Source organism: Malus sylvestris, chromosome 9 (assembly GCF_916048215.2).
Source record: "Malus sylvestris chromosome 9, drMalSylv7.2, whole genome shotgun sequence".
In the NCBI taxonomy this organism is placed as follows: Eukaryota; Viridiplantae; Streptophyta; class Magnoliopsida; order Rosales; family Rosaceae; genus Malus; species Malus sylvestris.
In genome coordinates, this window is record NC_062268.1 from 31,942,629 (window position 1) to 32,012,967 (window position 70,339).

Consider the following 70,339-nt stretch of genomic DNA (forward strand, 5'->3'; position numbering starts at 1 on the left):
GGGTTGGTTTGAGGTTCGTCCGTATGTTTGTACGAACGTTGCAGAAAATCGAAAGGGAGAGGAGAGAGAAAAGGTCAACGGGTGGGTGAATGTGTGGTCCGTGTGTGATCCAGCCAACCAAGGCAAAACAACAACAAAAATAATTCAAGTCTAAGTCCCTAATTGGTTCCAAAATATTAGGGACTTAACCTATTTGTCCACATTCACAACTTAAGCCATACAACGCCACCACAAAATTCATTAACCCAAGGGCAAAATTGTCTTTTCATGCCATCAGAAAATAAAATATTCCAATATTTTGGGACGGGCTGTTACACTTTGCATAATCATTCTTGGAAGCACTCCCTTTTCTCTTTGAAGCCTTCTTAACTTGAGGCCTAATTGGATAACGGGTCGACCCCGACGCTTGTTCAGGGGGGCATTTCGGGCACTTCTTCTGCGTCATCTTCATGAACATGCGAGGCATGATCGAGTGTAGAGTGTAGAGGGGTGTTGTTCATGAAAACTTTTGGACCGACAGACACAACTTTGAATTCAAGACAATCTTTGACAATATTCCAACATTCCCACCGGTTGAATGATTTGTTTTTGCTTTTGGTTTTGTCATTATACCAAGCTTGTACTTGAAATTCCTACACAATGCGGGAGAAGAAATAATTATAATGAAAGTAAGTAACAAATAAATAATATAAGAAATAATTATAATGAAAGTATGTAACAAATAAATAATACAAACAAATAATTATAATGAAAGTAAGTAACAAATAAATAATACAAACAAATAATTATAATGTAAATTTGGGTATAGTACAAACAAATAAATAATATATTGTTACCTGATCTGCTAAATTTTCCACACTTCGAAGATTACTACTAGCTTGTGCCAAGGCGTCTCTCCATGTACTAAATGATTGGCTAAGTAATTTCCAACAACTGGACATCTATTCTTTGGTTCTTTTCCCACCAATTTTCTCAAGAAAATTGGTATGAATAAGACTCCACATTTCTCACAACTACATCTCATTACCCGTAAGAGGATCTTGAGTAACTTCAACCCAGCTAGTACACAACGCAACATCTTCAATAAGCGTCCAATTCGTATCTGCATCAGTAGTCATTTTGTTGAAAAAAAATGGATTGAAACTTTGAGAGAAAGATAGGAATGTGGTTGAAAGTAGTTGAGAAAATATGAAATTGTGGTGTAAGGTAGAAGATAATGAGAAAGTATTTATTGAAAAGTAAAATCAATTTTTTTTTAAATTTTAAAATTTTTTTTTTCTTCTGATTTTTATTAATTTTTTACATTTTTTTTAATTTTTATTCACCCAATTAATCTCTGCCGTTGGATTAAAAAATTTTGAATTCCAACACTCCAGATTGTGCCACGTGGCACAATGGTAAGATTTTTTATTTTTAAACTGTTTTTTTTTTAATTTATAAAGGTGAATAACGTGGATCGTTGATCTCAGATTCAACGGTTGAAATTAAATAAGGTTTTAAAATTATTATTACCGTTGGAAATCCAACAGTATAAAACAAATAACCATTGAGATCCAACGGACATCGAGGCACCACATGGCCTCCAGCGGTCACTGACGAAGGCCTGCGCACGTGGGCCCCAGCGATTGACGCAAAACGTGGCTGACGTCAGGGCGACGTCAGCCTTGCATCAAACCCACTCCAGGCTCTCGGGCTGGCAATTCTCCACGGGCCTCTCCCTCAGGCCTGCTCAGGCTTGCTCGCCAGCACACACTAGGTTTCATCACTCGGGTTCTTTGGCCCTGTTCCTGTGCCTGTCCCTTAGGCTGGAGCACATGGTGGAAGTGCTCATAATGCTTGCAACTAAAGCAACGGGCGGTTTCAAGTTTCAACGTTGGTTTTAAATTATGCTTTCCAAACTATAAACTTATTCAATAAGCGTAGATAAATTTCTTCCAGATGCAATGTCTCTGATCCACTTGTCGTTATCGTTATGATAATCCCAAATTTTACTAAAATCACTAGCTGTAATACCGTGTAATTAGAATTAATTATTTAATTATACAATTATTAGGATTAGGAAACGCCGAGTTAATTACATACTTAAATTTCCTGGGGAATTCGTAGAGCTAGTCTTACTGGAGCTGAGTCAAACTAGCACGGTTGTAACCTGTAATCGAGCACTGCGACTCTCCGGTCAATTATAAACAAACAAAACCCCGCCCACTTGATCAAAACTTGACCCGTATCTCAGCGGATCATTCAACGACATGTCAAACTTGTATCTGTATACACAACAAATTAGAAATTAAAAACACAAACTAAAGGCAAGCAAGTGAGAAATGTTCTATGCCTTATAAAAAAATGTAATGAGTAAATTGGTGATTTGGTTCCTGAATTGTTAGTTAAGTAAAAATTAGGTCTTTCAATTTTTTTTTTCAAAAGAATTTTGAAATTCATTAAAAGTTGTCAATTTTCCTGTTGCTCATATATTCGAAGCTATTATATCCAATTAACTGTCAATTTAAGCAACATGAGTTTCATGTGACGCATTTTGAATGATAGATTGATAGCTTATAATAAGTTTAATAACTTTTTCAACCAAAGCAAAAAAATTGGTGGAGAGTTTAACTTTGGAAAGAAACTTGGCAATTAGATTTAAAACTTATATGCAATGTTAAGGGTTTAAGATTGAGAAATGACGTTACGATCTCTTAAGTGTGTCACGTGACAAAAATTTATAATGGATTAGATGAAAAATCTTTAAATCTATCATCTAGAAGAAAATGGACAATTTTAAAGAATTTCAAAAAATGAAATTCCCCAAAAACATTAGTCTAAAACTTAATTGTAACTATAGTAATAATTCAAGACGAAGTCCACACTTTACACTTTGTTTTATGTTTTGGTCAATTAGAATTTGTTTTTTTAATTATTCTTAGCTGGGTTGATTTTGATGGGTCACGTAAGGCACATGTTGAAAATTAAAAGCATTAAAAGCACAGGGGATTGCGTTAGAGGGTGGCATCTTCCTTTTTCTTTTCGGTCAAGTGGGGTGGCTTCTAGTAAAGCATAAAGAATACTGTTCAGACAATTTTGTGTATAAAAAGCAGGAAAGGCAGTGGTTTGGCATCAAAACTCCTTCATACACAGATTCACTTGAATACAAAGAAACCAAATTTCTCACCCTCCTCTCCTGCATTTTCCTTCGTATCGTGCCATTTTTGGTACTAGTTGAATTTGTGGAAATAAATTAAACAAAATCTGGTGTTGATCTAATGGAGACCATGATGGGTCTGCTGAGGATTCATGTCCAAAGAGGATTGAACCTTGCTGTTCGAGACCTGACAAGCAGTGATCCTTATGTTGTTGTTAAAATGGGCAAGCAGGTAATATATTCATTTTGCTAGCTTCCTTCAATTTACTAGCTTTTTTGTGTGTTTCTTTTTTTGTTTTGATGCATTTCTTGATCCATTTGGGTTTCTGGGGTTTGTGGATTTTGGTTGTATGTTTCTGAAAATTTAGGTTTTAGATGACATGTTAGAACTACACGGGGTGGGGGGAACCGAAGTTTGGTGCGGAGGGTGGATCACGCTATTGTAGTCAACTTAATTTGGTAAACTTATATATGCATATAGTACTTGATAGCTTATTAATTAAACCTATTTTTGATGATGCAGAAACTGAAAACTCGTGTAGTGAAGAGGAATGTGAATCCAGAATGGGATGAAAGATTGACACTTTCAGTTGCAGAACCAAATCTTCCGATCACGCTTTCTGTGTACGATAAAGACACATTTAGTTTTGATGACAAAATGGGGGACGCAGAGTTTGATATTGCACTATTTATCAAAGTCTTGAGGATGCAATTGGAAGGCCTCCCAGATGGAACCATACTTACAAAAGTACAACCAAGCAGGGAAAACTGCCTTGCTGAAGAAAGCTGCATTATCTGGTCCAATGGCAAACTCGTTCAAAACATGATCCTCCGACTCAGAAATGTGGAGTGTGGGGAGGTTGAACTCCAGTTGCAGTGGATTGATGTTCCTAGTTCTAGGGGTCTGTAGATTGTAGATTGCAATTGCTCTCTCTCTCTCTCTCTCTCTCTCTCTCTCTCTCTCTCTCTCTCCATGTATACAGTTGGATTTGGTGGCCTGGCTTATTCAATTCTTTTGTTCATAAAGATGTGAAATGGAGTGATCGGTTTTTATGAGTTTTATCCTCCCAGGTTTTGGTATCAATCATTTGGGATGCGAGAGTTGTTTGAACACCTTCATTTTTTTTACAATTTTAATCAATAAATTCATTTCTTATTTGTACTAATCATACAATATTTTCTTACGTAAACAAATTATTGTGTGAAGTTGTTGATTCAAAAAATTGGATTCTACCATTCTTAATAGAAGAAAATTTGTTATTATATATGTGTGGGTTGTGGTGGACCAAGTCCGTGGGATATCGATATGCAAGCACGAGGTCGAACTTACAAAGTTGGAAAAAGTAGGAACTAGGAAGGACCATAATTTGTATAATTTCTCTCAAATAGATGAGTCTCACATAACATCTACTAGAAGAGATGGTTCAAATAGGTTGTAAGTGTATCATTACTAAAAATAAAAATAAAAAATTAACCTCACTCAAATTAATTCAACACAAACCTAGTTGAGAAAAGTGAATTTGGTTTAAGAATACTAAATTGAGCATGCAACTGATTAAGCAAGAGAATAAATTTAGAGTTAACCAATGTAAGAAATATTGGAGTAATGTTATTCATACTATGTTTTTGTACCACATTTTTCATACCATCTTAGATGGCATTTGATGTGGACATCCATATCATTTAAATTAATCAGATTTTTTTTAATTTAGTTCATTATTTAATAAACTAATAATTAATAAAAACTAATTAATTAAATGATGATTGTGGTATATGAGAAGTCTTTTTCCTTCATTTCCTTAGGTTCTGCAAATTTTTCTAATGATGTGGCTGTCTACATCAAATGTCACCTAAGGTGGTATAGAAATGTGGTATAAAAACATGGTATGAAAAACATTGGGGTTTCAAATTCAAAAGTGTTATTCATCATCTATTTGTACCATTATTTGTACATATCACTCTAATAGATAGGATCCACATGTGTTGGTAGGCCTTATCTTTATTAGAGGGAGAGTACAAATGATGATACAAATAAATGATAAGTGTAACACTTCTCTTTCGAATTCCACAACCATTAATCAATAGTATAGAACCCTAATTATTCACCTACCAATTCTTATGTCAATCTTCTCCGCTTAACAAGCACAACACCAAAGCAACCTATGTATCCAATTCTTTATACCAGATTTTGCATTATCAACCATATCTTTGGAGCTGTTAGATTAAAAGAAGATCTAGATGACTTCAGGCATGCGTTCCTGATTTCAGTTGAGTTGTTAGGAGTCAGCCTAGAAAAGAGACTGTGAATTTCGGCCCAGTAGTACATTGCTGGTGGCGTGATTGAGTTCTAGACAAAGTAGAATTGCTTGAGGATCAGAATTAGATTCTGGATGAATGACCATGATTGGCGTCTGGATGAAATTTGAACTAATCGCATAATTAGTTTAGGTTCAGAATCATAGTTCGAGTCGAAGAAGGTGAAACTCGGTAGTGATAGAGTTTTGGTGGAAGAATCATTTGTGAGGAAATTGAGGATAATTCTAAGTATATCAAGATAATATTCCAAGGATTTGCAATACTATCAGACTCTACAACTTGAACATTCAGTAATTTATTCCTATAAATGCAAGAGTGTTGGCAACATAGAGAGGACCTTCAACTCGACACACAAATCAAGGCTTTACGTGAAATCCTTTTACACCTTTTGTGAAAACTAACTGATTCATGAACCATCAACACGAATTTCGATTGGATAGGTGAGTTTGGGTTTGCTGTCAATGGACGACAACCAGCTGGGTGAATGAGTTTTTAAGAAGCAACAAGTGAAGCCAACCAACTAGATAGACGGGGCTGGAGATGTAGAATCAGTTTGCCTTAGAAGTCTCGACTGACTGGATAGACAGAAATTCTCTTTGAGTCTGTTGATGGCTATTTATCCTATGTCTCAGTTGGTGAAGATTCTTTGATACTTTCTCCAAAAAGGTCACTTCATCAGCCTTCTCAAAGTGTTTTATGAAACTTAATAGAGCGAATATCATTGGAAGAGTCATGGAGTCTTCAGTTAATGACATCGGGTTTCCTGTCCTGGAAATGGTGTCCTCCATGTATAAACACACGTCATAACAAAATCAAGAAACTAGCTGCCACCAAAGTCCGGCCACCATGCCCAACTGTTATTGGTGGCAACCCCTGATTCTACTTGCTGTCGCCAAATCCTCCCAACTCTCTCTCTCTCTCTCTCTCTCTCTCTGAATAATCTCATCCATGGGGAGACTATTCAATTAGCTTTCCTAAATTTTCAAATCAATCTCGAACTCATGGAAATAACCCCATCCTTCACTGCTCTTAAATCAATCAAATTGAAAATAATACGTTAGAGTACAATTAACGTAAAGCAATGATTTTTATCACTAAACTAGTAGATTGGGGCCATTGAGCCAATTTGATTAAAAAAACAATGATCTTTGATGGATTTTTTTTTTTTAACAATCGGTATTATCTGCACTAAGTTAGAGGGGATGGGCTTAGCCACAAATTGGGCTAGCAATAATATGGTTCAAATTCTCCTTTGGCGAGAATAGAACTTAAGACCTCCCACTTACAAGTGAAAAGGAATACCACTAGACGGGCTAAATCTTAAGCCCAGTGAGAGAGGAAGCTTCAGCTGTGGGCCGACGACGAGTAAGGCCGGGGATGGCTGGCTTTTATGGGTGAGTAGGAGGGGTTAGGAGTTTGGTTTATGAGATTTTGTTTAAAATTTTATTTATTTATTTTTCAATTTAGTAAAGGTTAACAGAGTTAAGTTGGGGTTAAGGGATATGATACATACCAAAAAATGAAGGAGGAGACACAATTTTAAGGCAAGCAAGTGAGAAATGTTCTATGCCTTGTAAAAAAATTGTAATGAGTAATTTGGTGATTTGGTTCCTGAATTGTTAGTTAAGTAAAAATTAAGTCCTTCGATTTTTTTTTTTAAAAGAATTTTGAAATTCATTAAAAGTTGTCAATTTTCCTCATGCTCATATATTCGAAATTATTATATCCAATTATATGTCAAATTAAGCAGCATCATTTTCATGTGACGCATTTTGATGGATAGATTGATAGCTTATAATAAGTTTAAGAACTTATTTGACCGAAGAAAAAAAATTGGTAGAGGGTTTAACTTTGGAGAGAAACTTGGCAATTAGATTTAAAACTTATATGCAATGTTAAGGGTTTAGGATTGAGAAATGACGTTGTTACGATCTCTTAAGTGTGTCATGTGACAAAAATTTATGAAGGATTAGATGAAAAACGATAATGGTACGGTGCCCAACCGAAGATATTTGGTATGGTACTGATATTAACCAATACTGGCGGTATTACTCTATCGTATTGAATATATATATATATATATATATATATATATATTATGTATGTATAAAGAGAACTGTGATGAGCACTAAAAAAAATCTCGTTATGCATCATATAATTGTAATTTTTTTTTCTAATTATAAAAAGTTTGGAGAGTAATATGAGATTTTTGGAATGCCCAAACAATTTCATATATAAATATAATACTAATTGTTAACTTTTATCTTTGATATATTTCATTAGTTTGCAACTTGAAAGTTTTACCTTTTATTTGATTTGGCTTGTAACCGTAACTTTTATTTTTAATCCTGGGTGCATGGTTTATTAATTGTGTGAAATAATGGTGAATTATGAATTTTGGTTGTAGGTTTAATGTTATATGTATATTAGATTATTTCAAAATAAAAGATGATATTAAGTTTCATCTTCATACATGGGGTACTTGCTTAGCAAAAACATGTTTTGGGCCCAAAAAAAATAGCCCAATACCAAATTGCTACAGTACCATTATAATACCATGTCAGCCGAATTTTATGGCATATTGAAATTCGGTACACAAAAAATTTAGTATAATTTGATATACTAAAAGTTTGGTATGATAATTGGTATGACGATTTGTGTACAGTAATCATACCAAATTAACAATGAGTATCTGTCAACTGTTTACTATGTATTTTATTTTTCAGTCCAATTAGAAAGGGTCTTCTATTTTTTTTCTTTCTTTCTTTAAATTGTTGATTATTGGGTGCTTACCGAATTCACAATGAGTCTCCCTCAGTTGTTTGCTCTGTAATTTTTATATTTTTAGTTCAATTAGAAAGGGTCTTCTTTTTGGTTTTTTCGTTCTTTTAATTATTGATTATTAGGTTGCTTACCAAATTTTCAATGTGTCTCCCTCGACTGTTTACTCAGTAATTTATTTTTTTGGTCAATTAGAAAGGGTCTTTTTCTTTTCCCTTTCTTTTGATTGTTGATTATTAGGCTGGAGCGAACAGGTCTATGAGAGCGCGTGACTATTGTTGGTTGGGTTGATTTTGAGGGTCACGTAATCCACTTGTTGAAAATCAAAAGCACATAGGATGGTCTTTGACTCTTCAGACAATTTTGTGTATAAAAGTAAGGAAAGGCAGTGGTTTGACATCAAAACTCCTTCATACACAGATATACTTGAATACAAAGAGAGCAAAATTTCTCACCCTCCTCTCCTGCATATTCCTTCCTATACTCCTGCCATTTTTGGAAATAAATTAAACAAAATCTGTTGTTTATCTAATGGAGAACATGATGGGTCTGCTTAGTGTTCACCTCCAGAGAGGAGTGAACCTTGCTGTTAGAGACATGAGAAGCAGTGATCCTTACGTCGTTGTCAAAATGGGCAAGCAGGTATTCATTTGGCTAGCTTCCTTCATTTTACCACTTACTCTGTGTGTGTGTGTGCTTTTTTTTTTTTCTTCTAGTTTTGATCCATTTCTTGATCCATTTGGGATTCTGGGGTTTGGTCATATATGTCCTTGAAATTAAGGTTTTTGATGACATGTTAGAACAATGCGGGGTGGGAGGATTCAAACTTTGGTGCAGTGGATGTGAATCACGCTATTGTAGTCAACTTGACTAAACTCAGACATGAAAATAGTACAGCTTATTTAACCTAATTTTTTGATGATGCAGAAACTGAAAACTGGTGTGGTGAAGAGGAATGTGAATCCAGTATGGGATGAAACATTGACACTTTCTGTCACAGAAATAAATCTTCCCATCACGCTGTGTGTGTATGATAAAGACAGATTTAGTTTTGATGACAAAATGGGGGACGCAGAGTTTGAGATTGCACTATTTATCAAAGTCTTGAGGATGAGATTGGAAGGCCTCCCAGATGGAACCGTAATTACAAAAGTACAACCAAATAGGGAAAATTGCCTTGCTGAAGAGAGCTGCATTATCTGGTCTAAAGGCAAACTTGTCCAGAACATGGCCCTCAGGCTCCGAAATGTGGAGTGTGGGGATGTTGAACTCCAACTGCAGTGGATTGATGTTCCTAGTTCTAGGGGTCTGTAGATTGTTGATTGCAATTGCATCCACTTTCTCTCCATGTATATTGTTGTATTTGGTGTCTGGCTAATTCAATTCTTTTGTTAATAAATATGTGAAGAGTAGAGTTAACGATGTCTATGAGTTTTGCCCTCCCATGCATGTATTCGCATCAATCATTTGGGATGCGAGAAATGTTTGAACAGCTTCTTTTTTTTTTTCAATCTTAATCAATCAAATACATTTATTTGATTTCATTTCTTATGTATACGCATGTGAAGTTGTTAATTCGAAAAATTGGATTCCACCATCTTACTAGTAAACAATTTGAGGTGGTGGGTGAAATAAGGAGAAATTTCATCTTACTAGAAAACATTTCAAGAAGAGATGTGGTAGCGATACAATGGCAGTGTTAGTGAATTATGAAAGATTTTATTGCAACTGTTTAGAAGAACATGCCTGAATAAGGTCTAGACTCTTCAAACCAAAATGAATCGTTTTCAAAATAAAGAGTCAACTTGGCCAATTTATAGGTCACACAATTAGTAGGACGAACATCAGAGACATGAGCGTTGAGTGTTCAATATTGCCAACCAATTAAGCAAGAGAATAAAATTTTGAGTTAAAACCAATGTGAGAAATATTAGGGTATCGGATTCCACTACCATTAATCAATAACACCCTAAGTACGAGCAGCAATCTAGAGTCAATCTACTATTTTCTCAAGAATTAACAATTAAGCACACATACATAACGCTTACGTGAGTAGTCTTTAATTTTTAGTATATCGATATTTTTACACTAAGGTGAGGGAGAATTCGGCTAAATCATACAATTGGCAGCCTAATTTGGTATTGAATTCGTCATCTACGAGATTTGAACCTAAAACCTCTCACTTCCAAGTGAAGAAAAATACCACCAGACCGTAGTATTGAGTGGCGAGTAGTCTTACCAAAGCACCGTCTGAATCAAAGAAAATAAAGACAAACGGACCAAAGATAATTCTATAGGGAACTTTGTGAGATGCATATTATGTGGTAGGTTCAGGCCGCTGGAAGATTGATAGGCGTCAACCAATTATTCATTGTGCTAAGTTGTAGATGCAAAATTGGATTAAACAGCCAGCTTGTTCAATCAAATTGGGATTTCTTTCTGCCCTACTTTGGATTGACCAAATCAAGGAATGCAAAGGCTATCAAAATAGTGTCGAAATTAGGACATGTTTGCTTACAAAGAAGGGAAATTTGAATTATTTTGATTCTTCAAGTTCCATGCTATACTAAAATATAGGAATGAGAATTAGTTTACCTCTAAACGTTCACATGTGTTTATTACCTCATAAGAAATTGGATATGATGGCCGGGAAATCAACTCAATTTTAAATCTTCGTGCCTTTCCGGGTTGATTGACTTTCATGTGCTAACATTTGAGCGACGACTTTTGCTTGACGGAGTTTTATATTCATCAGGCAAATATTTGTGCGACGACTTTTGCCCGACTGATATTGCTAACGAATTTCAGTCGGGTAAAACATTATACTACCAAACCTTATTTGGCTCGACGAAATCCTTTCTTCTAGAATGTTTTTTTTTTTAGTGTCCGGATATCGCTAGAAGAAATCGTGGACCTTTTTCTTTCGTGGCATGAACCATGGTTGCCTCAGATTGGTCATAAATTATTACTCCTCCTGCATATATACTTGATCTTTACTATTTTCTTACGTTTTGTGTGAGCTTCTCTAGACCATCATCGCATTTTTTTGTTTGTGGAACACAGATATCGATCTCTTTGGATTGATTTTGGGACCTGGATTGTTTGCCCTCCCCCATCCCATACATTTCCTATCCCCTTCTATTTATGTGATCATAATTAAACCACGTCAACATTTTATATTCTCATTGCTTTTTGTCTTATTATTTTTATAAAAAAAATTAATATAAAATGTTAACATGGCTTATGACCACAAAAATAAAAAAGGATATGAAGGATATAGGATGGGAAGGGCAGACAATTGAGTCCTTGATTTTGAACCTTGGATCAGACATTTAACTTGAAGTCTTAGGCCTTGCATGATTTCTTGGACCAATCACGTGGCCTTACCATTTTCGTAGTGAAATGTTGGACAATCTTGTCAACATTATTGGTCGCCTGGTCTGGGCGGTTTGGAATCATGGGCCGGCCAATTGGTCTGACAGTTTAGACTTCCTATTGTGGTACAAACATTAAAAATTGGACTTGGATTCTCTGCCCTCCCATTTCGGTGCCCTCTCCGTGCCCTCCTGTTTTGTGTGGTCACGGTTAATCCATGCTAACATTTTATATTGTTTTTTATAAAAATAATAAGACAAAAAAAATAGTAATATAAAATATTGAAGTGGCTTAACTGTGACCACACAAACAGAAGGGCACGAGGAGGGCACCGAATTTGGAGGACAGAGAATCCAAGTCCTTAAAAATTTTGTTTCCCATTTATTGGCCGTACCGGGAAACCTAGAAGTTTGGTCCTCCTTTGTTTAGATGCGAAAGTGTGTCACCACGTGGTTTAATTTAATCGATGTAGAAAAAAGTGAGCGAATTGTGTTTGAATCTTGAATTTGACTTTCGATCAAATGATTAAACAATTGGGTAAAGAACCTCTTCTCGACCTAGGTTCGTGCTCTACCTTGGAGACAAGGATTTGAACAAACAACCAAATGATGTGTGATGGTGATGGTGAAGATTGAGCAAGTCAATTGCATGAAAATAAAATAATCTAGACTAGGGCTACATTATGATAAGATAGGAATTGAAGAAAAATAGAACGGCAAGTTGTGTGTTTGATCGGAGATCTTTTGCTCCTCTGCAAACCTTATATTTATAGGGCTCAAATATGTACGGATAAATCCTAATGTGGTTATCCAAATACATTGCCCCGTGATCACTGATAGGAACATATTTATGCAACTTAGTTAGCTTGTTTATTAGCATTTACTTAGTTTAATTCTAGTTATTTTGGTACTTTAAGCTATTTTCATGTGTTTGTAGGTTAAAATAACAAAGTTGGCAACAAAGTGCTATTTGGAGCATTTTGGAGCATTTTTGGGCCAAGATTGGATAGTGCAAGCATAGAGACATGAGGATGGACGCTTTTTACGATTAGAAGGCTAGAAATCAGCAAGTGTGTTGACCTACAACTACAAACATCCACTCATTACCAAACACTCATCCACTACACCCATTACATCCACTCATTACCAAACATCCATCCACTACACCCATTACATCCACTCATTACCAAACATTCATCCACTACACCCATTACATCCACTCATTACCAAACATCCATCCACTACACCCATTACATTAATTCATTACTAAACATTCACCCACTACACCCATTACATCCACTCATTACCAAACATTCACCCACTACACCCCTTACATCCACTCATTACCACAACATACACCACTACCACCTTAATTAGATGGTGGTCATCTCCCTAGCCTATAAATACATCCACCCTTCACCATAAAAATGGGAGAAAAAAGATCCATCAAAAGACACTACATTCACATCTCACAACTCCATACACTTACACTTTCATTCCTTGGCCGAGAGAACACAATCCACCCATCCACCCTTCACCATAACTCACCTATATCCATCCACCACCATAATTTACCACTCATCCATAAAACCACACCTTGTGCCGCAACAAAGAGAAGAAGGAGGACCCTTGGACGTGCTTGACATTCAAGTTGGATTGTTGGAGCGTTTTTAGGTGTTTTCATTCTTTGTTTTCAATATCTAAATTTGTTTATCTTTGCTTTGTGAGTATGAGGAGCTAAACCCCCCTTAGCTAGGGGGGAATTCAAAGCCATGAACATACTTGCAATATGAATTGATTACCTTCAGTTGTGAATTCAATTTGTTTAACTGCTTGATTGATAACTTATTCGTGTATGTTTATTAAGCGTGCACACTTAGTTTGCATGCATGAATATGCTGCTAGAGTATAAGGGAGTTTAACCTAATAGTTACAAACTTATATTCACAAGTAGTGGAAGTCGCTTATAAACGATCGCGTTAAATGAATTCTTGGCAGGAGTTTCATGTTCATCATAGTAACGAATGCTTCGTCAATACTTATAGTTTTTCATAATGCTTAATGATCTTTGATTGTATCTTTATTATGCTGTTCACGTAAAGGACTTTTGAAGAATGCTTGAATTGTTGTATGCGCTTTCCCATCCAATTCAATAACTTAAGGAGAACTTGAAGGTTAATTTAAGCGGACTTAATTAACCTGAGGTGTTGAGTTTCATGATTTATCGAAAGAACAACTGGAAATTGGTTTATGTGCAAGTGTGTCATGTGTGGAGAAGAACCCTCTAGCTAGCCCATCATCCATAGTTTACCCAAATTCGTCCAAAATCTGTTTTAGTTTACAATCTGTTTGTTTTGTTTTTAAATTCGTCAAAATCAAATCCCCCTTTACTTTAAAGTGTTTTATTAGTCAAAATCTATTTTGATTTGTGTTTTTAAGTGTCTTGAGTCAAGTTAGAACCTAATTTCGTCTAAAACCATCCTTAGAGTCAGTTTAGAGTCTAATTCATTGTTTTAAGCAGTTTTGAGTCTTTTAAACTAGTTTTGAGTCTTTTTAGTTTGTATTGCATCTTTTGAATCTAGTTTGGTGTTTTAAACATAATTTTACGTTTTTAAGTCAGTTTCAAGTGTTTTAGCAATCCCTCCTAATCCCCGGCCTAGAACGATCCCTACTTACATTCTTTACTACAATTGACAACAAAAGGGTTTAATTTGTGTGTTAAAATAATTTTTGCATCAATCACGTCAATCAAGGGAAAGCTTCCTCAATTGATGATTGACATTGGCTAGCCTTGATTATGTCCATCACCTTAATACGCAATGAAAATGCTTTGAATCACTTAAATCATGGGCTTGTGATTTAATATGGTTTCTCTGTCACCTTTATTTGGGCTGCCAGATTAAAGCTTATTATCAATTAGAACAAAATTGTAAACTTAGGTACAAACAGGTTTATAACTTAATATCGTTTGTTCGAACAAAAGAAAAACAGGTTTCTTACTCAATTACATGGGTGTTGCGTTTACTTTTTATGAGAGCCAGTGCAAATTTCAAAACGCATTCAACGTGATTGTTGCCGAAATTGGAGCTTCCAGACAATGGTTACGTCAATCTTGATATTTCTTGGTATTTATTTGGGTGTTGATTAGATTAATGGCAATTTGTGTAAATTTATAAACAGAACATTTGGACCGCAAATAGCTGAAAACTATGAGTGAGTATCCTTGCCGGATCCTTTTTGTGAGAATCCCGGGGATCCTCAAAATCACATTCGTTGTATATCGTACGGTTAGAAATCATTATAATTTTGTTTACTTAAAATTAAATAAAAACAGTACTTGACGAAAATTGACCGCACGATGTACGATGAACGGATGTGATTGAATGATTTCCGAGATCCTCACAAAGAGGATCCGGCGAGGATCCTCTCTCTAAAAACTACATCAATATTGCACCAAAATATTGTTAAATACACCATTGCATTGATATTATTTCATTTTCTTTGGCATCCAATGCATAAAAAAACATATGCAGCAACGTAGGGAGCATTTTTGCTCACCACCCTAAACTTTGGTGTATGCTCATCATACACTTACCTAATCATCTGCTAAGTGTGATTTTACTTAACCCTAGTTAATGTTTTTCAAAATTGAAAAAGTACCATATAATGTAAAAGTTAACTAGAATTAGGTGAAATGACACATGTTAAATAATTAGGTGTATGGTGAGCATATACCGTAGTTATGGTGGTGAGCAAAAATGCACCCTGCAACATATTATATACCTGCAAGACGGCAGATTCAAGAAACAATCTTCAATCTAAACATCCAAATAACTACGCAACAAAGTATATCATAAACAATGAATTTCAGGCACGCATTCCACCTAGTATGTTCTGAATTTGATTTTTGGAACTTGTGAATCACACTATGGTGGACATGCTTCGATTTTTAGTACTGATAAATCAAACGAAGATAACTAAAGAGAGATTGAAATGCTATTGTGAATCTTTCCGGCTCGTAAAAGAGTGGACTGACGCGACAGCCACTAAGTTGTCCTATTTTTAAAGAAAAAACAACCACTTACAACCATGGTCTCTAGTTTTGAGACAACGCTACATTATACACTTAACAAATGAGGATTTGACAAATGAAAAAACAATTCATTGAACAAAAATATGCAAAACGATATCGGGTATTGTCGGGCAAATGGTTTCCACCTTATTTATCGGAAGAATTTGTGGGAGGTAGCATAGTTTCACTTTTTTTTTTTTAAACTAACAAATAAATGAATATGTATCTCGTTGACACTATTTATTTTATTCATTCATTTAAAATGAACCGTTTTTATAATTTATATGTAAATTATTGCAAAAATTGTGCCGTTGTGAGAGGGGTGAGTGAAAGTTTGTCCTAAAAAATACAAATTGGCAGATCAACTAAACGTGTCTACATCTATAGTTATTAGTTAGAAGCTTTTTAATTATATGTATTATTTTTTCATCATACTATCATTATTGCTGTTATACTTAACAATGTTTGAAAAATTTCATTTTCAATTTTGGTCCCTAAAATACTGTTCATTTAATTTCAGTTTAACCAATCATGCATCTATATATCAAGTAAACAAATTATGGGGTGTAAAGTTGTTGATGCCAAAATTGAGTCCATTTTAGTGCTATACTAGCTATCATGCACGCGTGTGAGCGCGTGCATAAGGTATTTTTTAAATCACGGCGTGTTACGTGTGAGACACGTTTTAAATGTATTTACATGCGTGAATTGACTAAAGAAAAGTCAAGTATTTGAAGTAAATGAATAATCTTATATTATGATAGAAAAAACCCCTCATAAACCAATCAAAGCAGCTCAATTCACATAATAAAATCGGTCTTTCAATTTTCATCTACATTCTATTGAATTTACATTAAGAATAGAGAAAATAATATTTAATAAACAACTTATTGAATCACATTATTGCTAGCTCATTGTTAGGCTAAGCTCACCTCCTCCTCTTTAGTATAGATAATATCGTTTGTAAAAAAAAAAAAATTCATTTGACAACTAATTTATTCACATTATTATATGCACGCGAAAGACTTTTTTTATATCCGGCATTACACACCTCTTAAGATGTTTTGAACGTGTTTAAAAAAAGGGAAAATAATATTTAATGAACATCTAATTGAATCATATTATTGCTAGCCTGTTGTGAGGTACTAATTAAAAAAAAACTATACAAAAAGAATTAATTATTAAAAAAACACTGTTAAAATGACAAAAATACCCCTGCATTATTTGGTACATTATTTTGGGATGCTTTTTGAAATTTTTTGTTTTGGGGGTATTTTTGTCCAAAACTTTTTAGTGTAGCTTGTGACCCCAAAATGGGTTGTTGGCTTCATATATAAAGATATGCAAACAAAATTATCAATCAAGGGGGGCATTTCCAACTACTTTTAGAAATAACCCTGACGAGCCACTTAATACTACATTTTAGTGATATACTTAGCTCAATCTCCTACCCTTTGATGTAGATAATATTATTTATTAAGAAAAAAAGTAGGGTTGAAGGACAAAACCACGTCCACTATACCTCTTTGAGTACTCCCATCGATACTAATAGAGGCATCAACTTATATAATAACTTTTTAAATATACACCATGATATTGAAATGCGGATTAAGCCTAACATTAGACAAATTAATCTTCTTACAGGTAAAATTTAGGGTGGAGTAGAATAAATTGGGGTTGAGTCAAATGACTGCGAGCGTGTTTGGAACTGTTTATAAAATGATGGTCATGTGAATGATATTTTTGGAGAATTAAAAGTGCTTCCCAAAGAGTGCAAGCAATTTCCTTTCAAAAAATAGTCATTTAATAATTTTAAAAGGACTTTTGATAAGAAGTTGAAGTACTTGGAGTGATTTATTTTAACAAAATAACCTAGGAGGTGATTTCTCTAAAGTGCTGCCAAGTGAAAAATTGAGAAGCTCTTGGTCCCCTTAATGAGAAGCACTTGGACCCTTTAATGAAAGTTTTTCAACTCCGAAACTACCCCTAATTATAAATTGAAAGGTCTGAAACGCCCTTCAAATTCCACAAATATGTTTTAGACTCTCGCTCTCTACGCGCCGGGCTGTGTCGACTAGTCAGAAATTTCCGACGATGTTTTTTAGTCTAAAAAGTTGAATTTAAATAGTGTACCAAATATATCCTAATATTTCAATGGAATAGAAGGCCACATGAAAGATGGAGCAGTGCATATGTCAATGAGCTTTGAGATGAACTTGGCATATCTGGTATGAGGGAAGCCGAGTTCCTTGGACAATATTGTCCTTGACTTACCACTTCTGAAATGCTTTTTTCATTGGCGTCCAATCACTATAGTATCGAAAGCACTTTTGTGCGATGTAAAAGCACCTATTTGGTTGCTTGTCAAACAACACACTTCTTATTTTCTCATCAAAACCCTACAAACAAGTGTTATTGACAAAAAATGTTAGTGAGTAACATCGTTTTATTGAGTAGCACTTCCAAACAACAACAACAACAACAACAACAAAGCCTTTTCCCACTAAGTGGGGTCGGCTATATGAATCCTAGAACGCCATTGCGCTCGGTTTTGTGTCATGTCCTCCGTTAGATCCAAGTACTCAAGTCTTTTCCTAGGGTCTCTTCCAAAGTTTTCCTAGGTCTTCCTCTACCCCTTCGACCCTGAACCTCTGTCCCGTAGTCACATTTTTGAACCGGAGCGTCAATAGGCCTTCTTTGCACATGTCCTAACCACCGGAACCGATTTTCTCTCATATTTCCTTCAATTTTGGCTACTCCTACTTTACCTCGGATATCCTCATTCCCAATCTTATCCTTTCTCGTGTGCCCATACATCCCACGAAGCATCCTCATCTCCGCTACACCTATTTTGTGTACGTGTTGATGCTTCACCGCCCAACATTCTGTGCCATACAACATCGCGGCCTTATTGCCGTCCTATAAAATTTTCCCTTGAGCTTCAGTGGCCTACGACGGTCACACAACACGCCGGATGCACTCTTACACTTCAACCATCCAGCTTGTATTCTATGGTTGAGATCTCCATCTAAGTCTCCGTTCTCTTGCAAGATAGATCCTAGGTAGCGAAAACGGTCACTTTTTGTGATCTTCGCTAGATTGCTCCGGTCATTAGTGTGGATAAGTATATAGATGGATAGAGATAGGAAAGCAAACACAAGATGTACGTGGTTCACCCAGATTGGCTAGGTCCACGGAATAGAGGAGTTCTCATTAATTGTGAAGGGTTTACACAAGTACATAGGTTCAAGCTCTCCTTTAGTGAGTACAAGTGAATGATTTAGTACAAATGACATTAGGAAATATTGTGGGAGAATGATCTCGTAACCACGAAACTTCTAAGTACCGGAGTGTGGTATCGTCTTGACTTGCCTTATCTGTCTCATAGGTAGATGTGGCATCTTCTCTGGAAGTACTCTTCCTCCATCCAGGGGTGGTATCTGTAACTGGTGGAGATGCACAAGGTAATGTATCAATTTCACTTGAAGCTTACTTGTAGTTTCAAGCTTGGTCAAGCGCGATACAAACCAAGTAGTAGGAGTCCCCCAAGTCGCCGAGCTAGGGGATCTGCTGAAAGAGGTGACAGACAAGGTAAGCAATCAGAGCTCCGGCTGATTATTCACATTCTCCCTATCTTGCAGGCAGCATGAAGGATAAAGAGAAGAAAAATGAGAAGAGATGATATGGGATATTTTTGCTCTTGAAGAAGTAACTTTCCACAGGCTTATTCTTGAACTGGGCTGGAGGGTTTTCTGGTTTCCTCCAGAGTATAAGGCCGACTGAAGAATTTGAGGGTCAAAACAAGTCCATCAAATCTAGAGTACGTTCGACCCTGCTGATATGGGATACTTTTGCTTTTGACAGAGTAGTGGATGTATCGGCACGTGTGCTGTTACGCTTGTCTCCACATGCTTCCTTGTATCCTTCTCACTTGCCCTATCTGTTTCTCAGGCAGATGCAGTATCTTCCCTAGAAGCATAAGATGTTGAAGATGAGTACTCGAGAGCAATGCCAGGTAAGTAATCAGGTAAGGGGTTCCAGGCAGTCAGTTCCTGGCTGGAAGCTTGATTCCAAGTGCTGACTGATTGCTCTCTTTCTCCTTGTCTTGCAGGTAAGAACAAGGCCAAAGGAAAAGACAGAGAAAAAGCATGATATGGGATACTCTTGCTTTTAACCCTGATGATATGAGATATTCTTGCTCTAGTATAGCTTGTTTACAGAGGTGTTATCGGGGGGAAAGAAAGCTGAATATTTCGAAAGGCTTCGTTGGGAGTGCCCTCTCAGATAAGAGGAAGGGTTGAGCATTTTTGCAGGTCTGCCTGTCCGTTGGGGATAGAGGTCGACATATATAGGAGTCTCCCTAACATCAAGTAATAATGCTATTCATTTACCCTGCTTGGTCATACCACGGTAGTGGGAGCTGCCAGCTTCACATGTTTTAACTCTGTCAGAGCACTTTGAAAAAGTGGTCTGTGGTATCTGGAAAGCTGATGTTGCGTGTGAAGATTACAGACAAGCTTTATCCAAGGAGATCCAGCTCTTGAAGTTGGGAAAGTGGTGCCTCTTCGGTTTTTGAACAAGCAATCCTGTCTGGGATCTGGCTCTCGAGATTCGGAGAACGATGCCTCTTCGATTTTTGAGAAAGCAATCTTGCTGGGGGTCTGGCTCTCGAGATTTGGAGAGCGGTGTCTCTTCAATTTTTGAGAAAGTAATCATGTTGGGAGTCTGGCTCTCGAGATTCGGAGGGCGGTGCCTCTTCGATTTTGGAGCAAGCAATCTTGTTGGGAGTGTTTTCTCGAATGTGAGTAAAGGTTGGGCATGTTAGCTAGTCTACCTTGCCACGAAGCACAGAGGTTGACACATAGGGACTTTCCAATTATCCAGCAGTGGTACTGTTCCTTTACCCTCTCTTCGATTTTTGAGAAAGTAATCATGTTGGGAGTCTGGCTCTAGAGATTCGGAGGGCGGTGCCTCTTCGATTTTGGAGCAAGCAATCTTGTTGGGAGTGTTTTCTCGAATGTGAGTAAAGGTTGGGCATGTTTGCTAGTCTACCTTGCCACGAAGCACAAAGGTTGACACACAGGGACTTTCCAATTATCCAGCAGTGGTACTGTTCCTTTACCCTCTCTTCGATTTTTGAGAAAGTAATCATGTTGGGAGTCTGGCTCTCGAGATTCGGAGGGCGATGCCTCTTCGATTTTGGAGCAAGCTGGGAGTGTTTTCTCGAATGTGAGTAAAGGTTGGGCATGTTTGCTAGTCTACCTTGCCACGAAGCACAGAGGTTGACACACCGGGACTTTCCAATTATCCATCAGTGGTACTGTTCCTTTACCCTTGTGGGTAATAATATGGTAGCTAGACCTTCAAAATTTATGTGTCTAAACTTTCTTAGTGTTGTTTCTTTGCTATTCTTTTACCCTTCTTGGTTAGAGCGATGTAGTGGGAGCTGCAAGCTTCACGTGTCTCAACTTTGTCAGAGAACTTTGGCAAAGTTATCTGTGGTACCCATGAGCTACTGTTGCGTGTGGGAAGTGGGTGATTGAACAGTACGATTCATGTGATTTCTACTTCACCAGAAATCTTCGACAGAATGCCCATAATTTCCGCAAAGCTGAGTGTGCGTGTGACAGGTGCTGACAAGGCTGGAAAAGTAGGTGCCTCTTCGATTTCTGAGATCGGCCCTCGTGGTCTCTGAGCAGCCCAGCTTTTGAGAAAGCAAGCCTCTTCGATTTCTGAGATCGGCCTTCGTGGTCTTTAAGCAGCCCAGCTTTTGAGAAAGCAAACGCCTCTTCGATTTCTGAGATCGACCCTCTTGGTCTCTGAGCAGCCTAGCTTTTGAGAAAGCAAACGCCTCTTCGATTTCTGAGCAGGCGCCTCTTCGATTTCTGAAGCTTCGTCGAGTGCAGATTTTTATAGGGGCTGACATTAAGTTCCAAAGCACACTTGAATATCCACCAGTAGAAGCTGCATTCTTGCACTTCTAAGATTTTGATTTGTCCGACCTCTTCTCTCTTCAACACCTTTGAAAATGTCTGGCCCCTCCGACCGTCGTTTTGACTTGAACCTTGTTGAAGAGACAGCCCCGCCTTCTCCAGACAACATATGGCGCCCATCATTCGTCTCCCCTACTGGTCCTCTTACCGTTGGGGATTCCGTGATGAAGAATGATATGACCGCTGCGGTAGTGGCCAGGAACCTTCTCACTCCCAAAGATAACAGATTACTTTCCAAACGGTCTGATGAGTTGGCTGTTAAGGATTCTCTGGCTCTCAGTGTTCAGTGTGCAGGTTCTGTGTCTAATATGGCCCAACGCCTATTTGCTCGAACCCGCCAAGTTGAATCATTGGCGGCTGAAGTGATGAGTCTCAAACAGGAGATTAGAGGGCTCAAGCATGAGAATAAACAGTTGCACCAGCTCGCACATGACTATGTTACAAACATGAAGAGGAAGCTTGACCAGATGAAGGAATCTGATGGTCAGGTTTTACTTGATCATCAGAGATTTGTGGGTTTGTTCCAAAGGCATTTATTGCCTTCGTCTTCTGGAGCTGTACCGCGTAATGAAGCTCCAAATGATCAACCTCTGATGCCTCATCCTTCTAGGGTTCTGTCCAGTACTGAGGCTCCGAATGATCCCCCTCCGGTGCCTTCTCTTTCTGGGGCTCTACCGACTACTGAGACTTCTCCTAAGCAACCTTTGTGAAGGCTCCCTCTTGTTTGTTTATTTTGACTCAAGTATATGTACATATTTGTAACTTATCGGGGATATCAATAAATAAGCTTTCCTTCATTTCAACGTATTATGTTAAATACACCAAAGCCTTCTTCGCTAAGTTCTTTGAATTTTCTTCTGTTGAAACTTGTATGTTGAAGCTTTGTGAGTGGAGCATGTAGGTTGAGGTAGTGTTCCCTTGATTTCCCGAGTGAGGAAAACTTCTCGGTTGGAGACTTGGAAAATCCAAGTCACTGAGTGGGATCGGCTATATGAATCTTAGAACGCCATTGTGTTCTGTCCTGTGTCATGTCCTCCGTTAGATCCAAGTACTCTAAGTCTTTTCTTAGGGTCTCTTCCAAAGTTTTCCTAGGTCTTCCTCTACCCCTTCGGCCCTGAACCTCTGTCCCATAGTCGCATCTTCTAATCGGAGCGTCAGTAGGCCTTCTTTGCACATGTCCAAACCACCGTAACCGATTTTCTCTCATCTTTCCTTCAATTTCGGCTACTCCTACTTTACCCCGGATATCCTCATTCATAATCTTGTCCTTTCTCGTGTGCCCACACATCCAACGAAGCATCCTTATCTCCGCTACACCCATTTTGTGTACGTGTTGATGCTTCACCGCCCAACATTCTGTGCCATACAGCATCGCCGGCCTTATTGCCGTCCTATAAAATTTTCCCTTGAGCTCCTTCAGTGGCATACGGCGGTCACATAACACGCCGGATGCACTCTTCCACTTCATCCATCCAGCTTGTATTCTATGGTTGAGATCTCCATCTAATTCTCCGTTCTTTTGCAAGATAGATCCTAGGTAACGAAAACGGTCGCTCTTTGGTATTTCTTGATCTCCGATCCTCACCCCTAACTCGTTTTGGCCTCCATTTGCACTGAACTTGCACTCCATATATTCTGTCTTTGATCGGCTTAGGCGAAGACCTTTAGATTCCAACACTTCTCTCCAAAGGTTAAGCTTTGCATTTACCCCTTCCTGAGTTTCATCTATCAACACTATATCGTCTGCGAAAAGCATACACCAAGGAATATCATCTTGAATATGTCCTGTTAACTCATCCATTACCAACGCAAAAAGGTAAGGACTTAAGGATGAACCTTGATGTAATCCTACAGTTATGGGAAAGCTTTCGGTTTGTCTTTCATGAGTTCTTACGGCAGTCTTTGCTCCTTCATACATATCCTGTATAGTTTGGATATATGCTACTCGTACTCCTTTCTTCTCTAAAATCCTCCAAAGAATGTCTCTTGGGACCCTATCATACGCTTTTTCCAAATCTATAAAGACCATGTGTAAATCCTTTTTCCCATCTCTATATCTTTCCATCAATCTTCATAAGAGATAGATTGCCTCCATGGTTGAGCGCCCTGGCATGAACCCGAATTGGTTGTCCGAAACCCGTGTCTCTTGCCTCAATCTATGCTCAATGACTCTCTCCCAGAGCTTCATTGTATGACTCATTAGCTTAATACCCCTATAGTTCATGCAATTTTGTACATCGCCCTTATTCTTGTAAATAGGCACCAAAGTGCTCGTTCGCCACTCATTTGGCATCTTCTTCGTTTTCAAAATCCTATTGAAAAGGTCAGTGAGCCATGTTATACCTGTCTCTCCCAAAACTTTCCACACTTCGATTGGTATATCGTCTGGGCCTACTGCTTTTCTATGCTTCATCTTCTTCAAAGCTACAACCACTTCTTCCTTCCGGATTCTACGATAAAAAGAGTAGTTTCTACACTCTTCTGAGTTACTCAACTCCCCTAAAGAAGCACTCCTTTCATGTCCTTCATTGAAAAGATTATGAAAATAACATTTCCATCTGTCTTTAACCGCGTTCTCTGTAGCAAGAACCTTTCCATCCTCATCCTTGATGCACCTCACTTGGTTTAGGTCCCTTGTCTTCTTTTCCCTTGCTCTAGCTAGTTTATAGATATCCAACTCTCCTTCTTTGGTATCTAGTCGCTTATACATATCGTCATAAGCCGCTAACTTAGCTTCTCTCACAGCTTTCTTCGCCTCTTGCTTCGCTTTTCTATACCTTTCACCATTTTCATCGGTCCTATCCTTGTATAAGGCTTTACAACATTCCTTCTTAGCCTTCACCTTTATTTGTACCTCCTCATTCCACCACCAAGATTCCTTTTGGTGTGGGGTAAAGCCCTTGGACTCTCCTAATACCTCTTTTGCTACTTTTCGGATACAACTAGCCATGGAATCCCACATTTGGTTAGCTTCCCCCTCTCTATCCCACACACACAGGGTGATTACTTTCTCTTTGAAAATGGCTTGTTTTTCTTCTTTTAGATTCCACCATCTAGTCCTTGGGCACTTCCAAGTCTTGTTCTTTTTTCTCACTCTTTTGATATGTACATCCATCACCAACAAGTGATGTTGATTAGCCACGCTCTCTCCTAGTATAACTTTGCAATCCTTACAAGTTATACGATCCCCTTTCCTCATTAGAAGAAAATCTATTTGTGTTTTTGACGACCCACTCTTGTAGGTGATCACATGTTCTTCTCTCTTCTTAAAGAAGGTGTTGGCTAAGAAGAGATCATATGCCATTGCAAAATCCAAGATAGCTTCCCCATCCTCGTTTCTCTCCCCAAAACCATGGCCACCATGAAAACCTCCATAGTTGCCTGTCTTCCTGCCCACGTGTCCATTTAAATCTCCTCCTATAAATAACTTCTCCGTCTGAGCAATTCCTTGCACCAAGTCTCCAAGGTCTTCACAAAATTTCTCCTTCGAACTCGTATCCAACCCTACTTGAGGTGCGTACGCACTAATCACATTGATAAGTTCTTGTCCTATTACAATCTTGATTGCCATGATTCTATCTCCTACCCTCTTGACATCTACAACATCTTGTGTCAAGGTCTTGTCCACGATGATGCCAACACCGTTTCTCGTTCTATTTGTGCCCGAATACCATAGTTTAAACCCTGAGTTTTCTAGATCCTTTGCCTTATGACCAACCCACTTAGTTTCTTGTAGGCACATAATATTTATCCTTCTCCTCACCATGACTTCTACTACTTTCATAGATTTTCCCGTCAAGGTTCCTATATTCCACGTTCCTAAACGCATTTTGCTCTCTTGAACTCTACCCTTCTGTCCTAGCTTCTTCACCCTTCCCCGTCTAATAGGATCAAAGTACTTCTTTTGTGTGTCCCGTGTAAAGTTGATAGGAGCATATGCTCCCAAACAACTTTGAGCAAAACTCTAAAAAATAAAACAATAAAGAAGTGAAAAATTGTAAAGGGTAAACGAGTGGAAGAGTCTCGAAGAGCGCGTGACCAGTTGTAAATGAGAACAAAAGCATCACACTGGGTTCTGTTGTATGTTGTAACGCATAGACTGCACAGTCCGCACTCGTATTTCCCCGTCACTGGTCAGACGAAACAAAACAAATTGCGTCCTTTGTGGTTTGGCATCCAACTCCATCCAATCCAATTTCTTCACTGAACTTCAGAGATTTAGAGAACTTTAGACGGAGATCCCCCAATATACAAATCTCTCACTCTCCTACTCCTCCTTTGTTCCTGCTCCTGGGGTCTTTGGTGAAGAAAAATATTAATTAAATCTTGATCCCATGGAGAACATGATGGGTCTGCTGAGAATTCACATCCAAAAAGGAGTGAACCTTGCTGTTCGAGACATGAGAAGCAGTGATCCTTACGTAGTTGTCAAAATGGGCAAGCAGGTAATATAAATGGATATTCATTTTGCTGCTTTTAATTTTTGGAATTTTTTTCGTTCTCTCTTTAATTTCCTGGTGTTGCATTTCTTAATTTCATCCTTTTGCACTGTTGGTTTTCTGGGTTTGGTTACATTTCTTCAAATTTAGGCTGTAGATCACAATACTTAGATTCAGTGGGATCACTCGACTATGTTTGGTCGAGGGATTGAAATCTAGTTAGTAAGGAATGTATCACAAAATGTTACGTATAGTTGATTAAAAACGTACTATATCAGAATTACAAAGACATGCGAGAGATATTTGTAAATTCCTACTCAGAAATAGTGATTTACAAATCCCTCTTATGTGCCTTCGTAATATGATTTATTTATAATCTTTCATATCTAACATGTTCTTATACTTCTCTTACTGACTTGGCATCACTCCATTGAAACTTGGAAATTCCTCGCTTAAACATTGCTTGAAAGTTTTAATTGGTTTAGTGTCAAGCTTTTCCAATGGAAATTCCTCGCTTAAACATAGCTCGAAAGTTTTAATTGGTTTAGTATCAAGAATTTTTTTCATTATTATTATTTCATTGAAATTTTGGTGTTGAGTTTATGATGAATATTTTGAAATGCTAACGACTGTTGTCTTATTATTATTATTATTATTATTTAAATGTAATAGTTTTTGGTTTGGATTTAAGTCTTTACTTCTGGAAGCATCTAAATCTAATTCAGTCTTTTTCTTAGAATTGATAATTGTTGCTTTCTCATAGTCAAGACTTCACCCAGACAAAAGGGCATCTTTTTCTTCCTTTGTGAATTAAAGTAAAGGAAGGCATTTAAATCTTCTGGTAGTAATGTGGAAGGCCATTTGTTTGTTCAGTAAGCTGTTCCCACTGGTATGAAAGAGACTTGACATCATACACGTTAATCACGGGACAACAATATTAGAAAACACCCCACTTTGTATGGTTCTCCACCAATAACTTTTATGTATTTTTGCAAACGATTAGATAATAACACTAACTTCATTTAAACTACGGAATTGGGGATTCAAACTTGAGTACAAAGAGTGGAGCATTCTACTCTAACTAACTTATATGTAAATGTGTCTCCAGATTATGAACAGAATAATCTAGGCTTTTACTGGCTTTTCATTTCAACTGATTGTTTGTTTTACCTTTGTTGCTAAAGCAGAAACTGAAGACTCGAGTGGTGAAGAAGAATGTGAATCCGGAGTGGAACGAAAAATTGACTCTTTCAGTTGCAGACCCAAATCTTCCAATCAGGCTTTCTGTGTATGACAAAGATACATTTAGTTTTGATGACAAAATGGGGGATGCAGAGTTTGAGATTGGTACATTTATTAAAGTCTTGAGGATGGGATTGGAAGGCCTCCCAGATGGAACCATAATTACAAAAGTACAACCAAGTAGAAAAAACTGCCTTGCTGAAGAGAGCTACATTGTTTGGTCCAAAGGCAAAGTTGTCCACAACATGGTCCTCAGACTGAGGAATGTGGAGTGCGGGGAAGTGGAACTGCAGTTGCAGTGGATTAATGTTCCTAGTTCTAGAGGTCTGTAGATTTGCATCCGCTAGCTCTTTCAATCGGTATAACGTTGCACCTAGATAACTTCGTTGTCGTGTGTTTTGTTCATAGATGTCACAGTAGAGTGATAATGTAGAGGGCTATATAACCACATATGTATTGCTATCAATCGTATGGGATGTGAGAAAACAATTTTGACAGCTTGATCATGATGTAGAACTGTTAGATTATGCAGAGCTTGACAAGAATAAGCCTGATAACTTTACATTTTATTCTTTAATCCATTAGTAGCGAATTTGAATTGGAAAGAGTCGAACTTGAATCACCGAGACTATCCGACGAGTCGAGGTGGAACTCGATGAATCCGAGGTTAATCTATCCTGATTCAATTCCAGGAAGTTTCTGGTAATGTTTTCTAGCTCTGTGCGTTGAAATTTGGGTGAATTAGTTGCGCTTTAACCTCTGTGCAATTTCCAGAAACCGGCGACTTTTCTCTCCTTGTGAGAGACTTTCTAACTCTGTGTGAGAGTTCTTCTAACTCTGTGTGAGAGCTTCAAATTTGCACAGATATGGTGGCGCCGACCCTAACTTCGGCTGGGGTTGGTTACCCGTTCTCCCCTTCATCTCGTTCTCTCCTTTTCCACGCTTCGACTGCATTTTCCCCTTGCTCTCTATTTCAATTTGCCCTTTTCTTCTCATCCCACCTGCGCCCCTCTTCCTCATTCATCCTTACTCCTACATGCAGTCTTGCTTTGCTGAGATGGTGTGTAGAGCTTCGGTGCTTGCACAAGCTCGGGTGTCCTTAACACCACCACCTTCTCATCTCTGTCTGCCTTCACCAGCAGTGTTGTCTGTGGTTTCAGGCTTCTTTCTTCTGGCAGCTGGATTTCTTTATCTGGTTGTTGGATTTCTTCAATTGAGGTTGCATACTTGGTGGTGCTTGGAGTTGGATATTACGATCGGCGAGTCGACATGAGGTTGGAGGAGTGGAATTGGACGAATCGTACTGGAATGTTGTAACGGTGGCTGCAGTCGATTTCTCAGACTCTGTTTTTTTTTTTTTTTTTTTTTTTTGTTCTGGGCTCAAACTGTTGCTTGAGCTATGCTTTTCTTTGTTTTTCTTTGGCCCATTTTTTGCTTGTTCATATGCTAGCTTTGGGCCCTTGGTTTGTGTTTGTATTTTTGGTTTGTAAAGTTTGTATTTTTGGTTTGTAATAAATGTTGCTCTTTGGAGCTTTGACCCCAAAAAAAAAAAAAAAAAGAAACCGGCGAAAGGACTTCGGTTGAGTTTCGTCAAGTCCGAGGTAGATTTCAACTCAATTTGTTCTATTTTGGACTTAGTAAACTCCTAGACCCTTTTTGTGTGTTTTGGTTATGATTGGAGTTCAAAGCCGTGAAATTTAGGCTTGATTAAACGAAGCTCTGCAAATTCTTTTAGAAATCTGCAGAATTCGACGATGGCAAATGGCAGTCGTCGTTTACATTAACGGCGACAGTAGTGGTCATCATGCATGTTATATGGCTATCGTTAGCCGTAGGATATTAGTAGGTGTCGACAAAGCTGATAATCGTCAGTCTTCACCGATGCAATGTTAACAAATCTTCGTTTCCAAGCCAATCCATTCGTTTTTCTTTGCTTCCTCAAGTTAATAGGATAGGTTGACAATTACTTTGCACAAACTCGTAACTTCCTATCAGTGTCTTCCAACCTCACTATGGGAATTTTTAGCCTTAAAGGTGTGCTTTCCCCCCCCCCCCCCCCCATGGAGCCAACACCACCGCTTTGGATTGTGTTGATCGATTACTTAGGTTGGAAAAGTACAAGGGGCAGTTGCAATTAGAACCATAGGAGAGTAGAGCCTTTTTAGTTAGGGGATTAGGTTTTGGGACAATAGAAGCTGAATTGACTTTTGTTCTTTGCCTCTCAGATGGGTTGGGGAGGAATTTTCGACAGGCTCGAATCCTCAATATCGGGTAATTGGACTCCAAGAGGGAAGCAGCCCCTTAGTGTGAAAACAATTAGGCTGGCCCTCAATTCTTCAGTTGCTTGGAGAAGACCATTTGCAGTGTTCAAAGCCCAAAGGGAGCACGTACTAGATCGCACCAAGTTTTAAAGAGAGAAATCCCATTGACCGCGATTGTAAGAGTGTTGTGAATAGGGTCCCAAAGCTATTTGGGTGCCACATGTGCCCATAATCAGGAGAGGTATTGAGACAAGGCATATGGGACCCACCAATACCATGATTCAGGGTGCTAGACGAGACATGCAAGACCGAGGTATTAGGGTTAGTCTATTCAAAGGTTGCAACGTTAGGCAAAGTAGACCTTGCATTAAAGGATTTGTCCATAGTAGCAACGGGGAATTTGTCCGTTATTGTAGCATAAACCTACACAAAAGCACGTTCTCGATCACGCATTCCGACCAAGAATTTATTCGCTGAAGTGTCCCAGCTTTCATCCAGTAAGCCATAAAAACCACTCTCTCCTACCCATTTCCTTCTTCCAGTGATGCTTGTTAACCCAAAGAGATATTTAGCCTTCTTCGTTGGGAGGAAGACTCCTTTGAAGGCAAAACCGTCCTTAATTCATCTGTAAACATGTTCTCACCGAATGGTAATGATGACACCGGATGTAAACACCCGCTAGCATGGCCAAGGAGACCTTAACCATAACAAAAGATTCTTAAATCTTCGTATTTGAGGTGGATCAACCTGGAACCCTTTTTTTTTTACATATCACTTGGAAACATGTCACAAGTGGCTTTTGACTATCAAAATGAACACAGAGTCCCAAGAAACCATGAAAGGTAGTTTTCTAGAGGGTCTTCAACTTCCAGAATCACCCCAATCTTCTCACCAAGACATCAATGGTGCAAAGTGTCACGCGAACTCCATAAGCTTGGATCCAGCAAAAAACGCTATCAACATCAATGTTGTCAAGCGAATGGAAGGACACCAGAATTTCATAGAGAAGGTAATCTTTAATGAACCAAGGCTAGGGTTCCCTTACTAGTAATCTCTTGCCACTGCCTCTTCCCCTACCGTGATGGCGAAGATATTTGCCTTAGCCTTAAGGATTTTGACCGCTCTTATTTTGTTCTAGGCATTACGCAAGACTTCCTTAACCACTTGTTCTGAGGGTTTATTATCAACAATCAGTCTTCCCACCAAGTGGATGTTGTCTTCACACCTTTCCTCAAGATCTAGGCTATCTTCAAAGGTGAAATTTTAACAATCGATGGTTTCCTCATCACAGGCCATTCCTGTGAGAAGCAAAGAACCTAGTGGTAGAAAGACCACAAGTACAAATCAACAGGAGAAACAGGTCTCCCTAAAGACCATTGAGGGCCACGAACCAGGGAGAGGATTAAGAGCATTAGTGAAGGGTGGTGGCAGTAGCTCATACTTGTCTTATCATTGAGTTAGCTTGTCTCATTTCCACATACTATACTCGTAAAACTTAAAGGACATGTGTTGGGGTGATGAACTTTCAAATTTCAACGGATTATTTTTTGACAGACGATAGTGTTAGTGGATTAAATCGTTAGTTTTTAGAAGGAAAAAAAGATCAGTGGGGATAGAATTGCATCAGGGTGTAAATGCATGATTGCTTTTTGCTACTGTGGTAAAATACCACCTGTAATTATAAGAGATTTAGGCATAATGATGAAATAGATCATAAAAAGTTAGATGGAAGAGATTAAAAATACACTACATGAGCATTACAACACACATGTGAGAGATTTGCAAATGACTATTTAAAAGGAGTCATTTACTAATCTCACCTACATATCGTCATAATACTCATGTTGTGCATTTTTAAATTAATCTCATCTAACTTTTTGTGATTTATTTATTCTTCGTTTTGCCTTAAACTCCAAGCAAAAATCCATTAAAAAAAACCAAGCGGAATTCCCAAAAGAAAGAAATAAAATGTCAAATTCCCATAAGACCAAGTCAAATAAATACTGCAACAATGAAAGGGTAAATTTGGCCGTCCCACAACCGCGTTAGAAACTTTCCAGTCAATTTACGCACCAAAACCATACCAAATCAAATCAAATAGAATGAATAGTAGCGTACGATTAAAATTAAAAATTAGTAACGACAAAATAGAATCGAATCAGTAGCCAAAACATGTGAAATTAATTAATTTTGTGCAGACATCTACCAATATAAATCAGTAAACAAATGGGAAAGAAATCCACAAATATATTCTGTGAAATTAATTAGCATAGTATATTATTTTTATTTAATACGATTTGCAAGTTGCAACTAAATCCAACTAACCAATAGAGAAATACTTGGCTTTTATGATATAAAATGGTGGAGACATTCAATCAAACCAGTTCGAAATTTGGATTTCAATCACTGATCATCTCTCTCAAAAGTCTCACATAGATATATTATCCTTTGTTTGTACCAGAATTAGAAATTGTGTGAATGGAGCATCTGTTGGGTCTTCTTAGAGTTCGAGTGGTGAGAGGGACGAACCTTGCTGTTCGAGATATCCGAAGCAGTGATCCTTATGTCGTCGTCAAAATGGGCAAGCAGGTAACTTCGATTTCTCTTTTCATGCTTTTGAGGTTTGCTTTTCCTGCACTTCTTCGATTTCTGGACTTATGGATTTTTTTTTTTCGACTTTCAAGTTTCACTTATATTTATTTTTATTACAAACAATATTACTACTCTATAAGAACATTAATTGAGAGGGGAAGGGTTTTAGTGTGACATGCCACTGAATTGAAGAGGAAGATTCTATCTGCATGTCAATCCACCTTCTTGCTTCAACTTTCAAGTTTTAGTGTTCCAGTCTTGGACTTGGGGGTTTTGCAGATGTAGATTATGGATTTCTTGTTGGTGGTTGACTTCTTGGTCAAGATTTTCTTTGATCTTGTAAGATTTTAATGCAAACTTATTTAGATTGTCTAATGTTTTAGATAGTTAAAAGACCACATGCATGCTGTAAATTAAGCAAACAAATTTGTTTGCTTAATATTTTTTTGGGATCCCCTTCAACTTTGTCCTTAATCTTTTGAAGATGCATTTCCCTCTTCCTTAAAAGACAAATTTTCTGTCCTACATTTAGATGTTTAAAAGGAAACAAAAAGAGCGAAATGGTTTTGATTGTACATATTGCCACTGATGGTTTCTATATGTAATGTGTGATGGTAGAAGTTAAAGACTCGTGTAGTGAAGAAGACTGTCAATCCCGAGTGGAACGAAGACTTAACTCTTTCGGTTGCAGATCCAAGCCTTCCTATCAAACTTGTAAGTACTATTTTCTATCAAACATTCTGGATTGATTGTCTTTCGCATACAGGGCTGGTCCTGAGATTTTTCGGCCTGTGTGAGGCATGAAATGAAACTTCGGACATTGTTCTGAATTTTTTGGGGTGCTTATATTGCAGTTTGTGTATGACAAAGACACGTTTAGTCTTGATGACAAGATGGGGGATGCTGAGTTTGAGATTGGTCCTTTTGTTCAAGCTCTACGTGTGGGTTTGCAAGGCGTACCAAATGGAACCATAATTTCAAGATTCCAACCAAGCCGGCAAAACTGTCTAGCTGAAGAGAGCTGCATCGTCTATACTGATGGCCAAGTTGTCCAGAATATGTGTATCAGGCTGAGAAATGTGGAGAGTGGGGAACTGGATCTCCAATTACAGTGGATTGATGTTCCTGGCTCTAGGGGTTTGTAGATTATGTGATTTTGTCTACAATTTTTGTGAAATTAATCCCATGATTTTGCATTATCGTATGCATTTGGAGCATTGTAACGCCACAACCTCTGAGAGTAGATGATTTTCTTCAATTGGATCTGTTGTTCATAGACTTGATTTTGTCTACACTTTCTCGTGGAAACACTTCCATTTTTTCTTTAGACAAACCTTCTTCAATATATAGTTCGCTGCGTTTGAGAAGTGGTGATTGTAGAACAAAATTAATCAGAAAACCATTGTAGCAAAAAATTGCAAGGATGATCGCATCCAATAGAGAATCAAACTGGTTGTTGGAAATGAGATCCCCGATAGTGTACTTCACAGAACAACAATTTCTAGTCTTGGATTACATGAAAGATCCATTCAGACTTTTGGGTTGAAGTCTAGGGTCCAATTAACAAGATCAAGTGGCAGTTTTGATGAAGGTAAGGAGTGGCAGGGGCTTCTCCTTTATGGAGGACCTTTGGAATCTTTGAAAATGCAGAAGATTACAAGTATAGAATTTCCTTTAAGTTGTTAGTTTTTATTGCTTATATGATTCAGCCACATTTGTACATGAAAGAACTTGGTTGTGGTAGTTGCTGAATTTATCTTGAGAAAATTTGATTTAAGTCCAATTTTGTGAACCACTATTAAAAATAGTTCACTTATTAAAATAAGTCCAGTGATTAGGATTCCTCGTCAGCTTTGTTGACAGTTGTCCCACATCGGTGAGGGATAAGGTTTGCTATGTACTTATATGGTCTTAGCCTACTCCCCATATTACCAATTGGTTTTATAGTGGAACCTTAATTTCATCATGGTATCAGAGCGGGTTGTCCTCATGTGAAGCCAAATGGCCGCATGCGCTCCACGTCACCCAGTTGTTGTCCACGTGTAGACTTGAAAATCTGCCACACATGCGAGGGCGTGTTGACAGTTGTCCCACATCGGTAAGGGACAAGGTTTGCTATGTGCTTATATGGTCTTGGGCTACTCCCCATATTTCCAATTGGTTTTACGGTGGAATCTCAATTTCATCAAGCTTAATGATATTTACATGCCACATTTACAAGCAAGGAAAATAATAGTACACAAGCTAGGTGATACTAAAGAAGTGAGAATCATTTTCTCTAGCTATTCTTCTTTTGAATGATTCCAAAGGTCCGTGCTAAAGGAGAATTCACTTCTACTTTGTCCTTCAGGAAAATTGGCGCATGATCTTGGCGACAGTCGATCATCAAACCAAAAACTTGTGAAGAGTTCTTCCTCTAACTCAATGCTGGGATATGCAGCTCTTTCAAAAGTATCCTCGCCTTCTAACAAGGTCTCCCACCAATCATTTCCATTCTTTGTTGACGACGACGTTTGTGGTGGCGTACTTAAATCTTCTGCTGATTGAATATGGTCTAGAATTGGTTCTTTACTGCTTAAGTAATATGAACTTCTGTTGAATTTTTGGGGCTGAGGTCTTATCAAATTGGTCTTTCTCATTTCTTGAGATTTATTTTTCACCGTTTTCATGCGAGAATCGATCCGCAATCGAGTGTTCCAATAATTTTTCACAGCATTTGCTGTTCTTCCTGGAAGTCTTCTAGCAATCAATGACCACCTAAGTACATTACATGCATGAAGAAAAAATGATGAATACATTTGCCTGAAAAATAAGATGAATAAAGAAAAAAAAAAGAACAGAGATTGCATAAACGATTTTCTTCTTTAGAATTAAATGGAGTGGACTAGTTGTTTGAGTTAATATTTAACATAAGGTTTTGTAAATAGCCAAGGCCCATGGATGTCAAATTAAGTGAAGACTTGCCCGAGGCCCAGTCGACAAGCCTGGAACAAATTGGTGCCTCCTCAATTAAAATATAGGCCACATGTGTAGGAGTGAAGTGACAAGTGACAGAGACCAACTCACTATTAGCCAAAAAACACTTTCTAATGGCACTACAAGTAAAAAGATGATGACTTATTGCCCTCCAAGAGCTTTTGGACAAGAATAGAGCCAAAAGCAGTCGGGCCAAATCGTCTATAAAAGGAGAAAGAGACAACAGAGACAAGGACACTCAACCAATCAAACAAAAGACATACAAACTTGCCTCTCAACAAGCAAATACCCAAAAAGCTGCACTTCGTCCAGATTATGCACCTTTTAGCCATAGATTCCACGCAGAAAGCCATCTTTTGGCAAAGCTCTGCTACCTTATCCTAGATTCGTAGAATAGATTCCCTTTAGGAAACCTTGTTTGTATTTCCTTCTTACATTTCCATTTTGCAGTACCCACAACTCTTCTACAAACTCAAAGAGAAGTGGTTGCAAGAGGTTTGAACCTTGCCCGACAAGGTGAAATCTTGCCCAACTTCCTTGTGTTTGTACTTACAGTTTGTAGATCTGTTGTTTAAATGCATATTCTGTTATGTTTTAACTCACTTACAATTGTTTCTCGCTCTAAGACCCATTTATGATCAAATTTGGCTAAGCAAGTTAACTTCACTTCTTTAAGCGTCGAATTGTAATCAAGCGAATGATTAAAAGGGTTATGGACTCCCTTCATCTAAACATACAAAACTATAAGAAAAAGTCCTTGGTCACAAGGCAAGAAAAAGAACTTAATGCAGACTTAATCCATTTGTGACAATCCTTTGATAACAAGAAGTTTAAGCATCTTGGGGCGCAAGTAATCGACTTAGATCAAATATATTCAACATCTATTATATTGAGATAACAGTGGCACGCCTAACTCTTTGTTAGTTTTGATTGTGAGCCTCAAGACTTACATCTAAGGCCCCACAAAGACACATTTCAAAACTAACTTTGTACTCTTCTTGTAGCACACCAAGTAGCAAGAACTCGACCAACAACCAACATCAACGCCAAGTGCCAACACTCCAAGGGAGCTGTGCCAAGGCCAAATCCTTGCCCGAACATTAGTTTTAATACAAAAAATAAAATTACTGCGTGTATTTATTACCAAAGTTCTCCCTTCTAATTCTATTAATTGTGAAATTTTGAATGTATAACTTCTTATCTATTCTGATCCAAGCCTCTGTTGGCCGAATACACAATCTTAAAGGTTTGCTCAGTCGACTAGGGATTAAAAGCATGAAAATGACTTTACATACAAAAATCATTACGAAGAAAGGTTGTTTGAGTTTACTAATGCCCTTCCGGATAAAGATTTTTATTTTTTCGGTCAAGAAAAAACTAAGGACCTGTTTGATACTTTATTTGAATCCAACTTTTTAAACTCAAAAACAATTTTCAAGTTTTAGGTCTTAAAAACTTGTTTGGTAGGACTATTTTTAAAAATTGAACTTAAGACTAACTAAAAAATATAGTCTATTATCTAAAAACATAAAAAGTGAGTTTAAGAGTTTTTAAATTTAAACTCTCTTATTTCTTTTCTCTCCTTCCTCCTCTCTCTCTCCAAATCTATTCTCTCTTTTCTTCTTTCTCTCTCCTTTTTTTTTATTACCTTTTTCGTCTTTTCTCCAATCTGCTCTTTTTATCCTCTCAGTTCTTTCTCTCACTCATATTCCTCTCTATTTCATCCGATCATCTCTCTTCTTTCTCTTTCATTCAATCATCTCTTACTTTTTTTCCTCCTCTCTCTTCTTTCTCCCTCTACCGTGACCCCCTCTGTTTAGATCTCTTTGTCTAGTTAAAGTCGTAAGATTTGAAATTTTTAATTTGCATACCCATCAAGTTTTTGAGTCTTAAAGAAAATTGTTTTTAAGAAATGTTTTTAAGAAATGTTTTGAGAAATGATAAAAAATTTCAAATAAGATACCAAACAGTTCCTAAAATTTTTGGTTTATTGCTATTAGCACTCGATATTTGTCTTCATTTTAAAAATTAAGACTAAAGTCTGAAGTTTGATTTTCAATGATACCACATTTGATACGAATGATTTTTTGTTTTGCTTAACCAAAAACAACTCTGCCCCTTAAGGTAGAATATTATAATATTAAAAAATTTAAAATGAATGTTTATAACGCTTGCCCTCTCTAATGATTTTGTAGTTTAGATTCTCATGCTAGACTATAGCTAAAAAATAAGAGTAATCCTCACTTTACTATACTCAAGTATCATGAAATTTGCACGTTGCTACCCTTAGTTTTTCTCCTCTCACTTTTATACTTAAAATTACGATTTGCTCTAAAATCATACTTCGATACTCTAGCCTTTAAGTTCTCCATTAAACAATGATGTGGTAGGCCATTGGCCCACAAAAAAAATTTGGGAAATAATTGTTTTTAATAAATCTAAAAAAAATACTACAAAATCGAAAACTTTTTGCTTGATGTCTAAATGAAAAATAAAATGACATATAAATTAGGAAGTATTAGAAAATACTGAAAATATGGGGAGCCAAAATATATTAACAAGAAAGATTATATTCATACACTCCAAATTACTTACACAACACCTTTTATTTATTTTTTTATTCTACACACCACTAATACTTCATTGAAAAACATTAAAATATTAAAAGAGTGGAAAAAGTAATTTGAGGTCTATGATTATAATCTCACTGTTAATAGGTCCAATTTCCGTACAATGAAAACGACGACATGAATTGAAAATGACACTTATTTATTAGTACCTGTTTCCCAAAAGCCTGTGAAGTCTAATTATAAGATCTACTTCATCCTCTTTAAAGTCTCCTCTCTTGATATTTGGCTTCAGATAGTTTAACCATCTTTGTCTGCAGCTCTTCCTGCACCTGTTTAAGCCTGCATACATAATTCAAAGTTTACATTCACATAACATCTTTCTACGTGAACAACAAATATTTATGAGGGACTAAGTCTCTCAACATGGCCATCCTCACACACGCATAGGTCATTTTAGCCATATATGTAAACACAATAGATGAGTGAGGTGAGAGCAAGTATGACCGTTAGACACATTAACATGTTCTAAAACATTAATAAAAGTAAAACTTGAAACTATTTAACAAAAGGTCTTAGAATGAAATACTAGTGAAATGCTTTAAAATAATACACATATCCATCTTTCACAGTTAAATATACACATTAACATATATACCTGCTTTGTATGAAACTTGGTTCCACTTTCCCTCTCCATGAATCTCAACGCACTGCCTGAGAAGATTGTCTTCCTCTCGAGTCCAGGCACCTTTTCTCACACTCAGGTTTTCGTTATATCCCTCCATCTCTTATCTGCTAGCAGCTAAGCTTAGCTTATCTTTTGCCTGCTACCCACTTCATACACTCCAGAAAGACACCTAGCTACCATTATATATAATTAGAGTGTGTTTGCCATGACGTTAACGCTATGGATACCATCGGCCTAATTAATCTTACAAGGCCAGTGACGTGCATGTCTGATATCCAGAGAAGCAAACACTGACAAGTTTAAAACATTCCAACAGTTGTTATTAGCTACCAGTCTAACTTGTGAAATACACACACACACACACACTCAATATATAGAAAAGCTAACATTTCTGCACGACAACATTGACAAGGGAAATCAATCCCAGGGCATAAAATTCTCTAGCTGTAATATAATATTCAAAAGCACATTCTATGAATGTGAATGCAGAATCGTGTAACTAGTTACAACACACATCTTTGACCACCATAAGATACCCTTATCATGCTTTCGCTGCTTTTTCAAGTGTTTGTTTGCTTGTGCTTGTCAAAAAAAAAAAAAGTGTTTGCTTGTAATTTATGGAGTAGGATTCTCTCCTCTCTTTTTTTCCCTCTTCTTCATTCCCCTCCTATTTGAATAGTCACGGTCAAGTTACATTAACATCTTATATTAATTTTTTATAGAAAGAGAAAGACAAAATAAAGAATGTGAGAGGAATGGATGGAATGGAACGAAAAAAAAAGAGGAGAAAATCCTAGCCCGTAATTTATTGCTACTGTCTGCATTTTGCGGCACCCCCACTATATTGCTGTACAAAACTCCTACGGAAGTTTAGACGCTACACCTAACACATTGCTCAATATAATTGGCCTACGTGCTTCAACTCACTAAGCTTTCACAAGAGTCAATCTCAGTTAATGTCTCTGTACTCAAATCTTAGTTTACTGTCACTAAAAAAACACTTAGGCATACGAAAATCATTTGTCCCCTAGAGCAAGAATTCTCTCCTAAGATTTCAGGCTTACATTATTTTCATAGGTGGTTCAGCCTTGTTAATTTAACTCCACGTGGTTAATCTACATTTAGGGTCACTGCTTACTTGGTCACATTATACCATGGGTGGTCCTACTTGGTTATCTGTCTTGCGGGACCACGCTATCAGATGGCGTATGTTCTCACTTGGTTAATCCGTATTGGGGGACTATGCGTATTCTAAAGATGGATTTCGTTGAATGGTTTATATCCCTTTCCCTTATTTGTTCCGTTGAGTGGTCCGAAACCTTGTCTTCGTTGGATTCCGTTAAGCGGTCCAGAATATTATTTCTTGTTAGGTTCTGTTGAGTTAGTCCAAAACCCTAGATTCTTATGCATAGAAGTTGCTCAAGTTTATGTTTGTGTCTGTAACTTAGGGTTACAATGCTAGACAATTGGATTTCAAGTAGAGAACTACGACAACCATTATGAAGGTTGTCTTTATTAGTGACGTGATATATGATCTTGATGGTTGATTATTTGTTGTGATTGTTGAATTGTTGTTGGAAAGTAACGTGATATGTGTGAAAGATGAAAGGGAAATCTTGGTTTTTATATGGTTTAGTTTAGGAGTGGGCACAAGTCGAGCCGGGCTCAAAGTTGGAGGGACCAGACCGGACCCGTTTATAAATGGAACATAGCGGGTGTTGGGTTTATAAGAAATAGAACCGGACCTATCTCAGTCTGTTACAAACGGGTCGGTTCCTACGTGTTCAGGGTCCTTTTTATTAAATTTTTTCTAGGGCATAATTTGCCTATAAATCTTTATTAGGATTCTTTCAAGAATGGTTGACACGAGGAGCTCAGTATGTTGTCAATAATGCTACTTGTTTGGTTGCTCAGAAATTGAGGGAAAATGAAAGAGTAGTGGAACTGATGTTGTGTTCAAAAATGGCAACAGCAAACACCCAAAATCCCTTTAATCATTTTGTAAATCCCTAATTGATTCTTCAAGCCTATATCCCTAAAACTGAATACCTTAAATCTAAAGAATTGAAGATTTCGAACAGAAATAGGGGGGAATTTATGTCACCTTAGACCTTCGAACGATTTCTGAGCACTGCAATTGAACCACTGATGCACGAACTGATACTGTTATACATGAACCATTTCTAGGCACTGCAGTAGAGAGATGAAGAGGCAATGCCTTTCGGAATTCGAGATAGGAGAGACCGACCGACAGACGGAGTACAGATCTGCGCCTGCATTGCCGTTGCGAACTCAACAACAGATAGTTGAGATAGGATTTGTTCAAACTTAGAAATGAACGGTGGAAATGGTTCGGTCCGGGCTGAGAGCCCATCCTCTCCGCTCCCCTTCCACGCGGGTCCTTAGATATGACATATTAATTAGTTAACAAATTTGATGATTCCAATATTTAGAGTAAAACTTAATTTTAAGTTATAAATCTACCCCAGAAATCATAATTATAATTACACGTCGTCATCATCTTGTTACACTATGATATTATATTTAACGTCAAAGAGAAGGATATTGTCCGCTTTGTGCCTCGACCACGCTCTTACGGTTTAGTTTCTGGGAATTCACATGAGAACTTCCCAGTGGATCATCCATGATGGAATTGCTCTCGCACGAACTTGCTTAACTTCGGAGTTCCTAAGGAATCCGAAACCAATGAGCTTCCAAAAGACCTTGTGCTAGGTAGAGATGAGAATATACATATAAGGCTTACAAGATCCACTCCCGTAGACGATGTGACATCTTACAATCCACCCCCCTTAGGGGCCCGACATCCTCGTCGCCACACTTCCAGCCAGTGATTGGTTCTGATACCAAATTGTCATATCCCAATTCAGGCCCCCATCACATCTCGGGCTCGACTCCACAGTAGCACGATATTATCCGCTTTGAGCCCTGACCACGCCCTAACGGTTTTGTGTCTGGAAATTCACACAAGAACTTTCCAGTGGGTCACCCATTATGGGATTGCTCTCGTGCGAACTCGCTTAACTTTGGAGTTCCTAAGGAATCCGAAGCTAGTGAGCTCCAAAAAGGCCTCGTGCTAGGTAGAGATGAGAATATACATAAAAGGCTTATAGGATCCACCCCCCTGAACGATGTGGGATCTTACAAAAATTTAAGACAATTATATTTTTGTAAATAATTACTCAAGCATCTTTAAAATTTTACTACATTTTCCCTTCATTGAGCACTAATTTTCTTATAACGGAAAAAAAAATTCAAGTTGGATTCCTTCTCTTTATAATTTGTTTAGTTTCTTATAATTAATATATGTGAATAATGTTAACTAACTTACCTGATCAAGAATAAATGAGAGCAATTACTATTTATATATCATATATAAAAATCCTGAAAGAAAAATTCTTAACATTGCCTGCTGAAAGTACGATGAGTAGGACTAGAAAGAGAAGGGAGTGTGATATCCGACAGTGTGTCTTATACATAGTCTAAAATATCCATAATATCCCGATATTTTCATCGAAATTTCCGTGTTTTTGGATTATCGATATTTCCGATATCATCGATATTTTAGACCTTACTAAGTTACTCATGTATCTTACCATGCAATGTATAAAGTGTAAAATATTGTACTAATTCATTATATATAAATGATTATGGTGTATTTAAACTTCTTTCATTAATTACTACATATTTTATACACTCACAATGTTTGCCAGCTCGCTATATAATCAACTTAAATCAGTTATATCCATCATGCAATGCATTTCCTTCCAAATTTTTGTGATAAACTAATAGATAATTGACTAAATAAACATCCTGCAAAGTTTCAATAAAAATTTCCAAGTTTTTCTTACAATTTCCGTGGTTTTTATTCAATTTTTATCGATATCGATAATATCCCGATATTTCCATCGAAATTTTCATGTTTTTGGATTACCGATATTTCCGATATCATCGATATTTTATACCTTGGTCTTATATGTGAAGGCGCATCAATAGTGCATGTATCCTACAATTTTATTTATTTATCGTACAATAAATATTTATGTAGAAGAAAATTGAATAATATGACAGATAACCATTGTCCAAAAAGTGGAACCATGCACTGTTTAGTAATGAGCATCCTTACACTATATTTGTACTTTTTCATTTAATTCAGAGTAAAAATTCTTAAGCTCCCGTTTCAAATTTTGGGACCACGATTTGCTGGATCGATCAGTAGAATTCTCACTTTGTAATTTACTAATCTTAGCTTATCATTTTAGTCATAGCATGGCCTTTGATTTCACCTCATATGAAGATGTAGGCAACTTCTTGCTACCTGTTCCAATAACAAAACCAATTTAAATAAGGAATCAGTTGGTTTAGTGACGTCTAATTTTTATTTAGCTAGCGGATATTTTAGACATAGGGCCGGCCAAGGCCCAGTGTGGGTTGGGTGACCATTTGGGATCCAAACAAATTAGGGGCATCAAAATTATTAGTGTGACATATTTATTTACGTTTTTATAAGAGTATAAATTTATAAAATTTGGTTTAATGAAAAAGAAATTTAACTAGAACCAGTGATTTTGTTATTTGAAATTAATGAGGAGGTCTTGGGTTCAAAACACCATGTGTGTTTATTTAAATTCCAATTTTTACAAAATTCTTTTCATAACAGTTTAAATTTATAAAATTTGGCTAAATGATTAGAAGTTTAATTAGAAGCAATGATTTTTGCATTTAAAAGTAACGAGAGGTCCTAAGTTCGAAATGCTATGTGCATGTTTATTTTTTTCAATTTTTTACGAATTTTTGTTTGCTTGTTAGTTTATTTTTAATTACTAGCTAGTAACTATGTGGGTTGCTATTTTTAAACATTCGTTCAAATTCAAATCTAATCTTCAACAAAGGGTAATGTGTAGACTAAATTTTTGATGGTGTGGTTAGTAAATAAGAAAAAACACCTCACGATTTATACAAAAACACTTAAAAAGTTCAGATGGAAGACAAAACTCATCATCTATTTACTTGTAAGCCTGAAGTTTTTTGGTTTGCTTCTCTCTAAACAAAATAAATTAGTTTTTCCGTGTTTCTAAATTACTGAGTTTGAAGTACTTTTCTAAATATAATTTTATCGATGTCTTACGTGTAAAAAAAAAAAAAAAATTTTATATACCCCAGGCCTCAAAAATCTCGGGACCGGCCTTATTTAGACGTATATATGAGGAGGATATATATTTTTAAAACAAATTTGATATTAAGTTGTGACTCATGGTAGTTTTCTATAGTTGCTTCAGGGACATGTTTGATAAGTATTTTTGTAAATAAAGTCTATTTTCAAGTTTCTAAGAAGACATAGAAAGAAACTTTAAAAAAAGACATGAAGTTAAAGTTAAAGGAAGATATGACACAAAATTATGCGCATTAGCATTTTAAGATCCATAACCTTACTTAATAGGATAAAGTTTAGTTGGTTTTTTTTTTTAGTACAACGATATATTTTACATTATGAGAAAGAGTCAATTCTTTAAACCACACAATAGGCAACCAAATTTGATATCGAATTCGTCATCCATGAAATTCGAATATAAGACTTTTCATTTACAAGTGAAGACGAATACAACATATCACAATAATTTTTTTTTTTCTGATGTACATATTTTTGGTTCAATTCGACACGTGTACGTAGGTTGGCAAGTTGTCATCTTTGCTACGCAACATGACGACAATAACAAAGGGATTGTTGATGAAAATAAAAGAAATGAAAGGGATTATTAACCAGAGGCAGATTCTCTGCCCACCCACCTCTCGTGCTTTTTTGTGCCATCTTATTTTGTGTGGTCACAATTAAAATACGTCAATATTTTATATTATTTTTTTTATAGAGATAAAAAGATAAAAATAAATAGTAATATAAAATATTGACGTGGCTTAACCGTGATCATACAAATAAAAAAGCACGAAAAATGGGAAGGCAGCCCTCCTTATCAACCTAAGGTACCAGGAAACTATTTGTGCTCTAAAGCTGTACACGTATTTGTTGGGAGTGTGTGACCTTGGAGAGCTCAGAGTCACTCATTTAAAATGGAGTAAACATTTGGGGAAAGAGATCATCGCTAGATCTCTTTCTAAAGTCCAGGAATCAAGTGATCTAAATTTTTGGAATTTAATCAAATGGTTAAAAATAAAGAAATTAGTAAAAACTTATAAAAGTTACAATAATTTTTAACCGTTAGATCAAATTTCAAAAGCCCGAATAATTTGATTCCTGAGTTTTAAAGGAAGAGATCTGGAGAGAATTTCTTTCGGGTCCATTTATTTTTGAGTCGGCAACAGTTCTCATAAAGTTTGACGTTTGAAGCCAAAAAAAAAACAAAAAAACAAAAAGTTTGACGTTTGAAGTTGCATGCTCTTTTACTTTATAGAGTATGTTAGGATTTGCTTTTAAACCAACTAAAATAATTTTTGGATTACTAAACTGCTTCTGGCAATATTTAGCATAAAAAGCTAGAAGTATTTTTAGGTTATCAGAAGTGACCTCATTTGATACTTTGTATTGTTAAGGTTTTAAAAGACGTTAGACGCTAGTCAGACGGTCTGCTGGGGTCTAGTGCCTATGTGGCTAGGTAGGGGCCTAGATGAACTAGGTGGATTTAAATAATAAATCATATAAATTTAACTAAATTTACTATATAACATATGAATAAACATTGAATAACACATTAATTTTTTAGGCTTAAATAAAAATCAACAAAATTTTGTTTTATGAAATTACGTTATTGCCCTTAACCTTTTTTTTTTGTGATAGAAGACTAAATAGTCTTTCACTCTCTTTTGGTTAATAAAGAGAATTATATTAATATATAGTTTAGATAACTTCCACCGACTCTCTTAAAAGAAAAATCTAACTATTGCTAGGTAAACTATTAAAGCCTAAAACAACCAATTGAATAAAGTTAAAACCCTAACTAAAGCCATTGCACTCATCTCTGCAATTGCATACTTATTTCTACACATTGCCGTCGTCACCCCTCTCTACAAGACTACAACTGCAAGCTTCTCATCTACAAAGCTCTCTCTCGCTCTCTCTCTCCCTCTCTCTTTCCCTAGTTCTCTCTCTCGTAGACCATGTCATGACTCATTTCAAGCAAAGAGATTGCGAAACTCGGGGAGACTGATGTGAAATATTCTAACACACAAATAAAACCCTCTTTTTGACAATTGTAGTAAAGATGTAAGTATGGATCGTTCTGGACCGAAGATTAGGAGGGATTGCTAATCTATTAAAACTAACCTTAAAACATAAAACTAGGTTTTAAAAACACTTAACTAGACTCAAAGAACTCAAAACAAACTGAAAAGACTCAAAACTAACTAGAATGACTCAAAACAGCTTAAAACAACTCAATAGACTCAAACTAGACACTAGGAAGTGATTTAGACGAAAATTGAATTAAGCTTGACTCAAAGCACTTAAAAACACAAACTAAGACAGATTCTAACTAATTTGACACACTAAAGTAAAGGGGATTGGGTTTTGGACGAATTTAAAGTAAAACAAGTAATTAAAAACTTAAGACAGATTTTGGACGAATTTGGGATAAAACTATGGATGATGGGCTAGCTAGAGGTCCATTCTTCACACATGACACACTTGTACATGAATCGATTTCCAATTGCTTTTCAATAAATTATGAAGCTCAACACCCCAGATTAACCGTGATGCACTAATTAACCCTCAAATTTTCCTTTACTCATTGAATTGGATGAATGCATGCGACAACCCAAATTATTCTCCAAAAGTCCCCTACATGAATGCATAATAGAGATACAATCAGAGATCATTACGTTCCATGAAAATCATAAGTGTTGACGAGACATTTGTAACTATGAATGCATGATATGTTTGCCAAGAATTCAATTAATGCGATTATGACTAGCAACCTTCACTACTCATGAATATAAATTTGTAACGATTAGGTGAAACTCATTTATATTCTAGCATCAAATTCATGCATGAAAAGTAAGTATGCATCCTTAATCAACATACAAGAATCAGTTTTGAGGAAAACAGTTAATTGAATTGCATTCACAACTTATCAAATCACAATTGGAAGAAATCAATTAATATCTCAAGGATGTTCATGGCTTCGAACTTCCCTCTAGCTAAGTAGGGGTTTTGTTCCTCATACTTGCAATTAAACAGAAACAATTGAAATTAAACATTGAAAACCAAAGTAGAATACACCTAGAATGCTCCAGCAATCTAAACTGAATGGCTAGCGTAACTCCAAGCAATCCTCCTTCCTTGCAAATATGTGGCACAAAGGTGTGAGTGGTGGTTTGTATAGGAGAATGGCTGAAAGTATGTATGGTGGTGAATGGTTAAGATGATGGCTGCAGCAAAGATGTTTATGTATGGATTTCTGGTTGTGTGAATGGTGGTGAATGGTGTGTATGGAAGTGGATGAATGATGAATGCCTAATGACTGTTACACACACTTACTTAAATAGCAAAATATGTCAAAACACTAAGGAAATATAGTTAGGGTGTGGCAGAAAAACCAAGGGAAAGAAAGTAATGATTGTAGAAGGTTTTTTAATTCTAAATCAAATCAGAAACCAAGGAAAAGGTTAAGGGGATAGGGAAGGGGACACAAGGCAAGGGAAATGGAAAGGTTATGACACAATAGTGAAAGTGAAAGTGAAAGTGAAAGTTGTGGCAGAAATCTAGAAGAAAGGGGAATGAGTGCACAGCTAGGGAAAAGAAAGGGAGTGGTGTGACAAGGAAAATGGAAGGAAAGGCAAAAGGTTAAGGTTGCAAGGAGGGAGACATGGATGTGTGCACGGCAAGGAAGGTGAAAGGTGGTGTGATGGTTCAGCAAGGGGACAATGAAGGGGACAAGGATGGTATGTAAGGCAAGGAAGGGGAAAGTGATAAAATGGTGCAGCAATGAGACAATGGAGGGGACAAGAATGGTGTGCACGGCAAGGAAGGTGAAAGGTAATGTGACACCCATTTGTGGCTGAGATTAAGGCTTCTAGAATCCTTTATTTAGTGTCCTAGTATCTTTGGGAACCCTCCTTGTGGCTGGAACTTAGTTGGATTAGGATTAAGAAAGGTTAAATCAAAATAAGGTAACTTGACTCATGTTTCTTCTTTTCTTGCTGAGCTCTTTATCTTCTTTAAATTAATTCTTCTTTCTCTTTAACACATTCCTAGCCTCTTTAGTCTTCAATTTCGTCCATCCACCTTGCTCCATGCATGTGTTATCCATTCCAAGCCCAAAATTGCTCCAAAATGCACATTATTGCTTCATAAGACCTATGGACCTACAAACACACGAAAATAGCTTAAAATACTAAAATAACTAAGAACTAATTAAGTAAATGCAAGGAAACAAGATAATTAAGTCGCATAAATATGCTCCTATCAGAGACAAAGGGGTTGTGAATCACTAAAGTATGTTTTTTCCTAGGCCGCCCAACGTCTGTCGAAGCCGCCTAGCCCACTTAGGCAGCCACCTTATGGCGCCTAATATCTTTGCCAATTCCATAAAATAATTTCGAGTTAATCATGATGGAACACTACCGCCTAGCGCCTAGAGAGACCAGCTAGACTATTTTTTTAGCATTGCGGATTGTAATGACTATTTGAGTCAGATAAGATGATTTGTCATTGGATAGCACTGATAAATTAGTCGGCGTTTAGTGCACTACCGGATTAAAATGTTGAGTATTTAGTACAATGTTTGACATTGTTCAGATCATTGGACTGTAATTATTTTTTATACAAAATTAATTTTTAAACAATAGTAGATGATAAAATAAATTATAAATTTAATTTTAGATAGAAATTTGGGTGCCTCAACTTTGATTAATTTCACCAAAAATGAAAACTTTGTCATGATACTTCCATATTTGCCCAGACATTTGCTTCTCACCCAGCCAAAAATTCTCCATTTTCCTGGCCGCTTTGCTTCTCACTCAACCAAATCCAAACCCAACTCATCCTCTTTAACCTCCACTCAAATACCACCAATAATTGAAATAAGTCAATCTTCCTAAAACCAAGAATTGAAACTCAAAACTCAAAGTAAATATGAAAGAGGAAATCCTTTCAGCCACTTCTATCGTCGGGGTGTTGCTGTTGGGTTCACAAGGACACCATGGATGGTGGATGAGAAAGAACACAGTTAGAGAGATGAAGAGGAATGAGTTTGATTCATAGTCGGCATCGATGTGTGAAGACATTTGAAAGAAGGGATCTTAAGATGGCTGAAGTCGATGCTGGGCTGATAGCGAAAGAGAAGATGAAGCTCTCTTCGCCACCTGCGAGGTAGGGTGGGTAGTTGATTCCTCGTGTTTATGATGGGCAAGAGACATTGGAGAATGAAATAAACAACGAGAAAGAGGGAAAAAGCAAGAGTGAGCATTCGTTGGCCCCGACTAATTATACGGAGGTTTTTTTAGGAATAACTAAGCGGGTGCGAATTGGACTAAAAGTTGGGACCGGATAAATTATATGAGTAATACACAAGATCACCAAACAATCTTGTCCGTATTTTTAATCATATCTCAAAAATATTAGCTTGCTTAGAAAATATCTTAGTTAGATCAATGTCTCGAAGATTAGCATGATTAAGAAAATAATGGCTTGTTCAAGTGAGGCATGGTGTGAAAGCTAGAAGGTCATTAATTTTTCATGAGAGAAAGAAAGAGTTGGCATGGTTGTATGGTGTTCTAGGTTGGATAATTTGGGCTTTTTGGGTTCTAAAGAGGTTTTCCTTGACTAAAAGGGTTGAATGAAGTCTGGGGAAATACTTTAAAGTTGTAGAAAAATGGTTCTATGTTTCTCTCTCTAACGTTTGAACCCTTCCTTATGTTATAATGTCATCCTCTTTCTAATGGCTTCTTATACCTCTTCTGTAAGTGAATGATTCATTTCTAGGGTTCCTAAGAAATCTCTAATTGTGGCTTAGTTTTCTCTTCCCTTTCTCCTGACCTAACCGCAACTCCTTATTAGTGTAAGATAGCTAAATGCAACCGTTCACGTGAATACTACGCTGTGCATCCTTCTTTGGGCACTACTTTCACGGGCCAGTTTTCCATAAGCGTTACTTTTAGTAACGCATCTCCGTCTCCTAGCTTTCATGCGTTGGTTTTTTGCATGGGTTAGGAAAGGAAAGTCCGCTTCTCTCTTCCTTCAATGCATGTCTAGCTGGGTTTTCACGTGACTCTAAGGCTTAGGGCTTGGTTCCTTCCTAACTAAGTTAGTTAGTTTGCGAGGAAAAGGAAGAAACTAGGTTGGTTATCTCTCAAACTTACCCACATGGAGTACACAGGTTATGGGCTTGGACTTTTAGGCTCCTAAGCAACCCAAAGTCTTCAATAATCTTGACTCCAGGTAGTCCCAATGAACTTCCGTAACCATCCATACCATAATCCACTTGGAAAGCCCCCGGGCATGTGACTTGGGCTTATCTTAGCATGAATAGTGATTAGCGTGATAAAGCTTGGCGTGACGAATATGCATGAGTTTGCACGAGTGTGGCATGATTTATGCAAATGTGTGGCTTGATTAACGTAGCATGGCATGATTATGAATATAACTCATTCTTGATTCTGCACCTTTGCATGTATTTGAGCTCGGCTTTTGATTAACGTAGCATAGCATGGTTACAAATATAACTCATTCTTGATTTTTCACCTTTGCATGTATTTGGTCTCGGCTTTTGATTAATGTAGCTTAGCATGATTACGAATATAACTCATTCTTGATTCCACACCTTTGCATGTATTTGAGCTTGGTTTAGGGTTAGCTTGGCTTGAGGCTTGTATAACAATTAAGCTTCAAGACTTGATTAGGCTTCCATGTGACATTTTTCGGCCTCAACAATGTCCATATCTATTTTTCATGATTTTTCTGCTTTCAAGTGCTTGGCCAGCAATTAACTCGAGCTCAAGGAACACGAGTTGTTCCCGCAGGTACATCAGGTTTTCTACAAAGGTGGGTGGCTGGGCGATTAATATTTGAATGAGAATGAATTTGAAAAGAAATAGGCGGTGGTGGTGATTGTCCAGGAGGTGAAAAGCAGATGGTGATGACGAGGTCAAGTAGGTGGGGGAGAATTTGATGTGGGAATGGATTTCATTAATTTAGGGCCCAAATTGTAAATATCTTTTATTAGTTTCAAACAAATAATAACAATTTTTTTTTATTAAGTTTTGGGTTTGTATAAAAAATAATCTCTGAAATTGACTCACTCGAACAAGATGATCTTTGAAATTGAAAATCGATCAATGTAGTACTTGAAAATTGGTGTCACGAATCAATGTGATCATTCTGTTATGTGTTGATGTATCACATAACTAAGTCCCACAAGTCTAATTAAAAATTATTGTGTTGATTAAAAATATTTAAATAATGAATAAAGTATTTTTTTTTGTATAATAAAAACTTAAGAAAGAAGAAAAAAGGAAGAGGAATTATCTCCTTCACCATTGATCCAACCTCTCGCTCCTCTCTCACCTCTTCATTTTCTCTCCAGCTGATGAAGCTGTATTGGGCTGATTGATAGGGATTTTTACCACCTACAAAAGTAGGGATAAAAACACTTAAAAATATTTTCAAGAGTACAAGGTTGTCGTAGTATAGCAGTTCAAGCAATGTCATTCTCCACAGAGATTGAATGAATAATTTATGTAAATACCAAATTTTGATTAATTATTTGAAAACAAAGTTTGGAAGAGGTTGATTTTATGACCTAAAATATTAAAAACGAATTTAATTAAAAACAATTAAACAAATTGGAAAAGTAAAGAAAACATAAGAAAAATAGTTTTGGATATCAATTTGAGCACTAGGGTTTCGCCGTCACCTTAACAATTCTATATAGTTCTTCCAATTACTTATGAATTACCCATGCATATTTTGAAGGTTAGGTTTTCCTAAAGTATGCCCTACTTGGAATCTCTAACATAAAACGTATATCTAACATGCAACCCGTCCGTGGCGTCCAGATCGAATGTGAACATGCAAGACTCATTAAGTTTTGTGAAATCCCTTTGAAAAACCATATAACCCTTAAGACGTGTCGTCCATCCTAAGAAGTTACACATATTAACTATAAGAAGGCAGTGCCAATTTCAGGGACAGCCCTCTGCCAAAATTGCTTCAAATTACTTTTTTAAATATCCTAGTGGTGGCCAATCATCAAGACAAGTAGATAGTTTCAACATGGTGATTAATAATTCAAAACTTGCATGCATAATTCATAAGCAAATTGAAAAGAAACTACAAATTCTTGCTAAGGCTCGTGGCCTCGCCCTAGTAAATGAAACTAGTTACTAACAATCATAAAATAAAATATTATTAAGAGCATCGATATAAAGCACTTTGAAAATAAACTTGAATCGTCAAAAGCTCTCTAAGCCAAATTGCGTGAGTTCTCCTCCTTATCTCCCACTTGAACCCTAATGGCTAAAAAGGCTTGTTGATGCACAAAATCAGTGAGGACTTTGGTACAACAGAAAATGTTAAGTTTGTGACCTTCTCTAGATTAATCCGGTCACTAGTGTGGATAAGTATGTAAATGGATATGGACAGGGAAGCAAACACAAGATGTACGTGGTTCACCCAGATTGGCTACGTCCACGGAGTAGAGGAGTTCTCATTAATTGTGAAGGGTTTACACAAGTACATAGGTTTAAGCTCTCCTTTAGTGAGTACTAGTGAATGATTTAGTACAAATGACATTAGGAAATATTGTGAGAGACTGATCTCTATTTATAGAAGAGAGTTTCTAGTTTCATTATGACATTGACACGTGTCATGTTGTGATTGGCTTCTGATGTTGACATGAGTCGCGCTATGATTGGCTTCTGATGTCGACACGTGTTGCGCTGTGATTGGCCTCTTAGTTGGAGGGAAACTCTTCTGGGTCATTGACGGTATAACGTTGACCAGTGCTCAGTAGTTTCGGGATTGGTCAAGTATGGTACAAACAGTGCTCCCCTAAGTTCCCAAGTAAGGGAAGCTCCTCGGTTGGGGACTTGCAAGATCCAAGCCATTGAGTAATCACAAAACTTCTAAGTACCGAAGTGTGGTATCATTTTCACTTGCCTTATCTGTCTCGTACGTAGATGTGGCATCTTCTCTGGAAGTACTTTTCCTCCATCCAGGGATGGTATCTTTAACCGATGAAGATGCACAAGGTAATGTATCAATTTCACTTGAAACTTACTTGTAGTTTCGGGCTTAGTAAAGTACGATAGAAAACCCTATAGTAGGAGTCCCCCAAGTCGCCGAGCTAGGAGATTTTCCGAAAAAGGTAACAGACAAGGTAAGTAATCAGACTTCCAAGCAAGCAACCTGGAACGGAGGTTCGACTTCGGCTTTCGGTTGATTGTTCTCCTTCTCCTTGTGTCGTAAACAACAACAAGGATAAGGAAAAGCAAATGGAGAAGAGATGATATGAGATACTTTTGCTTTTGAAGAAGTAACTTTCCACAGGCTTATTCTTGAACTAGGCTGGAGGGTTTTTTTGTTTCCTCCGGAGTATAAGGCCGATTCAAGAATTTGAGGGTCAAAACAAGTGCATTAAATCAAGAGTACGTTCGACCTTGATGATAAGGGATACTTTTGCTGTTGACGAAGTAATAGATGAATCGGCACGTGTTCTGTTGCGCTTGTCTCCACATGCTTCCTTGTATCCTTCTCACTTGCCCTATCTGTTCTTCAGGCAGATGTGGTATCTTTTCTAGAAACATAAGATGTTGAAGATGAGTACTCGAGAGCAATGCCAGGTAAGTAATTAGGAAATGGGTTACAAGCAGTCAGTTCCTGATTGAAAGCTTTATTCTAAGTGCTGACTGATTGCTCTCTTTCTTCTTTTCTTGCAGGTAAGAACAAGGGCAAAGGAAAAGACAGGGAAAAAGCATGATATAGGATACTCTTGCTTTTAACCCTGATGATATGAGATACTCTTGCTCTGGTGTGGCTGGTTTGCATAGGTATTATTGGGGGGGAAGAAAGCTGATTATTTTGAGAGGCTTCGTTGGGAGTGCCCTCTTAGATATGAGGAAGGGTTGAGCATTTTTGCAGGTCTGACTGTCCGTGGAGGATGAAGGTCGACATATATAGGAGTCTCCCTAACAATAAGTAGTAATGCTATTCCTTTACCCTTCTTGGTCGTAACAATGTAGTGGGAGCTGCAAGTTTCACGTGTTTTAACTTTGTTAGAGCACTTTGAAAAAGTGATATGTGGTATCTGGAAAGCTGATGTTGCGTGTAAAGATTGCAGACAAGCTTTATCCAATGAAATCTGGCTCACGAAGTTCAGATAACGATGTCTCTTTGATTTTCGAACAAGCAATCATGTCGGGGATCTGGCTCTCGAGATTCGGAGAACGGTGCCTCTTCGATTTTTGAGAAAGTAATTCTATTGGGAGTCTGGCTCTTGAGATTCGGAAAGCGGTGCCTCTTCGATTTCTGAGAAAGTAATCCTGTTGGGAGTCTGGCTCTCGAGATTCGGAGGGCGGTGCCTCTTCGATTTTTGAGCAAATAATAATGCTATTCATTTACCCTTCTTAGTCATAGCAATATAGTGGGAGCTGTAAGCTTCAAATGTTTTAACTTTGTCAGAGCGCTTTGAAAAAAGTGGTATGTGGTATCTGGAAAGCTGATGTTGCGTGTGAAGATTGTAAACAAGCTTTATCCAAGGAAATCTGGCTCTTGAAGTTCGGAGAGCGGTGCCTCTTTGGTTTTCAAACAAGTAATCATGTCGGGGATCTAGCTCTTGAGATTCAAAGAATGGTGCCTCTTCGATTTTTGAGCAAGCAATCTTGTTAAGAGTGTTTTCTTGAATGTGAGTAAAGGTTAGGCATGTTTGCCAGTCTGCCTTGCCACGAAGCATGGAGGTTGACACACATTGAGACTTTCTAGTTATCAAGCAGTGGTGTTGTTCCTTTACCCTTGTGGGTAATAGTAGGGTAGCTGGATCTTCAAAATTTATGTGTCTAAACTTTGTCAGAGATCTTTGGCAAAGTTATATGTGGTACCCGATGAGCTGATGTTGCAAGTGGAAAGTGATGCCTCTTCGAAATCCGGAGAGTAGTGCCTTTTCGATTTTTGAACCAACGACCATGTTGCCCTTTCTTTTATAAAGGCACCAATTGTGTGCAAAAAGTACATTCAGAGAGTTATTGCTTGTAGGAATTTTCCCCTTACTTCAGAGATTTATTGCACCTCATTTCTCCTTCATCATTTCTGAGAATGTCTGGCCCATCCGACCATCGTTTTGACTTGAACTTTGGTGAAAATGTAGCAATGCCTTCTCAAGACAACATATAGTGCCCATCCTTCTTATCTCCTACTGATCCTCTTACCATTGGGGACTCTGTGATGAAGAATGATATTATCGATGCGGTGGTGGCCAGGAACCTTCTCACTCCCAAAGATAACAAACTACTTTTTAAACGGTCTGATGAGTTGGCTGTTAAGGATTCTTTGGCTCTCAGTGTTCAGTGTGCAGTTCTGTGTCTAATATGGCCCAACGCCTATTTGCTCGAACCCGCCAAGTTGAATCATTGGCGGCTGAAGTGATAAGTCTCAAACAGGAGATCAGAGGGCTCAAGCATGAGAATAAACAGTTGCACAGGCTCGCACATGACTATGCTACAAACATGAAGAGGAAGCTCTACCAGCTGCAGGAATCTGATGGTCAGATTTTACTTGATCATAAAAGGTTTGTGGGTTTGTTCTAAAGGCATTTATTGCCTTCGTTTTCTGGGACTGTACTGCGTAATGAAGCTCTAAATGATCAACCTTTGGTGTCTCCTCCTTCTGGGGTTCTGCCTAGTACTGAGGCTCTGAATAATCACCCTCTGGTGCCTCCTCTTTCTGGGGCTCTGCCGACTGCTGAGACTTCTCCTAAACAACCTTTGTGAAGGCTCCCTTTTGTTTGTTTATTTTGATTCATGTATATGTACATATTTGTAACTTATCGGAGATATCAATAAACAAGCTTTGCTTCATTTCAATGTATTGTTTTAAATACACCAAGGCCTTCTTCACTAAGTTATTTGATTTTTTCCTTTTGTTGAAGCTTGTATGTTGAAGCTTTATGAGTGAAGCATGTAGGTTGAGGTAGTGCTCCCTTAACTTCCCGAGTGAGGAAAACTTCTCGTTTGGAGACTTGAAAAATCCAAGTCACTGAGTGCTCGTGAGACTTCCGAGTATCAAGGTGCAGTAGCATATGGTAGGAGTCCCCCAAGTCTCCGGTCGAGGGAGTTAACGAATGAGGCATTTTCTTTCTAAGTGGTAGCCCAAAACTCCTTCTTATATATTTGTTATGAAAGTTGTTTGAGGTTGAAGCTTTGTTGGGCACCATGAATTGATTTTGCTTCACATTATCTTGATCAAGATAGTGTGAAGTTTTTGTAGGTCAAGCTTTTGTGGGTCAAGCTTTTGTGGGTCAAGCTTTTGTAGGTCAAGCTTTTGTAGGTCAAGCTTTTGTGGGTGAAGCTTTTGTAGGTCAAGCTTTTGTGGGTGAAGCTTTTGTGGGTCAAGCTTTTTTGAAGGTCAAGCTTTTGTGGGTCAAGCTTTTGTGGGTGAAGCTTTTGTAGGTCAAGCTTTTGTGGGTGAAGCTTTTGTGGGTCAAGCTTTTGTAGGTGAAGCTTTGGAGTTGAAGCTTTATAGGTGAAGCTTTGGAGTTGAAGCTTTATAGGTGAAGCTTTGGAGTTGAAGCTTTTGTTGGGTACCATGAATTGATTTTGCTTCACACTATCTTGATCAAGATAGTGTGAAACTTTTGAGAAATTGTAGTTGTCCTCCATTGATGAAGCTTTTATTGGTGAAGCTTTTGTGTTGAAGCTTTTGTAGGTGAAGCTTTGGAGTTGAAGATTTCGTTGGGTACCATGAATTGATTTTGGTTCACACTATCTTGATCAAGATAGTGTGAAGCTTTTGAGAATTTGTAGTTGTCCTCCATTGATGAAGCTTTTGTTGGTGAAGCTTTTGTGTTGAAGCTTTGTAGGTAAAGCTTTGAAGTTGAAGCTTTTTTTGGGTACCATGAATTGATTTTGCTTCACACTATCTTGATCAAGATAGTGTGAAGCTTTTAAGAATTTGTAGTTGTCCTCCATTGGTGAAGCTCTTGTGGTGAAGCTTTGTTGAATTTCTCTTTTTTTTTTTTTTTGGGAAACTAGAAATTTGAAAATGTGGGAGAGACAACATATACAAATTTTGCTTCCACACTGTTGAGCAAGAGATTGTAATGCAAGCCACACCTTGTAGTAGTCGAAGGTTTAAATGAACCATATAAATTGAATTTGCTTCGAACATTCTTGAATTTGCTTCGAAGGTTTGAGAATTGTAGTTGCCCTCCATTGATGAAACTTTTGTTGACACCATAAATTGGTTTTGCTTCACACTATCTTGATCAAGAGTGTGTGAAGCTTTTGAGAATTGTGGTTAAACTCATTTGATGAAGCTTTTGTTGGCACCATAAATTGGTTTTGCTTCATATTGTCTTGATCAAGAGTGTGTGAAGCTTTTGAGAATTATGGTTGAACTCTTTTGATGAAGCTCTTGTTGGCACTATAAATTGATTTTGCTTCACACTGTCTTGATCAAGAATGTGTCAAGCTTTTGAGAATTGTGGTTGCCCTCCATTGATGAAGCACTTGTTGGCACCATAAATTGGTTTTCCTTCACACTATCTTGATTAAAAATGTGTGAAGCTTTTGAGAATTGTGGTTGCCCTCCATTGATGAAGCTCTTGTTGGCACCATAAATTGATTTTGCTTCACACTGTCTTGATCAAGAATGTGTGAAGCTTTTGAGAATTGTGGTTGAACTCCTTTGATGAAGCTCTTGTTGGCACCATAAATTGGTTTTGCTTCACACTGTCTTGATCAAGAGTGTGTGAAGCTTTTGAGAATTGTGGTTGAACTTCTTTGATGAAGCTCTTGTTGGCACCATAAATTGATTTTGCTTCACACTGTCTTGATCAAGACTGTGTGAAGCTATCTATGAGTTGTAGTGTTTGCATTGTTATAGAGGGGAAATGTTTGAAGCAGATGCAAGAGGGCTGAATAGCTTGATCTTCGTATGCCATGCATTGAAGTTGTTGTTGGCTTGCAATAAGACTTTGTTGGTGACTATAACTCTTGTTGGGCATAAGTGCTCCTCTAGTTGAGTTATCAAGCTTGAGAGTTTTTGATTATTTGTGAATGCTAGGAGTTCACATGTACAAGTTGTACCACTCGTCTTCCGGTAGGTGAAATGAATGGTGAGTTGCTTTCATCACTTGGTTGGTAGTACGAAGGTGAGTTCCTTCTTCCCCTGGTTGGTGGCATGAATGGCAAGTTGCCAAATGATATTAGAGTACGGGTTGTACATTTCATCACCTGGTTGGTGGCATGAATGAGAGTACAGGTTGTACATTTCATCACCTGGTTGGTGGCATGAAGATGAGTTCCTTCTTCACCTGGTTGGTGGCATGAGTGGCAAGTTGCCAAATGATATTAGAGTACGGGTTGTACATTTCTTCACCTGGTTAGTGGCATGAAAGAGAGTACGGGTTGTACATTTCATCACCTGGTTGGTGGCATGAAGATGAGTTTCTTCTTCACCTGGTTGGTGGCATGAGTGACAAGTTGCCAAATGATATTAGAGTACGGGTTATACATTTTATCACCTGGTTGGTGGCGTGAAGGAGAGTACTGGTTGTACATTTCATCACCTAGTTGGTGGCATGAAGATGAGTTCCTTCTTCACCTAATTGGTGGCATGAGTGGCAAGTTGCCAAATAATATTAGAGTACGGGTTGTACATGTCATCACCTGGTTGGTGGCATGAATGAAGTACGGGTTGTACATTTCATCACCTGGTTGGTGGCATGAAGATGAGTTCCTTCTTCACATTTCATCACTTCGTTGGTGAGAATAAGGGCAAAGTGTCTAGGCACATTGTAGCAAGTGTCAAATGACACAAAATATGTTGAACCCTTTCAAAGCACAGTTGGCTTATGTATGAATGTGTTGGAATGTATGATTGAACGAATATACTGTGAAACTGTTCATTTATTTGTATAGTCTTGTTGACATATACTTAGACTTTGTTTCATGTTGAAGCTTTGAACCCGAGTGTTTCATTGCTAAGAATGTAAGAGGATTAGGATCGAGTTGTCTAAATCACCTCTTTATTAAATTCATGCCAAATAGTCTTTGTACATAGGATGCCGAACGGTTGAAGCTTAATACTTGTACAATGTGAGTTTACTTGTAATAGTACTTCAAGTGATCAGCATTCCATGGATGGCCAAGGGTCTTGCCATCAAAGCTTCTAAGCTTGTAGAAGCTAGGACGACTGATGCCAACAACTTCAAACGGTCCATCCCAGTTTGGACTAAATGTTCCTTCACTTGGGACTCTGTCGCAGAGTATTCTTTTCTTCAATACCCAATCCCCTACTTTGAAAGAACGAGGTTTGACCCTTGAGTCATAGTAGTTGGAGATGCGCTGCTTGTAGGCGACATTCCTCAAGTGAGCCTGGTTTCTGTGTTCCTCGACTAGATCTAAGTTGAGGGTAAGTTGTTTGTCATTTTCGCTTTGCACATATTTCTGGACTCGGAACGTTGCTTGCTCAAGCTCAACTGGGACAACTGCCTTTGTACCAAAAGCAAGTGAGAATGGGGTTTCTCCTGTTGATGTCCGATACGAAGTGTGGGATGACCAAAGAACTTGGGGTACAAATTATGGGCAACAACCTTTAGCCTTGTCCAAGCTGGTTTTCAAAGTTCGCTTGATTATTTTGTTGATGGCTTCAACTTGTCCATTAAACTGGGGATGAGCTGGGGAGGCAAAACATAAGTTGATGTTGAACTTAGAGCAGAACATCCTAAACTTATTGTTGTCGAACTGTCGCCCGTTGTCAGTGACTATCGCATTGGGAATGCCGAATCTGCAAAGGATGTTCTTCCATACGAAGTCTTTTATTTTTGCCTCAATAATGGTTGCCAAGGGTTCTACTTCGGCCCACTTTGTGAAGTAGTCAACTGCAACGATTGCATAGGGAACCTTACCCTTCCCTGCAGGCATTGGGCCGATCAAATCAAGTCCCCATTGGGCGAAGAGCCAAGGGCTGATCATAGGAGTGACCGGCTCGGGAGGGGAGTCAGGAATAGTTGCGTAGCATTGACACTTATCACATGAGCGGGATATTCTGATAGCATCTTGGTGAAGTGTTGGCCAGTAATATCCTTGGCGAAAAGCCTTGTGTGCTAGGGATCGAGATCCAGCATGATCTCCGCAGACTCCTTCATGTATTTCCCGAATTATCACCTCTGCAGGGGTAAGGCATCTTAGGTATGGTAGGTTAAAACCCCACTTGTAGAGTTGGTCATTAATGATCAAGTAATGAGTAGCCTTGTATCGAATCTGCTTAGCTTGGACTTTGTCATTTGGAAGGGTGCCATGAGCAAGGAATCTATAAATCGAGGTAATCTAACTATCTCTTTGTTGTAAGTTGCATACTTCCGCAACCATGGTGCTTGGTGCTGCCAACAATTCGACCTGAATTTTTCTCCCAATCTTGTCTTCCACCGCTGAGGTAAGGTAAGCCAAAGCATCTGCATGACTATTTGCCACTCGAGAAATTTGGGTGATCTGGTAGTGGAAGTGCTTGAGCAACAATTGTGTTTGTGCCAGATATGCTACCATTAAGCTATCCTTAGCGTCAAAGTTGTTGGTGACCTGGTTAACCACTAATTGGGAGTCACTGAAGACATCAATTCGTTTAACCCCAAGGTGTTTGGCCAAACGTAAGCCTGCTAAGATGGCTTCATATTCGGCCTCATTGTTCGACGCTTTGAATTTGAAACGAAGAGCATACTCTATCGCCACTTTGTCAGGTCGTAAGGACTAGTCCTGCTCCACAACCCTATTGGTTGGATGAGCCATCAACATATAAACTCCATGTTGAGGTTGTTGATTATATTTTCTAAGCTTTCGAGGGTAATGAAACCACTTTTTTAGGCGTAGAAACAATGACAATAGGATATGTGAAGTCGGCGATGAAGTCTGACATTGCTTGGCCCTTCTCAGCTGGCTTTGGTTGGTAAGAGATGTCAAACTCACCCAATGCTATCGTCCATTTGATCATTCGCCCGGAAGTGTCAGGACTTTGAAGTATTTTTCAAAGATGATGATTGGTAAGCATGATGATGAAGTGTGCTTGGAAGTAAGGGCGAAATTTTCGAGCAGACATGACCAATGCTAGAGCCAATTTCTCAATGTTGGAGTATCGTGTCTCTGCATCTTATAAGGCTTTGCTAGCGTAGTAGACAGGCCGTTCAACATTACCATCATTTCGAATGAGAATAGAACTTACTGCTGAAGCTGATACCGACAGATAGATAATGAGAGTGTCACCAACCTCAGATTTGGAGAGCAATTGGGCTTTACTCATGTAGTCTTTGAGGTTCTTGAATGCCTCAGCATATTCGTCAATCTATGTAATGTACTTCTTACTTCCCTTAAGTGTTTTAAAGAAAGGAGCACATCTGTCTGTGGCCTTAAAGATGAACCTAGTTAAGGCTGCCACCTTGCCAGTAAGGCTCTGGATGTCTTTTGAAGTTACCGGTTCCTTCATATCGAGGATTGCTTTGATCTTCTCGGGATTAGCCTCAATGCCTTGTTGGCTTATCATGAAGCCTAAGAATTTTCCAGAGCCTACGCCAAAGGCACATTTGTTGGGGTTCAACCTTATTCGATACCTCTTCATAATGGTGAAAGTTTCAGATAGGTTGGTGATGTGTTGGTCAGCATGTTTGCTCTTGACTAGCATATCATCAACGTAAACTTCCATGCTCTTCCCAATCTGTTTGGCGAACATTGAATTGACCAGTCTCTGATAAGTCACTCCTGCATTCTTTAGGCCGAAAGGCATGACTTTATAGCAATATAGTCCCCTGTCAGTAGTGAAGGTTGTGTGTTCTTGGTCCGGAGGGTTCATGAGGATTTAGTTGTATCCTGAGTAAGCATCCATGAAGCTCAGGAGTTCACACCCTACCGTAGAGTCTATAAGTCTGTCTATGAGAGGAAGAGGAAAGCTATCTTTCAGGCATCTTTTGTTTAGGTCGGTGTCATCGACACACATTCTCCATAAGACATTTTGGAGCAGAAGACTTTCCTTGGTCGGATTCTTCTTAACAAGGACAACATTTGCTACCCACGTTGGATAATTAACTTCGCGGACGAAGCCTATGCCTTTGAGTTTTTCAACTTCTACCTTCATTACCTCGTACCGTTCAGCGTCATAAGATATTCGCTTCTGTCTCACTGGCTTGGTCTTGGGGTCAATACTTAAGTGATGACAGATTATATCGGGAGAGATGCCTGGCATGTCCATATATGACCAGGCGAAGACCTCAGTGTTCTCTTGCAAAAAAGAGATCAATGCCAACCGAATGAATGGTGACAAGGTGGTACCAATTTTCACCATGCGATCCGGATAATCTTTTGAGATAGAGACATTCTCCAACTCTTCAGCGGGTTGTGCTTGTTGGGTGAAAAAGTCATCTCGAGGATCGTCAGGTTGACTGTTGCCATCGTGAAAATCCAAGTTGGCTTCATCTGGGCTGGTCTTTATGACTTGGTCATGTATAGAAAGTGTTGTTGCTTGACCGAAGTGTTGTAACATGATCGTGCACTAAGTTGATCTCCTTTGATGTAATCATTGCCATAAGAGGTTGGAAATTTCATCAACAACATATGTGTGGATACCATGGCCTTAAGATCATTGATGTTTGTGCGTCCGAAGATGACATTTTATGCCGTTAGGCAATCAACCACCAGGAAGTTAGTGGTAATGGTAGCTGTGTAAGGGCCAGTACCAATGGTGAAAGGTAAATGTATGTTCCCCAAATGTTACACGATATCACCGGAGAAGCTTATCAGAGGGCAAATTGAGCGGTCGAGCAAGTGTTCAGCTACATTAAGTGCCCTGAAAGCTTCAACAAACATGATATTGACCGAAGCCCCCATGTCTACCAGGATTCATCGTACTTCAAAGTTGGCTATGTGAGCTTCCACGATCAGTGGGTCGTTGTGAGGGTAGATGATACCTCTTTCTTCTTCAGGGTATAACCATATTGGATCCCAGTTAGGCTTTTGATACTTACCTCCCTTGATGTCTTCCACGTGAAACACTTGGTGGCCAGACCTTAAAGCTCGTTCACTATTTTTCATGGCCCTGTTGGAAGATTTAGATATGAGTGTGCCACCACTTATGGAATATATCGCATTTACCTGGCGTTGGTTACGGTTACCCCTTGGAGGGTGAATGAGGAATTGATCAATTTTTCCTTCACGTGCCAAAGCTTCAATATGATCACGAATAATGATACACTTCTCGCCGTCATGGCCGTTATGCTCGTGGTAGCAGCAAAACGTGCTCATGTTCTTCGTGGGCTTGTAATCTGGGTGCATTGGCTTTGGCTTCGGTATCAAGTGTGCTATGCTGAGGTAAATGGCCACGCATGTGGCGTTCAAAGGTGTGTATGCCTCATACCTCGAGGTAGAGGCTATCCTAACACGTGCTTGACCCACTGTGTTGACTGCCTAGGATCGGGGATTATCATGGCGATACCCTTGGTTATTGCGGTCCCTTACTCTTTTTACTAAAATGAGACTGGTGAGGATGTAAATCTTTCCTTTTGCCCTGAGATTGATATGTCTGTTGACTTGGTAAAGTATGAAGTAAGATAGAGGGAGACACCGCTACCGTTTGGAAGGTCGATGTCTTCTCATTTGGTTAGATCTGGCTTCCACTCCCTACTTGCTGATAAGGGGTGGTTGTGGGGGGTTTCCCTTGATATGTCCTTGCTTCGGCGGAGGCATGGTTGTAAGCCTGTGCCATCACCTCAAAGTAAGTATTCCAAGTGTTGACATTGATCATGCATTTGAAGAAACAATCACGTAGGCCTGCCGTGAAGGCCTTAAGGGCAGTCTTGTCATTTGCCTCAGTGCAGCGAGGATACTTATGGCTGAAACGACCGGCATACTCTCGTAGTCACTTGTTCGGCTTCTGGCAAATAGTGTACAAGTCATCTGCAGAATGCAAGCGATCGATCTGGAAGATGTGTTAAGAGATAAACAGTTTCCTCAGTTCCTCAAATAAGTCTACTGTCTCAGGTGGAAGACGACAATACCAGTTTAGAGCTCCGCCAGAGAGGGTGGAGGGGAAGAGAAGACATCGCTCTTCGTCGGTGTGCATCCAATATGCCATGGTGGACTCAAAGAGGTTAAGGTGTTCAATTGGGTCTTCCCTTCCAGTATAAAGTTGTAAACTAAGCTTTTGTTTTGTCTTTGCTTGAAGGGGGTGTCGAGGATCCTCCTTGTGAGAGTGCCAGGCCTGGGTTGGTTCCAATCAGGTATCTCAGCCTGACGTTCGGCCTTCAACTTGTTTACTTCCTCAAGGAGCTGTAGGACAAGGTGGTCCTGAGTGGAGTCATGTACCACTGAGATTTTCTTTCGTAAGTCTCCATCGCCTTTTGGATGTAGGAAAGTTTGAGCAAAGGCGTGTGATTTTTCCTTAGACTCGCCGTACTGATTTCTAGGGCGAGTCTGTCGGAATACCTCAGAGTCCCCTATACCTTCATGTCCCTCTGGGACCTGTCGTTCCTTCCCTAGATTGGCAGATGGCCTGGGTCGTGGGAGGGGACTGAGTCTTTTAGAAACCCTTGGGTCATTGATCTTTGAGCATATGTGGAGGGGATTCTTTCGACGTTGCTTAAGGAAGTCTCGGCAGTCACGATAAATGGCTTTTGATCCTTCCAACCCTTCTGCAAGAAGGTATCTTCCTCCACTTCTCCTGCTTTGGGTCGAAGCAGCTGGGTTGAGAGATGTCTCATGTTGATCAATGTTTTGATGATTAGCTCGCTTTTCATCGGGGATACCCATGTCGAATGAAGGTGACCCTCCATGTTGGAGGGCACCTTGATGATGGTTGATGTCCACAAGGGCATATGCCTAGTTTCGGGGAGTGTCTCAAATAGCTTCTCATACTGGTCCTGGAGAACCTCATTCTTCATTGCTATCTTGTTATTCTGAGCTTCTAGCTCATCGACTTTAGCTTGAAGAGCAACCCTATTTCCTTCCTTCTTTCGTTGCTTCGCACTAGGTGCAAGATGAGTGTCATTCTGTGTGTTGTGGCTTCCTTCGCTCCCCATGTTGGAGAGGGATGCCTGGTCAAAAGAGAGTGTACGAATGGTAAAAACCAGCTTGACAAAGCTGAAGATAGTGGGAATAAGTGTCGTTCCCACGGCGCCAAATGTTGATGCACAAAATCAGTGAGGACTTTGGTACAACAGAAAGTGTTAAGTTTGTGACTTTCTCTAGATTGCTCCGGTCACTAGTGTGGATAAGTATGTAAATGGATATGGACAGGGAAGCAAACACAAGATGTACGTGGTTCACCCAGATTGGCTACGTCTACGGAGTAAAAGAGTTCTCATTAATTGTGAAGGGTTTACACAAGTACATAGGTTTAAGCTCTCCTTTAGTGAGTACTAGTGAATGATTTAGTATAAATGACATTAGGAAATATTGTGAGAGAATGATCTCTATTTATAGAAGAGAGTTTCTAGTTTCATTCTGACATTAACACGTGTCGTGTTGTGATTGGCTTCTGATGTTGACACGTGTCGCGCTATGATTGGCTTCTGATGTCGACACGTGTTGCGCTATGATTGGCCTCTTGGTTGGAGGGAAACTCTTCTGGGTCCTTGACGGTATAACGTTGACCGGTGCTCAATAGTTTCGGGATTGGTCAAGTATGATACAAACAAGGCTTATTTATACTACTACACAATAAAACTCTACATAGAAAAGGTCTTAGAATAAGACCAGGAAACCAAATAAATTAGGAAACATAATTCTAAATTAACTTGGAAATTCGCCCAAATTCCTTCACATCTATGTTTTGGACCCATATCAGCTCGAAAACCGGCCCAAAATAGCTGGATTTAAAGCTTGGCCTATCCTGAACACTTCTCCAGAAGGCCATGAACCTATCTGAGATCATCTTGAGCTCCAAAAATGTTACTTTCCAGCAATGCGCACTACTTCTTTATTTAATTGCTAGAAAATAACAGCTTGGTAGAAATTGCTGAAATTTTGACACGAAGAAGTTGAGAGATATATGAACGTCCTCCAATTTGAATCACTCCAAAATTTGTCCATTTCATCATTTTTTGCTTTAGAGGAAGTCGAATATCCTACATTGAAAATACATAACAAAGTATCAAAATTCTAATAAAATAATCAATAAATTAATACTAAGATTAGGGTAAAATATATAATACAATAACGCCTCATCACTGATCACCTTGAACAAATCGCCCTTGACAGCTTGTCACACTCTTTCATACGAGAGTGAGTTTCTCACCCTTGATTTTTTTTTCAGATTGAATTTGTATTAGACAAGTGTTCTTGTGGGTTGTCCTTCAGTTGCTCCAAAGAAAACATTTTCTTGATAAAAAGCTTTGGGTGGTGGTCATTGGATTTTGGGGAAACAAAGGAGAGAGGAAGGAAAAAAGATGGGTTCTTTAGATCTCAAATTCTAAAGCTTGTTTCTTTTTGTTGGGTTCGTTGTGCTATGCCTTTTTATCATAACAAGGTGAGCTGCTGCAGTGGCGGAGGCAGAGGCAGTGGCGGAGGCAGAGACAGCGGCGGAGTCGAAGACATTGCCGAAGGCGGAGAAGAGAAGGAACAGAACCTGCCCTTTTCCAGCTCTTCTCCTTTGCAGTACGTTTGGCTGCGAATGATCTTCAGAAGCTTAGGGACCCTCGTGCACGGCTCCTCCATGCCGGTGTTCTTCCTCATATTTGACGAAATGGTTGACAGATTCGACAAAAACCAAATGAATTTGTAGAAAATAACCAGCTGGAGGCAGAAATGGCACGTTGGATGTACACCGACTACCGACTAGAGGCAGGTGAGCACTCGATGATGAACATCGTTTGGGTTGTGCAACCACGCAGATTCCACTCTTTTTTTTTTCAAGTTTTTAATTATACAAAAAATTTGTGTATTCAGTATTTAAATTTCAACATAAAAATATTTAATTAAACTTATGAGACCAAATTATATGCCAAAGCAGCACATAACAATTTTTTTTACAGAATTACGATGGAATAACCATTGCAACATTTATTTTCAAGAATTACATTCATCGATTTTCAATTTCAAAAACTATTTTCACCTCATATATATATATATTTTATCAAAAAAATTTATGTATTCAGTTAGCTTTCAATTGCAAAATTGATTCAGTTATTGCAGAACAAAATAAACAGAAAAGCATTGTAGCAAAAGTTTACAACGACGACCGCATCCAATCGAGAATCAAACTGGTTGTTGGAAACTTTTATGTGATTTTTACAAATAAAGATATATATCAAGATTTTACAGATGTTTAATAAGGTGGGGGAGCTTTTATTTATTTTTATTTTTTTATAATCATACGACAATACTAAACTAGTACGATCGAGCAAAGAAAATAATAGTAAGCAAGCTTGATGATACTAAAGAAGTGGAACCATTTTCTCTAGCTATTCTTCTTTTGAATGATTCCAAAGGTCCATGTAAAAGGAGAAATCACCTCTATTTTGTCCTACTTCAGGAAAAGTGACACATGATCTTGACGACTGTTGCATATCATCAACTGAAGTGTTCTTCCTCTAACTCAAGGCTGGGACATGCAATTCTTTCAAAAGCATCCTCGTCTTCTAACAAGGTTTCCCACCAATCATTTCCATTCTTTGTCGATGACGACGTTTGTGGTAGCGTACTTAAATCTTCTGCTGCTTGAATGTGGTCCAGAATTGGTTCTTTACTGTTCAAGTAATATGAACCTTGGATGAATTTCTGGGGTTGAGGTCTTATCGCTATGGTCTTCCTCGTTTCTTGGAATTTATTTTTCATCGTTTTCACGCCAGAATCGATCCGCAATTGAGTGTTCCAATAATTTTTCACATCATTCGATGTTCTTCCTGGAAGTCTTCCAGCAATCAATGACCACCTGTGTACATTACACGCATGAAAAAAAAATTTATGACTACATTTGGATGAGAATTAAGATGAACTAAGCAAAAATAAAAAAATAAAAAAAATAAAAAAATGTTAGAGTGCATAAACATTTTTCTCTCTAGAATTTAATGTAGTGAACTAATTCTAATACAAAAATCACATTTCTGCGTGTAATTATTACATAACAATATAGGTTGGTAAAGAATTAATTTAAGCTCTAAAATATAATAACATTTTTTTGAACAAATAAAATATAATAACTTAAGATAATTATTTGAACCACTGCATATTGAGTTCAAACCATTTATCATCCTACAACGCTTGAAATAAAAAAAAAACTATTTGAATTCCTTTGGTACGTTGAACTTTATTAATTATTTAACAAAAAAAAAATTGTTAATTATTAGTCTTGGCTATTTTGTCATGCAATTGATTGTCCTATCAGGTGTTTAGTGTTGTGAATCCAGATTCTTGCCGAATCCTTTTTGTGAGAATCTCAAGAATTCGTGAATCGTGTTCGTTCATTGTACATCGTACGATCAGAAATCATTTTAAAATTTTTATTTAAAATTAAACACAAACAGTACTTGATAAAAATTAATCACACAATGTACGATAAATGAACATGATTCATGAATTCCCAGGATCCTTACCAAAAGGATCCGGAAAAGATCGTGTTGGTACTCTTGTATCTGATTAAAAATATTAACTATTTTATACTATATTTTGTATTATTCGAGCACCAAATAAGGGATACAGGAGAAGTACCGTTTAATGGGGTGTTTCTACACGGCGGTTAATGTCTACTAATTAATAAAACACTCATTGTCAACCAAAATTATATGAAATTACCAGTTTAATCTTCTAATTAAAACAGAACATGAATAAGAAATATGGAGCAAAAATGTAATTTCACACAACCAAATTTTGTTGTTTTTTTCTTCTAAAGCCTCACCTACATGTAATCCTAACATATTTCATCTCTTATTTATTAAAAAAAAAAAAAAAAAAAAACTTCTCACTCCCACATTCTCTATCACTCTTTTCCTCTCTCATTCTATTTCAAAAAACAAAAATAAAAAATGTTCTCACACACTTTGTGTGTGTCTATATGCTAGTATATTTTAAGAGACTATATATATCTTACACCGAAGATTTCCCAATTTTATTTTTACGACAAATTTTTTATTTTTAGTTTTCTCATTACTGAAAACTACATTGATAATGACAGAGAAACTTGTTCAGCATTAAGAAAGGGAGTCAGCATAATGGTTACTCCTAGCGTTCTCGTAAAAACTTTCTTTTGAATTTGTTCTTAGTTGGATCCTTTTGAAGAACCAAGATTCAGATAGCCAATGATTTTGTAATTCTTTATTTTTCCTAAACAAAAAATATTGAAGAAGCTTCCTCTTCGTACGTCTATCATGCGCCCTATACAAACCGTCCGCTTTTTAGATTGTAATTTGTAAATCCTTCTCATATGCTTTAAAAAAACTCATTGAATGTTGTGTTACTCCTCTATTAACATTTTGCGTCTATTTGTTACTAACTTGGCTTCAATCTCTTGGGACATGAAAATCTCTCGTCCAAACATAACCTAAAAAGATCATGTTGAGAGATTAGAATGGGATTAGACATGAAGGAAACTTCATCTTTCTAATCTTATCACTTTGAGGAGATAGGAATGAATAAGTTTTCTTCATAAGTAACTCATATTTTACCTCAAAGTTGAAGGTATATTCTTATTCATAGGGGTTGAAGTAGGGATTAGACTTGAAGAAAAGTTCTCCCTTCTAATACACTTTTTGTGGAGACTTTGAATGGATAAAGTTTCATCTATTCTAATCCAAGCTTCTATACCAAATGAGGCCGAATACAAAATCTTAAAGGTTTGTTGAGTCGAGTAGGGATTAAAAGCATGAAAATGACTTTACTTAACAAAAATCATTAAGAAATATTTATCTTCCATAAGAAGCATTATTTGAGTCGAACGTAATATTAGAGCATGAGTTCAATTAATTGGTAATATGAGGAGTATTTCAATCACTTGTAAGTAAATGCAAGGTTTCTCTTCTCATCAATTTGGGACTCATCTCCAATACACCCCCTTATGTATGGTGAATTTTCAAGTCAAATACGTGGACAACACAAACAGGATAACGTGGAACACGTGTGACAGTTGGGCTTCACACGTACTTTGATACCATAAAAAAAAGTTGAAGTTCCATTGTAAAACTAATAGGTAGTATAAAAACTAGCCCAATTTACTTCTCATGCAAGGTCCTTAATAAGGACGATAGGAATTGAAAGAGACATTTATTTATTTATTAGTACCTGTTTCCTAAAAGCTTGTGAAGTCTAACTATAAGATCTACTTCATCCTCTGTAAAGTCTCCTCTCTTGATATTTGGCTTCAGATAGTTCAACCATCTTAGTCTGCAGCTCTTCCTGCACCTGTTTAAGCCTGAATACATAATTCAAAGTTCATACAACATCTTTCTACTTGAACAATTATGTGAGGGACTAAGTCTCTCGGCATGGCCCTCTTCACATATGCAGAGGTCACTTTAGCCATATATGTAAACAACATATATTATGTGAGGTGAGAGCAGGTATGACCGTTAGACAGTTAGCATGTTCTAAAGTATTTAATAAAAATTAGAACATTCAACTTCTTGATACCAATTAGCAAAAGGTCTTACATTGTATGATTGTAACACTAATGAAATGCTTTACCGGCAATACACATATCCATCTTTCATAGTTAAATATACACATTAACATATATACCCGCTTTGTAAGGAA

At 37.8% G+C, this 70,339-nt stretch overlaps 7 protein-coding genes and 1 pseudogene across 10 annotated transcripts in view; 4 read left to right on the forward strand and 4 right to left on the reverse strand.

Annotated features, from left to right (window-relative positions):
* Positions 1–3,095: 3,095 nt before the first annotated feature.
* Positions 3,096–4,302, forward strand: LOC126583891 (protein C2-DOMAIN ABA-RELATED 4-like). Its single transcript, XM_050248434.1, has 2 exons — positions 3,096–3,368; positions 3,660–4,302. Exons 1-2 carry the CDS (start codon positions 3,258–3,260, stop codon positions 4,044–4,046), a joined length of 498 nt encoding a protein of 165 aa, XP_050104391.1. The 5' UTR covers positions 3,096–3,257; the 3' UTR covers positions 4,047–4,302.
* Positions 4,303–8,647: 4,345 nt separating this feature from the next.
* LOC126581957 (protein C2-DOMAIN ABA-RELATED 4-like) lies at positions 8,648–9,777 on the forward strand. The gene is made up of 2 exons (XM_050245903.1): positions 8,648–8,875; positions 9,161–9,777. The coding sequence occupies exons 1-2, from the start codon at positions 8,765–8,767 to the stop codon at positions 9,545–9,547; spliced, it is 498 nt and encodes a 165-aa protein (XP_050101860.1). The 5' UTR covers positions 8,648–8,764; the 3' UTR covers positions 9,548–9,777.
* An 8,363-nt stretch (positions 9,778–18,140) lies between these two features.
* Positions 18,141–23,737, reverse strand: LOC126581950 (uncharacterized). The gene is made up of 2 exons (XM_050245895.1): positions 22,765–23,737; positions 18,141–18,300 (listed from the first exon to the last, which is right to left on the reverse strand). Exons 1-2 carry the CDS (start codon positions 23,735–23,737, stop codon positions 18,248–18,250), a joined length of 1,026 nt encoding a protein of 341 aa, XP_050101852.1. The 3' UTR covers positions 18,141–18,247.
* A 2,025-nt stretch (positions 23,738–25,762) lies between these two features.
* Positions 25,763–27,922, forward strand: LOC126581954 (protein C2-DOMAIN ABA-RELATED 4-like). Of its 3 annotated transcripts, XR_007609222.1 has the most exons (3): positions 25,763–26,117; positions 27,296–27,782; positions 27,877–27,922. XR_007609222.1 is itself a non-coding variant. In XM_050245900.1 (2 exons), exons 1-2 carry the CDS (start codon positions 26,007–26,009, stop codon positions 27,683–27,685), a joined length of 501 nt encoding a protein of 166 aa, XP_050101857.1. In that variant the 5' UTR covers positions 25,763–26,006; the 3' UTR covers positions 27,686–27,922. The 3 variants fall into 3 exon arrangements, 2 of the variants coding, with proteins under 2 accessions (XP_050101857.1, XP_050101858.1); XM_050245900.1 differs by having other exon boundaries at positions 27,296–27,922; XM_050245901.1 differs by having other exon boundaries at positions 25,767–26,117; positions 27,299–27,922.
* A 2,243-nt stretch (positions 27,923–30,165) lies between these two features.
* Positions 30,166–30,868, reverse strand: LOC126633969 (uncharacterized; annotated as a pseudogene).
* Positions 30,869–31,940: 1,072 nt separating this feature from the next.
* On the forward strand, positions 31,941–33,484 carry LOC126581955 (protein C2-DOMAIN ABA-RELATED 4-like). The gene is made up of 3 exons (XM_050245902.1): positions 31,941–32,203; positions 32,825–32,920; positions 33,061–33,484. The coding sequence occupies exons 1-3, from the start codon at positions 32,093–32,095 to the stop codon at positions 33,349–33,351; spliced, it is 498 nt and encodes a 165-aa protein (XP_050101859.1). The 5' UTR covers positions 31,941–32,092; the 3' UTR covers positions 33,352–33,484.
* Positions 33,485–34,367: 883 nt separating this feature from the next.
* On the reverse strand, positions 34,368–40,808 carry LOC126581952 (transcription factor MYB1-like). Of its 2 annotated transcripts, none has more exons than XM_050245896.1 (4): positions 40,542–40,808; positions 38,408–38,606; positions 37,962–38,091; positions 34,368–34,963 (listed from the first exon to the last, which is right to left on the reverse strand). In XM_050245896.1, exons 2-4 carry the CDS (start codon positions 38,532–38,534, stop codon positions 34,489–34,491), a joined length of 732 nt encoding a protein of 243 aa, XP_050101853.1. In that variant the 5' UTR covers positions 38,535–38,606; positions 40,542–40,808; the 3' UTR covers positions 34,368–34,488. The 2 variants fall into 2 exon arrangements, with proteins under 2 accessions (XP_050101853.1, XP_050101854.1); XM_050245897.1 differs by having other exon boundaries at positions 38,408–38,610.
* A 28,953-nt stretch (positions 40,809–69,761) lies between these two features.
* Positions 69,762–70,339, reverse strand: part of LOC126581959 (transcription factor MYB114-like) — an 808-nt gene continuing 230 nt past the window's right edge. The window contains exons 1-2 of the mRNA XM_050245905.1: positions 70,325–70,339; positions 69,762–69,998 (exon numbers count right to left, since the gene is read on the reverse strand). The exon at positions 70,325–70,339 is cut by the window's right edge and continues 230 nt beyond it. Coding sequence (XP_050101862.1) covers positions 69,862–69,998; positions 70,325–70,339 — 152 coding nt within the window. The 3' untranslated portion in view covers positions 69,762–69,861. The remainder of the gene's footprint in view (positions 69,999–70,324) is intronic.

Excerpts from the sequence above, each read along its gene's own strand:
- LOC126583891 (XM_050248434.1), top strand. The coding sequence starts at position 3,258 with ATGGAGACCATGATGGGTCTGCTGAGGATTCATGTCCAAAGAGGATTG. Across the intron at positions 3,369-3,659 it reads TTGTTAAAATGGGCAAGCAG|AAACTGAAAACTCGTGTAGT; the intron begins GTAATATATTCA and ends TTGATGATGCAG.
- LOC126581957 (XM_050245903.1), top strand. The coding sequence starts at position 8,765 with ATGGAGAACATGATGGGTCTGCTTAGTGTTCACCTCCAGAGAGGAGTG. Across the intron at positions 8,876-9,160 it reads TTGTCAAAATGGGCAAGCAG|AAACTGAAAACTGGTGTGGT; the intron begins GTATTCATTTGG and ends TTGATGATGCAG.
- LOC126581950 (XM_050245895.1), bottom strand. The coding sequence starts at position 23,737 with ATGGAAAGATATAGAGATGGGAAAAAGGATTTACACATGGTCTTTATA. Across the intron at positions 18,301-22,764 it reads CCGAAGGGGTAGAGGAAGAC|CTAGGAAAACTTTGGAAGAG; the intron begins CTAGGAAAACTT and ends GTAGAGGAAGAC.
- LOC126581954 (XM_050245900.1), top strand. The coding sequence starts at position 26,007 with ATGGAGAACATGATGGGTCTGCTGAGAATTCACATCCAAAAAGGAGTG. Across the intron at positions 26,118-27,295 it reads TTGTCAAAATGGGCAAGCAG|CAGAAACTGAAGACTCGAGT; the intron begins GTAATATAAATG and ends TTGTTGCTAAAG.
- LOC126581955 (XM_050245902.1), top strand. The coding sequence starts at position 32,093 with ATGGAGCATCTGTTGGGTCTTCTTAGAGTTCGAGTGGTGAGAGGGACG. Across the intron at positions 32,204-32,824 it reads TCGTCAAAATGGGCAAGCAG|AAGTTAAAGACTCGTGTAGT; the intron begins GTAACTTCGATT and ends GTGTGATGGTAG. Across the intron at positions 32,921-33,060 it reads CAAGCCTTCCTATCAAACTT|TTTGTGTATGACAAAGACAC; the intron begins GTAAGTACTATT and ends CTTATATTGCAG.
- LOC126581952 (XM_050245896.1), bottom strand. The coding sequence starts at position 38,534 with ATGGAGGGATATAACGAAAACCTGAGTGTGAGAAAAGGTGCCTGGACT. Across the intron at positions 38,092-38,407 it reads CCAAGTTTCATACAAAGCAG|GCTTAAACAGGTGCAGGAAG; the intron begins GTATATATGTTA and ends TTATGTATGCAG. Across the intron at positions 34,964-37,961 it reads CACAGGCTTTTGGGAAACAG|GTGGTCATTGATTGCTAGAA; the intron begins GTACTAATAAAT and ends TAATGTACTTAG.